Genomic DNA, 72,089 nt, shown 5'->3' on the forward strand with positions numbered 1-72,089 from the left:
TATGTATCCGATTATTCACCAATCGGTTCTTCATGATGTGAACCAAAGCGGCACGATCCGTCTCGATTGTGAATTTAGCTCCCAATAAGTAATATCTTAATTTGTTTACACAAAATAGTACACTGGCAAATTCCAAATCTGCCACACTATACTTTCTTTCGTGAGTTTTGGTTACCCGAGATATAAAACATGACTTCTTGGTCGTTTTGTATCTGTGACAAAACTCCTGCAAACTTTTGTATTGACGCATCAGTTCGGAGTGTAAATGGTAGATTATAATTGGGGTGGTATATTTTTGTTCCTTTTGCAAATTCTTGTTTTAATATTTGAAAAACCTTCTCCTGTTCTTCTTTCCAATTCCATTTTATCCCTTTCTTCAGCAATTTTATTAGAGGAATTTCCTTTTAGCTTAAATCGGGAATTAGTTTTTTAAAATAATTGATCGTGCCAAGAAAACCTCTCAATGTTTTCAAATTCGTTGGTCTTGGATATTCATCAATGAGCTTGACTCAGTCTTCGGCTAAACTTACTGTTGTAGTGTCCAATTGAAAACCTAGATAAATTACTTCCTTTTGGAAAAATTGACATTTTTCGATATTTAATTTTAATCCCGCTCTGTCCAATTCTTCCAGAATTATTTTTATATGTTTCATATGGCTCTGTATATCTCGTGAAAAAATCAACAAATCATCGATGTAATGGACTATGAAATCTTCGTATCGATTTAAAATAGAATGTAGAGCCCGTACCAATGCTGCACAAGCGCTTTGTAAACCAAAAGGCACTACCTTGAACCTGTATACAATACCATCAATTAAGAACGCGGTATAGTTTCTACATTTTTCAGCTAAAGGTATCAACCAAAAACTATGCTTTAAATCAATTTTAGAGAATATGTGTGATCATGTAATTCTTCCAAACATGGCCTCGATGTTTAGAGGTGATTCGTATTGTGATACCGTGTGCTGGTTGATATTTCTGGCATCTAAACATAGTGTCAATTCTCCACTGCTTTTCTTTACTATTACAATTGGATTAATATACGGTGAATCACATCGTTCAATTATTTGCTCTTCCAACATTTTATTAATTTCTTCTTTCACCTGTTGTCGATATTTATATGGGATCGGGTAAGTCTTCGATCGAAAATTTCCCAAGTTTTTTACCTCAAATGAATGTTCGTACTTTTTTGCCACTCTGTTTTCCTCATTTATTAAAGTTTCGTGTTCTTTTAACATCAGACGCACCTCATTTTCCTTTTCTTCTCCACATATCAATTTTCTTTCTTTTTCCTCAGATTCTTGACACATATTTATCGCACATTATTCCTCCTCTTTTTCATCATTCTCTTCCTTAAATACCACTATTTCAATCATATCCTTTGTTGACACTATTTCTTCTTCGGGGCTCATCTCTTCTTTTGAGGAAACCCCGGTATTGACTTCCTTTATCCTTTTCTTAAGTTTTCTTCCTTTTTAGTTTCATCGTATTATTTTTGAAATCTATGACTACATGTTTTTCTGCCAGTTCGTCCACTCCTACAATCATGTCATGCGACATGTTTGGCATTATTACACATTGTAATGCATACATTTTCTCATCCAATCGTACCCTCAGTCGTATTCCTTCATTTTTTATCGTTGCCAATGTCCGTTTATTTGCACCCACCAAATTTACCCTTGATATTTTGTAAATTAAATTTGTCAAACTCGCTTCTTCTATTAATTTTCTGTTTACCAATGTTATTTCTGAACCGGTGTCTATCAACATTTTGATTGGTCTATTTTTGATGAAACCATCTACAAATTTTAAATTAACTCCTCTTCTTTCCTCATTATTTCCTGCTAATTTAATAAATTCCTTTGGGTGACAAAAAATTCCTGCCTGGTTTTTTGGTTTTAGTGGGTGCTTTCGTGAAAAACCGACTGTTGTTCTTCCGTATTTCTTCTTTCATCGTTGTGTTTTTCATCCTCATTTTCCTCTATTTGTGTATGATTTACCTCTTTCTATTTTCTTTTGGTCTGTCATATCCGTTCCGGTTTCCACGATATTCCTGTTCATTTCGTCTATTATAATTTCTGTTTTCGGGATATGCGCGTGTGTTATTTCTGTTGTGATTTTCTCGATATCTGTCCTCACTCCATGGCCGATTTCTGAAATCATCATTTCCTCTTCTGTTTTCCCTATTTTCGTTTACTCTCCTGGGAATAAATTTTCGTCTAGTGTAATCCCTCCTAAAAGTTTGTCCTCTCTCTCTGTATTCCTGAGTTTCTCGGTGTCTGTAATTTTCTTGTGACCTTCTGGCTCTTCTTTCCTGCATCCGTGATGCCCTTATTTGTAGGAATTGGCATAAACTATCGATGTCTTTGTAGTTTTGTAGATTGATTTGATCTTCAATTGTATCATCAAGGTGTCTTGCAATCAACTCTACTAATTGCTCGGATGAATGATTGTATTGCAGATGTTTTGCGTTATTGTACATTTGCAATGCGTATGTTTTTTCTGATATACCCATCCTCTCATGGTATTTCCCATTTTGCAACTCCTTATTTATCTGTAATTGCTCTGTCTTTCCCCAGAAAAAACTGAGAAATTTATTTTCAAATTCTTGCCAATTTTCAAATTCCTCCACATTTCTGTCGAACCATAGACTCGCCTCATCTTTGAGATGATTTCTGATCATTTCCTTAGCTATCTCAAAGTTTCCCATGTATTGTATCTTCTTCTTTAGATTATTCATGAACGGTACGGGGTGCAGTTTTCTTACATCCCTGCCAAACTATAATTTCGCTTCGCTTGTTCCATGGATGATAACTTCTTTTCTCTCTACTCCTCTTAGTTCGATTTCTGCCATTTGTTTTTCATTTTGCTTTAATCTCCTTTCTACTTCTTTCCTGTCTTCTTGTAGCGCCATTTCAAATTTTTCTTCTAACTGTTCTAATTCCTTTTTCTGGACAGTCTTAATATCTTTCATTTTAGTTTCTATTTCTTCTCTCTGCATCTCTAGTTTCCTCTCTGTTTCTTCTCTGACTTTTTCTAAACAGACTTGTACATCATTTTCATATTTGTCCAAACGCTTTTCCATTTTCCTATCATTTTCTTCTAATTTTTGTTCACAGTTTTCCAAACGCTGCTTTATATTTCTGTTATTTCTATCCATTTTTTGGGATGTTTCTTTTTGGTTTTCTTCCATTCTTTGTGATTGTAATTGCAACATTTGTAGTAGCTGAGCTATTCCAGATTTTTCTGTTTCCATAGCTGTTGTTTCTAAATTCTCTTTACTTTTGCTTCTTGTGATCGACATTTTCGTTAGATTATTTATCCCCGCCAAATATGAAGCTTTAAAATTTGTGCAATAATATCCTCGCCAAATATGAAATTCGAGTAATGTTGCAAAGACGAAAACTTTTCCTCTTATCCCAAATGCAATAAATTCAAATAAATGCAATAAAATTTAATTGTCAGTTGTAAAAATCAATCAAATATCATAAAATATATCATGCAAAAATTTGTACCTAGAGAAATTTGAAATGTTATGTCATAAAAGCAAATATTATAAACTTTAACCATCGGCAAATAAATTTTCAATCAATCTGCTTTCTTTCTCTATCCTTTTAAATTTCAACTAGAAATACTTTCTACGCTTTACACGTTGGGGGCCATTTGTTATGATTGTTTATTTTGACTGTGATTTTAATTTATTGAGCCAATAAAAGAATTATTACTTAATTGTTATCAAATGTAAAATAAGACTCCTTATATTACCTGTGTTCGATGGATTCAAAGATTTTCTAGTTGTCCTTTACCGAGATAGAGAAGAAGGATAATAATAAAAGAAAATAGTATATTACCAAAATTTAAGCATTCTTTATTTTATATGAAAAAGAATAAAACAATTTTCAAATTCTGCCGTTATCTTATCAATCAGCATACAAGAAAATAAATGAAATTTTTATAATAATAAGATTTTAAATCTACATAAATTTATAATGAGTGAAAACCAATTTTACTTAAACTTTCCTTTACTTGAAACAAAAAACAACAAAACTGTAACTTTTGATTAGTCAAACAAAACTCAATTCTTTGAATTTGAATGATAATGACCATGATGTCAACACAGATCCTTCACAGATACCAATTTCAATTGTACAAAACACTTACAGCTTTTTTTTTCTTATTGAATTGTATGTTGGCACATACCCAGAAAAGTCCAGTCTCCTCAACGATGTGATCTCTCCTCTTTGGCACCTCGGCTCCTTCCTAACGTCTCTGCAAACCTCCTGCAGACTACACAAAAACACCTGATTCACTTCTCCAAAAACTCAGCTACTTATTTATGACACAAGGACCTCCTTTTGTCAAATTGATGCCGTAAAACTACTTTGACATATACTTCACAAAATGTCCACGGTAGATACAAGGACCTCTTTTAATCTACTTGTTATCTCCTTCTGCAAAACTATTCACTTCTTTTCACAAAGCCGGTATCCAAACTCACGAACCACACCCTATCTTCTAACAAACGACTGTTTCCTTCGATGGCCAAATTACAACTGCCTCTTCTCGTCTCCCCGAAAAATTGATTTTTGTATCCTCAGTCTGTTAATACACAATCTATACCTGTTTTCAAAGATTAGAATATGGTCATTTAATACACAAACAATGACAAGATTAACTTACAGGTCAAATGTCTTCTAATTCTACACAAAGGGGTTTTTTGATAATTTTGTTGGAAACGGAAAAGGCCAAACAAATTTCTATTCTTATCTACACTACATCTTTACTATACAATGATGAGTGCCTTAAGAACCGGCAAAATAACGCAAAAGATAGAAAACATAATACGTTGTGAAATAAAAAGAGATGAAAGTAGTAGAGGTGGGAAATTATCGACATAAACCCATAATTTACTTTACACTACATTAGATCTATCGAAAGTTTCCCGCCTTCAGACGTTAGCTTATGAGCTGGTTGACTTCAGTCATAGTACATATCACGTATACAATAATACGTATCACGTAATGTAAGTAAAAACAGTTTAAGTGTATTTTTTTATCCAAAATTAAAGTATTGATCAACATCAATTCGTCAACACAGAATTAATTATCAAATTACTACTAATTAAACTGTTTACTTACATTTGCTTTATTGCCTTCAATCAGTTTTTACTTTATGCGAAATTTAAAAAATGTTAATGTTCGACGTCATACTAGTAATATTATGACTGAAGTCAACTAGCTCATAAGCTAACGTCTAAAGGTGGGAAACTATCGATAGTCCTAATGTAATGTAATGTAAATTAGAGGTTTCTATCGATAATTTCCCACCTCTACTACTTTCATCTCTTTTTATTTCATAATGTATTATGTTTTCTATCTTTTGCGTTATTTTGCCGGTTCTTAAGGCACTCATCACTGTATACATTTAGTTTATAATGATATCTTAAAATTTTATTCCGACGGATCTTTTTATTTATTTTTTTCTTTGGTTGGGAAAGAAGAAGTATGACAATATATATATATATATATATATATATATATATATATATATATATATATATATATATATATATATATATTGTTATGATGTATTATTTGTGAATGATGAGCAATGAGTATTTTTAATAATTAGGGTTTTTATCGCGGTTCTCAAAGAATTAGTTTGTAAGTACTTTTTTAAATTATCTTTATTATAACTATTATGAAACACACATATATATCTAACCTAGCCAATGTAAATTTAAAATAAACTATCTTTAAATTGAAGTTCTTATGAAACTAATTAAATTCTATAGACAATGTAAATTTTAAACAAACTATCTTCAAAATTGAAATTGTTATGACACTAACTAAATTATATTAACAAAATTTTGTACCTTTCTTTCACTGAATGCCTAAATGAACTGTTTTCTACTGTATAGATTATAATCACCACTCAATGTCTTCTTCGCAGCTTCGGTTATCCTTGTTTTTGTGAAATTACTTTTTCCAATTATCAGCTTCCACCAATTTAAGATATTTTTCTTCACCAGCATTTATAAACCACCAAGCAAACCAGCAAACAGCATTTATATTTATTCTTCTTTCCAGTATATCAATATCCATTCACCAAATATATTATATAATTTTAATTTTCAATTAATACTTCTTGCATTATACAATCACCATTTATACATAATATAATTTGTAATCTTCAATAATATTTTCTTTATACTGCTTCTTAATCTTTATTTAACTCACTATATTGAACAATTGTAACTGATTGACTGACTCTAACTAACTTTCATACTAAAACTGGCCATATAGTAACTGTAACTCATAACTGATTGACTAACTGAATGGACTGGACATCTTGAATCCAAATCACCGGGTATTTATATCTTTTTTCATGTTCCAGAATCATCTAGCAAGAAATCATGTTCCATTTGTTCTATTAAATACATGTCTGAATTTTCTGGAACCAGTATATGTTCGATCCACAGACATAACCATTATTATTATTCGAGAATGTTCGACCGTAAACAAAGGTCAAATTCTGTAATCTGGAGAATTCTATAATTTTCTATTGATAATTTTGTTAACATTTAGGCTTTTCAGATCAGAATAAACACTTAAATCAGTCACTATATATAAATTAAACATTTTAAACTAACATTATTATTATAACCCCACTTTATATTCCTAATTATGAATTTCTATCTGTCACTTTAAAGAGTATGTATATCTGTCTGTCACTCAAATGTATAGTTGGTTGCCTAGTCACATGGCTCACTTAAATATATCTACCACATTATAATTACTAAAATACAACTTTTTACAATTATTATATGCTAATTTCTTAAAAATGCCCTCACATAAATAATTTTTATAAAATTCTCTAGTATATAATTTATAAATTATTTTCTATAAACACTAATCATATCAATATATATATATATATATATATATATATATATATATATATATATATATATATATCCTCTAAAATATATATATATATATATATATATATATATATATATATATATATATCCTCTAAAATATATGATTAGTGTTTATAGAAAATAATTTATAAATTATATACTAGAGAATTTTATAAAAATTATTTATGTGAGGGCATTTTTAAATTAACTTAATTAACTTATATTAAGAAATTTTGGTACCTTTCTGTCACTGAATGCCTAAATGAAACTGTTTTCCAAAATAAAGATTTTAATCACCATTCAATGTCTTCGTTGTCAACCTCGGTTATCCTTCCTTTTGTAAACTTGCCTTGCCAAATACACCACAATGTTTTAATTATCAGCTTCCACCATTTTAGAATATTTTTCTTTTTAATATTAATATTTATAAATCGGTAAAATATTGTCCTCTCTTCTTTTCTATTTATTCTTCTTTTTAATAATCTTTTTTTCTCTTCCAATCCCCAATTACCATATATATTATATAATTTGAGTTTTCAATTAATACTCTCTTCCATTCTCCAATCACTGTATATATAACATAATTTTTAATCTTTAATTAATACTCTCTTAATTCTGTTTATAATCTTCATCACTGATAACTAAGTATCTTGACTGAACTATATTCTGACTTACTGACTTCTATACTTAACTTACTGACCATCTGACTGACTATTGAATCCAAATCACATCATATTTATATCCTTTTTAATGTTCACGAATATTCTTGAAACAAAATTCTTTTTTTTTTCAACGCAATATTGTATTTTGTTTGGCTTAAATTTTATATTTAGTTGTCTAGCTCTATCTAACACCTTATTTAGTGTATTATTATGCTATTCTATTCTTTTCTTATAGTGCCGTTTCCCTACGGAGGTTGGCAATCATAATGGCTATTTTTATTTTTGAACTTGCTGCTCTAAAAAAATCAATCGTTCTGCATTGACCACAAATTAATAGATCATCGAAGTAGACTATACAACCTGGAATATCTGCAAAATTTTCAGAATTTAATTTCTGGAAGTATTTCTATGAAATATGAAGGTGCTACGAATTCTAATAATTAAATCAAGCTCTATGGTAGAACAAAAACCCAAGAAGGTATTGATCTTTCCTTTATAACAACAAAATCTAATAAATGATCAATATTTTTATATTTACAGACAAGTTTTATTATACTCAAAGGAATGATCTTAAAAGCAACATATGTCTCAAGTATGACCTTAGTTTCTTTTAATTCATTAATTTTGGAAGATTTTTCAACAAAAACCTTGGGTAAAATATTAACCTGTGCCCCTGTATTTATTTTAAAAGGCATATCAACGTTATTAATTTTTAAATTTTCCATCCAGTCTTTATTATTTTTATTCTTAATTTCATTAATAGTGATTTGTCACTTTTACTTTCTTCCACTTGTACCTCTCTTACTAACCTACCATGATGAACTTTATCAAAATGCCCATATTTACCACACTTTCTACACTTTTTTCCATATGCTGGACACCTCCTTGGTCCATGGACACTCCCTCAGTTTCTGCAGTTAAATTCACCTCTAGAAGAAATTGCACCCCTGCCTGTTTGGACTGAATTATGCCCCTGCTTGACTTTACTTCAAATTGATTCAATTTTCACCTTTTATAAGCTGTTCTGAACTTCTTTTATTTGAGCTTGGGATAGTTCATGCATTTTACATATTTCAATAGTTTTAGTCAGATCTAAATTAATTGTTTTTAACATGCTTTGTTGTGCATTCTACTATTGGTGCCTAAAACTATTCTATCTCTTACCATTGAAAATGCTTCAACTCCAAACTCACAATTTTTTACTTTATTTTTTAAATCTGTTAAAAAGTGGTCAAAAGGCTCTCCTGTTTCTTGAATGCGCTGATAAAACAAATATCTTTCATAAAACACGTTTTTTCTAGTGGTGACATAAGACTCAAATGCTTCAATACATCTGCTAGTTTTCCTTGTTGGACCTCTGTTAATTCCAAACTATTAACTGTTACATTAAGTAAAATTGCTCCCTTAACTTCATCACTTTTACCACTTTTTCCTGATGGCAACAGATATATTTTAGAGCTTTGCATAAATCGTATAAAATTTTCGGCCACATTCCCTTCAAATGATAATGGATTTGGTAACCTTACTTCCATGATTTTCGTTCAATTTACACTAGTCTGCGCCAAGTAATAATATTTCATTGTGTTCAATACATTTACTTAAACATACTTTTTTACTTTATTTTTTAAATCTGTTAAAAAGTGGTCAAAAGGCTCTCCTTCTTCTTGAATGCGCTTATAAAACAAATATCTTTCATAAACCACGTTTTTTCTAGGGGTGACATAAGACTCAAATGCTTCCAATACATCTGCTAGCTTTCCTTGTTGGACCTGTGTTAATTCCAAACCATTAACTATTAAATTGAGTAAAATTGCTCCCTTAACTTCATCACTTTTACCACGTTTCCTGATGCCAACAGATATATTTTAGAGCTTTGCACAAATCGTATAAAATTTTAGGCCACATTCCCTTCAAATGATAATGGATTTGGTAACCTTGCTTCCATGATTTTCGTTCAATTTACACTAGTCTGCGGCAAGTAATAATATTTCATTGTGTTCAATACATTTACTTAAACATACTTTTTTACTTTATTTTTTAAATCTGTTAAAAAGTGGTCAAAAGGCTCTCCTTCTTCTTGAATGCGCTTATAAAACAAATATCTTTCATAAACCACGTTTTTTCTAGGGGTGACATAAGACTCAAATGCTTCCAATACATCTGCTAGCTTTCCTTCTTGGACCTGTGTTAATTATAAACTATTAACTATTAAATTGACTAAAATTGCTCCCTTAACTTCATTACTTTTACCACTTTTTCCTGATGCCAACAGTATATTTTAAAGCTTTGCATAAATCGTATAAAATTTTCGGCCACATTCCCTTCAAATGATAATGGATTTGGTAACCTTGCTTCCATGATTTTCGTTCAATTTACACTTGTCTGCGCCAAGTAATAATATTTCATTGTGTTCAATACATTTATTTAAACATACTTTTTTACTTTATTTTTTAAATATGTTAAAAAGTGGTCAAAAGGCTCTCCTTCTTCTTGAATGCGCTTATAAAACAAATATCTTTCATAAACCACGTTTTGTCTAGGGGTGACATAAGACTCAAGTACTTCCAATACATCTGCTAGCTTTCCTTATTGGACCTGTGTTAATTCCAAACTATTAACTATTAAATTGACTAAAATTGCTCCCTTAACTTCATTACTTTTACCACTTTTTCCTGATGCCAACAGATATATTTTAAAGCTTTGCATAAATCGTATAAAATTTTCGACCACATTCCCTTCAAATGATAATGGATTTGGTAACCTTGCTTCCATGATTTTCGTTTAATTTACACTAGCCTGCGCCAAGTAATAATTCATTGTGTTCAATACATTTATTTAAACATACTTTTTAACAAATGTCTGCCAGAATCAGAGATATGTAAGAGAGCGGATATGACATACGGTGAAGTAGATGGGTTCACTTCCGCCATATTGGATAGTACTTTTTTCTGTCAAAGTGTTAATTTTAAATAGTGGTGAATGAAAAATTTCATGTTATAAATATTTTAAACTTTTTTGTGTGATTTTTTAAGTTCAAAGTGACTTTCATGGCTTAATATTATAATTATATAATTACAATATTATGGACCTGCCCGTCGCCATATTGGATAGTACATAGTGTCAAATTAAGTGGTCCCATTTAGTAAATACAGAACTATCGTTTGTGTCATATTCCCTCTCTTACATATCTCTGGCCAGAATCAACAATATCAAAAATCACAGGAGCGGCTAAAGACACAGTGGTGCTCTCTACTTTACGCATGAGTCAAAATATTTACAAAGTTGTCGTGTTATAACACATTGACACAGGACAAAAAACAATTATTTGTTCTGTGACATTGACTTCTCCAGGAAATTTAAAAGTCAGCTGTTTGATTCATACACATATGTATATCGCATATTCAGTATATTGATTACTTCCTTAATTTCAGAAACAAAAACACGTTTCTCAGTACGAAGTTTATAATTGAAGTAGAAATAATATTGCTGAGTTTAAATTTTTTTTTCCTTTTCGGGACTGTAATCCAATTAGATATTAATATGAAAGTTTACTAAATATTAGGAAGCCGGAAAGATTTATTTGGATAACTCATTGAAATTTTAAATTTCCCTTGAAAGGCAAACTTCACCTACCATGTGTACAAGTGGAAATTCGAATGAATAAATTAAAATCAATGTAAGGATAGACACAATAATATAAATAAATTTTTGAAAAAAAAAGTGTTTTTACAAAAAGTTTTATTAAAATATATCGCACGTTGAAAACAAAAGTGACACTATGCCAAATTTACAATTTTACAGCAGAACATTTTTTAATTTCGGGGATAAAATTAATACGATAATTTTATTTTTTTAACAATATATGGCAGTTTTTTTTCTAATATTAGTCTTGATTTGCAATGTATTTAATGGCTAAATACATCACCTAGTGTAATATTCTGACACAATATGTCACAAGCTAAGCTAAAACTGATTTTTTTTAGTGTCATTTTTGTTTTGCATGATTTGGAAAATATTTGCTAATTGTGACATTTTTTGCTTATTTATTTTGAGGAGTACACTGTGAAATAAAAGTTAAAGAAACGTTTTTTTTTATTTTTAATAGAACAAATTATAAACCAAACTACTAAATTGTGAACAGAAGTGGTTAACAAATACAAAATTAAAATTCTAAGAAATATTGTTTTCACAATAAGTTTAATTATCTTATTCTTTTAAAATGTGATTATAATAGGAATGATAAAATTGAGGAATGAGATTGGCGGTAATAAGGCTTTGGATATCATTTTTCTTGCGTTCTGATATTTCAATTTTAATAAAATATAGAAATAAAATATAAAATAATACGGACTTAATTTTTGCTGCTTTATAGTCGTCAAAATAGGATGTTTTGTAAAATATTTGGATATCATTATTATCATTTTTATCAATTTTTATAACTTTAATATCTGATAACTTTACTGCTTCTCCATTAACATTCTTCTTTATTGCTAAGCTTGCTAAATTTTTAATATGAATAAAATCTGCATAAGACATTTCATTAACTACGAAAGTATTGCCACGTTTCTTTGCATTTCTTTATAGCAGTTGTGCCGGGACGTAAATGAGACCAGACCGTAATGTCTTTTTAATCTCTTTCTTAATTATTGAATGTGCAGCATCCCCTTCATTTTGGGTATGCCCCTTAATTAAAAATTTGTGGGTAATTGATTTAAATTTTAGATTCTTAACTGCGTAAGTATACATTCCAATAATATACTGGTTTTTCTGCTGACCACAGCAATTATCAGAATAGAAAATTACATCCATATCTAAATCACTTCCTGCTGACTTTTTTTGAAGAAAACGTAAAACGCAGGTGCCAATCTCATTCGCTTCACGCTGACCGTCGGACTCATCTCAAAAATAATATTCTGTATGATCTACACCTAATTCGCATATCGTAAAGTTTAAACAGTTAATTTTCGATTTATAGTAGAATGTCGACGCTTCTCCATTAGGTATAATCATAACCGCCTGCAAATCATAGCAAGCTACAACAAACTCTTCAGAAATTAACTTTTTGTCTTTCAGCTTTTCTTCTATACTTTTGTCTTTTTCTTGTAAATGTCGCTTGTATTCCTCTTGTAGCTCCTGATCTGATCTTTTTTCGGCACAAAGAAACTGATATTAAAATTAGAATTAAAAACTTTTCGATAGGTATGTAACTTTACGAACTGTAAATTGTTTTCAATACAATGCTCTTGGTAATCGTTATACAAATCTATTAAATTCTTTTCACCATCAATATACTCTCTAGATGTTTGTTTTCTTAAAAAATGGCTCTCTATACGGGGAATTCTATTTATATGGTCTTTTACGCCGTCTGTCAGCTCGTCAGATATTTTTTTATGTTTTTTGTGCTTCCCTTTTTCTTCTCCTAACAAGATTCCCCTGTTGTCCATTTTACTAATCACTGTTCTTATAGGTCTATCACTTGGTATTTTTAAAAAATATCTTACAAACCTTAACTTTGGCACTATCCAACTCAAAAGTGAAGGAATGCTTGTACTTTCTGTTTGAATCGACTTTTTTATACTGGTATTTAGGAACTATTTCTGTCATACTTTGCGCAATAAACTCTCTTTGGCGTTCAAGCGATCCCATTCTCCAATACCCTTCAAATAATCGTTGACGAGCTTCTATATTTTTTCCCTGCATTTTAATCGGCAATGGTTTCCACAGGTTGATCCCATTTTGCGAGATTCAATAATAAAGTATTTGCAGATTTTTTTCGAGATCCAGGTATATGCTGAACTCCATTTGTAGAACTTGTTGATGAGCTTGAACTAGCTGATAATCTTCGACGCGCTTGTTTAGTAGGAGGTTGATATGTTCTGTCATAGTCGGAAACTGATGAAAACTCACTGTTACTTTCTTCATCTTCATCATTCTTGGTATCTGGAAATAATAAAATAAGGATAGATAGATTTTATTGAAAGTAGGTCCAGCTTGTTTAAAAAAAATGAATACGACTCTGGAAACAATTTTAAAAATTCACATCGGAGGTGTCGATTAAAATAATATTTTCTTACCATTTACTGGACATGCAGTCGATTCGCTAACCGGATATTGTAGATATTTTTCTAATGCAGGAGGCAACGGAGGCAAATACGACTCTGGAAACAATTTTAAAAATTCACATCGGAGGTGTCGATTAAAATAATAATTTCTTTCTATTTACTGGACATGCAGTCGACTCTCTAACCGGAGATTGTAGATTTGTTTCTAATGCAGGAGGCAAATAACTAGAACTTGAAGTCGATGAGCAGGAACTACACGACAAGGATGAACTAGACGATGAGGAGGAACTAGATGATGAGACTGGAAACAGTGTTCTACTCATGTTTGCTATTTTAGTCTCTTCTTCAGATTTGTTAACATTTTCTTTGTTTTCAATGTTTTGTGCCAACGCCAATATTTTTTGTCCCCTGTTCATATTGTAAACCTACAAAATTTATTAAGTAATATTCTCTCTGCGTTAAAATGTATCAATGAAAAAATTATTATGAAAATTCAATTCACTACTTTAAATATTACAAACGTTCTGATGACGTTGTTGGTTGTATCAATGTAAATCTACCCGTTCTACATCAATATCGTTCGATGGAATAAAAGTCCAAAATTATCAACAATAACTTCTATTCAAAAATTACAGGCAGTTTTAAAATGAAATAATTCTAAAGAATATATCGGTGGTAAGTTCACAAAGGTACTGATTTTACAATCTTTTAAATTAATATAAATATGCCACGGCTTCTCCGAAATAAAAATATAATCAAAGCGGGAAGTCGTTAAATTTAATTACACATTCTCGACGTGAGATATAAACATAAAAACCACGTCGCCCTAATATTTAGAATAAACATCTTTTGAGTGCGTCTTATGCTTAATAAGCAATAATACTCGACTTAAGCCATAAATAATAAAATAATCTACTGAGTGTCTCTGACATCCTCCCACCTGAGGCAAAGTTACAATAAGAAACGTGACTCACAAACAATCAGAGACAACAACATAAAAAATAAAAGAAAACCTACTACACAAGAAACAGAAACAATAACACACAAGAAAATTAAAACATTCTACAAACTAGTTCATAAAAAAGTCAGTATATCTAGCAGATGTCCGCGTAACGTAGCGCGTATCACTTTTGTGCGTTTCGGGTACTCTGCTTTTAGACACTCCCGTCTTCGCGTCATCACACTCGTTTGCACTTTCAACCGCGCGCACCTCAACTTCTTTCCACTGGGCTCGAGAAGAGATGCCTGGGTCGTTGTTTCCCTCAGAGTCCAAGTTGTTCGAATTGCCCTCTCTTCGGATAGAATTGACTGCATTCCAAAGGGTACAAGCGTTGCACAGGTCTCAGAAATTGTCCCCTTTCGGTATTAACTCTCACAAGTCGCACTTGCTTATCTTTTCAAGGAAGAAGTTCGACTACTCGACCAAGTGGCCAATTGATTCGCTTATCTTGATCATTGCCAACCAAGACCATGTCTCCCACTTTAACTTGTTGGCTACTTCTTCCTTTAAACCATAACTTTAACTGGCCTAAATACTCGTTGCGAAACCTTCGTCGAAGATCATCAACCAGTTTTTGTCTGTACACCACTTTCCTAGATAGAGCCTTTTGGTCAACAGCATCACAGTCTGGAACCCCACTCTCTGTCTGGTCTCTAAGAAACATCATGGGTGTTAAAGGTATCAAGTCGTTTGGGTCATTAGGAGAGGTAAGTGGCCTTGAATTGATGATGGCTTCGCAATCGCAAATTACCGTTATTAAACTTTCGTAGTCTAGCGAGGCCTATCCTAACACTTTGCGCAATAACTGCTTCAAAACCCCCACAAGTCTTTTCCAAAATCCTCCCCACCACGCGGCCGTAGGAGGGTTAAATCTCCATTGAATACGTTCGACACTACTGCTCTCGGCGATTTTCTCAAAGTCCACTCGAAGAAAGGCATTTTCAGTACCAACAAAATTGGTCCCATTATCACTATAAATAGTCTTTGGACGACCCCGTCGGGCAATAAAGCGTCGTAAAGCCTGCATAAAACTAACAACCGATAATGCAGTACAAAGTTCAAGGTGTACGGCACGATACACGGCACATGTGAAGAGGCACACCCACACCTTTTCCCCAGTCCTCAGATATAGAGGGCCTGCGAAATCAACCCCTGTTATTTCAAACGCGTTGGCATCTCGAACACGATCAACTGGTAATGGAGGTGCACTCACGATAAAAGGTTTGGCATTTTGTCTCTTGCACACGACACAATTGGAAATTGCAGATTTTATAGTCCGACGTCCTCCTAGAATCCAATAATTTTGACGTAATCTGCTCATAAGTCCCTGTGTCCCACTATGACATGATTTTAAGTGTTCTCTGAATATAAGCTGATTGACCAAAAAATGTTTGGCAGGCAAAACTATGGGAAATAGAAAGCTTTTACAGTCGCTTCTGTTACTGATCCGTGACTTTAGTCGAATTAAGTCATCATCATCTTTGTAAACGTCCATGCCACATAGTCGTCTATCGTTCTTATCGCAGAAGGACTCCTTTTGCACTATACGAAGAACAAAAATTTCGGCTCGGTCAATTTCCTCGGAGCATAAGTGACCTCTGAGTCGATCTTTATTTCTTGAGTTATGAAGAAATCGGAATATCCATGCACACATACGGAGAGTCTTCAGATATTGGGAAAAGTAACCAAAATGCCAATCATCTAATGGCATCTTCGAATGCTCATCATTAATTAATGTGGCAACCAATTTGACCTTCCTCTCTTGATTGATCTCATCTTCATTGTAATCCAGATCTACTTGAGGATCAATCGCCAGGTCCTGATAAAGCCATTGTGGCCCCTCCCACCATCTTGATTCGAGTAACTGCTTGGCTGAACAACCCCGCGATGGAAGGTCAGCAGGATTAAGTCTACCAGGAACGTGGTGCCAGTTTTCACCATGAGATAATTTCCGTATCTCTGACACACGATTCCGGACAAATGTGGACCATTCCTCGGGTCTCCTTATCCATGACAGTACGGTGGTCGAGTCACTCCAGAAAAAAGATTCCATTTCAATGTTGAGGCTTTCCTTGACATTAGTATATAGCCTTACACCAATCACCGCAGCCATTAACTTCAGACGAGGTATTGACAGCTTTTTTATTGGGGCTACCCTTGATTTAGCCGCTAAGAGATGTACGAATATACGCCCGTCCCTAATTCCTCTCAAAAATACCACAGCGGAAGAGGCTTCCTTGCTGGCATCGCAAAATGTATGAAACGTCCAGTGTTCTGCTTCCTCAGTACCAGCGTTTATCCACCTAGGTGTCTTTATTGCATTTAGATAAGAAAGCTGTTTTATCCAGCTACGGAAAAGAGTTTTCAGTTCCTCGTCAACCGGCGTGTCCCATCCCAGTTGCTTCTCCCATGTTTTTTTTAACCACAGCTTTGGTAGTAGGGTGACTGGGCAACTGTAACCTATGGGGTCAAATATTCGTTGTGCTTGGGATAGCATCAATCTTTTGGTTACCGATTTACTTAAAATCTGTTCGATATCTTCGTCGTCTTGGTTTATAGATAAAGTGTCATCCAGCTTCTTCCACTTAATTCCCAGAACCACCGTAAAAATGTTAAAGGAATCATTTTGAACTTGGTGAGTAAACTCCCACCCTCTTAAGTCGAATTTTCCTTTAGCCATTATCATATTTGCCTCTTTGATAAAGGTTTTCAATTCTATTTCACTAGCAACACTAGTAACACAGTTATCCACGTAAAAACTGTTTGACAGTTTCTTAACAGTGTCTGTAGTAAAAGAAGCTTTCGAGTCATACTCATCCACAAAGTTTGACAGATGATATTCTAATGAAGCTCCCAACAAGAACGGGCTACTGTTGATTCCAAACACTACCCGTCGATGACGAAACACTTTAAGGTTGTTCTCCTTATCATACCATAGAAATCGAAGGAAATGTCTGTCTTTCGGATGTATACTGATCTATAGAAAAGCTTTGCTAATGTCTGAAGTTACTCCAAATTTCTGCTGTCTGAACCTCAACAAAATAGCGGGAATTAGCTCAATTAAATTCACCTCCTTTTCTAGACACTGGTTCAAAGAAGGGCTATCCTTTTTTCTGGCTGATGCATCGAAAACTGGTCGTATTTTCGTAGTAATGCTACTTGGTTTAATCACTGGCCGGTGTGGTAGGTAATGGGCTTCCTGGTTCCTTTGCTCCTCCACTACCTCCTCAATAATATTGTCATTTAGCCACTCTTGAAATACTTGGTCATATGCCTCAAAATAACCATCCTTAGTAATCTTCTTCACCGTGTTATCTAATCTACTTTTTGCCAAGTGATAGTTACTAGACAGCGCTGGATGTCCCTCCAACCATGGGAGCCTAACTTCATATCGTCCATCGGTGTCAACAGAAATGGTTTCCAAAAAAAGTTTCTTTGCTGCTAATGCGGTTTCATCGCGAGTCTTCCTTTCCATTGGATCATTTATGCCTAGTACGTCGAGCTCCCAAAGATTCGTAATAGGGGCATTATTGACAAAAAGAGAGTGCGAGATCATAGATAAGTTACTATGCGTTTCAACTGGTATCTTTCCCATTAGAGTCCAGCCTAATAGGGTCTCTATCGCTACCAAGTTACAATTCAAAATATGTCTTCTTCCAGTGTAAAGTTTGCCCGCGATATCTGATCCTATCAAAAGTTCAATTGGAGTAGAATCATATGAGTCAGATATTTCAATATTTAATTTACGAAGCTCTTCCGTCCAGGGCCCATCGAATATGGAAGATACACTATTGCAAATAACAGCTTGATCCAGTGCTTCAAAGGTACAACTATAAGTATCGTGATTTAATTCCACGTCATAGCAATCATGATTTTGCATCAAATTACTTCCTCCGAATAACCCATGAACGAGACTAATTTTTCCTTTTGACTGATATCCCAAAAATTTAGCTGTCGCCTTCAAAATATATGATTTCTGCGATCCAGTATCAATCAATGCTCGCACATGTCTCGATTTACCTAAATGAGTCATTTTTACGCGCAGCGTCTGCAAAAAAACCTGTGTGTTCGTATTAGAACTATTCGCAAGTGCCTGATCGACTTTCGCTACCGTATCATCTTGTTGTTTTTGCTCCAAATTATTTGCCTTTGTTCTATTAAATGAAAGTGTCGGACACATTAGAGAAACATGTGATCTACTACAAACTAAGCAACTTAAATGACCTCGACATTTTCGAGCTTGATGGCCAATTTTTAAGCATCGAAAGCATGCACCCTTTTGTGCCAAAATATTTCTTTTTTGCTCGTAGGTCAACTTCTGAGTTTTAAAGCAGCCAGTACTGTCGTGCGAATTTTGGCAAAAAAGGCACTTCGTTGTCACTTCTGAATTTATTAGACCCATTGCCGTAGAAAAGTTTTCTTGTGGTATCCGCAATTTCTGACTAGGCCGTTTAACATCTCTATTTGCTGCACTAGGTAGATCAAAGCCTTCCACCGCTAAAGAAATGTGCTGTTCATTATCGACTTCCTTTTTCAAAAAGTGCATGAGATTGTTAAGTCGATTTTCTATAGTAGAAACGCCCACCGCATTTATAAAAGCTTGTGATCCAGCGACCTCGGGTCCCTCGGGAATACGTTGCCAAACTCTCAATAGTTCCGATGGTAAACACGATTCTACTAACGGAAACAGCATCGCCGCGTAATTATCTGATTTTATCCCAAGTGTCTCTAACGCCCGTAATTGAGTTTCGAGATTGTCGTACAACAAAGATAGATCCCTTTTATTGCCAGACGAGGTGTTATTAATTACTAATTTTAGCAACTCCCGCACGTATACCTCTATTTGCAAATCATCCCGCCCGAATCGCGAAAGAAGACAGTCTACCATTTTACCATAATTGTTCCCTGTGGCTGGAAAACTATCAACTAACTGTCTTGCCCGACTACCCATTAACGTACATTGGACCAGATATTCCACTTTATCATTTAAATCTATATCCGGATCATTATGTATCTTTTGAAACTGGGACCAGAAGGGCAACCAGTTTCTGATATTTCCATCAAATTTCTTAAGTTCTAGAGTAGGTAATTTAAATTTACGCCTACCTGATCTGCTGCCTACACTACTTTCCGAGGCCATGGAGTCTACCTCTTCATCTGGCTCGTCCGCGGCTTCTGTAGAAAATCCTCAGCCTGTGTGTTCAGGTCGGTAAATTTCCTTAGATAAACTTCGCTACCATCTATCTCTGCCAACAAGTCTGCTTCACTTTCATCACTTTCCAACAGACACTGGTATATATCGCTGTCAACTTTCCTTAGATCCTCATATTTTTGTTTCAAAATTTCTAAGGTCACCACGATTAAACGTACCTTTCCTTCCGGCGCCGACAACAGCTCTTCCAACTCTTTCGCCGATTTAGTAAAGGTGGTACGAAGTACTTTACGGTGCTTTTTGTTTTGATCCATGATTCACAATGCACACTTGAACAAACTACACACGTTTATCGGAACAACAACAAATTAAACGTGCGGTCAAGTGTGTCCGGTTAGATCACTACACTTTCGGCACACCCGGTATACTCAAAAACGATTATTCCCGTAAACTGCCCGTCCTGTCACGGTCGCCAAATGTTGGTTGTATCAATGTAAATCTACCCATTCTACATCAATATCGTTCGATGGAATAAAAGTCCAAAATTATCAACAATAACTTCTATTCAAAAATTACAGGCAGTTTTAAAATGAAATAATTCTAAAGAATATATCGGTGGTAAGTTCACAAAGGTACTGATTTTACAATCTTTTAAATTAATATAAACATGCCACCGCTTCTCCGAAATAAAAATATAATCAAAGCGGGAAGTCGTTAAATTTAATTACACATTCTCGACGTGAGATATAAACATAAAAACCACGTCGCCCTAATATTTAGAATAAACATCTTTTGAGTGCGTCTTATGCTTAATAAGCAATAATACTCGACTTAAGCCATAAATAATAAAATAATCTACTGAGTGTCTCTGACAGACGTGTTAAAATGTCTCAAAGGAAAATTTTGTTTGCTCATGTATTTCAATAAGGACACCAAACAAAACATGATATCTAATAATTATCATTTTTTAACTATATTAATTACAATTTATTTAAAAAACGACATTAAACTAAAAGCGTCACCGTTGATATAAAAAAAAATACATAAAAATAGGTATTTAACTTTATTTTAATAAAGTGACACTAAACAAATAGTGTCACCATTGTAATACTTAATAGAAATTTTGATATTCATTTGGGAAAAATGTCAATAAACAAAAACTGTCACTTTACATATTCTACTTACTTGAGATTCTAGAACTACTGGAAATAATACACTGGCATTAACCCCAAAATGACAATTTTTCACTAAGAGCGCCGTGCGTACTCGAAAACGTTTTGGTTACAACTGGTATAGTGTCATTATTTCAGTGACACAACAGCTGAAATTGTCGTTAGCCAAAAGTGACATTGGCGCCATCTAGTGAAAATTAGGGGGGACTACAGGCAAATAAAATAGTGCGTTTAGTGACGCTTTTGATGTAGAACTTGAATGTACAAAAAGGTGAAAAGTGAAAAATTTCGTAAAGTGTCACTTTTGTTTTCAACGTGCGATATACTTACACAGCTTAACTAAATTATATCATAGTTTTTACATAATTATATTCATCAGAAGGCTTTGTTAAAATGTATTTTTCGGATAATAAAACTGATTTCATTGAGGACAACTCACTGTTTCGTAGCATATTGGGTTTTTTTAGCATTATTTTTTTCTTAGTAGAATAAAAGCTTTGTTGTTTCCGTATTTTGTTATTTGCTGTGTAGATTACTTTTTAATAAATTTATCCTGTTCCTGTGATCTTTTAAAGCATGCCCTACTATACTGTCATCAACATGAGTTAGATCAAGTTCAGTAAGCTCTTGGCCATATTGTTTAAGTAAGCCCCGTTTATCTGGTCCTTTGTGAGCCCTACCAATACTGCTTGTACCTGGTTGTAATTCAGGTTCGATGATGGTACTGCTGCTGATACCCCTATAGTGAATTACATTTACTTTAGTATTATTTTCCCTTTTATTTTATGGTACAGCAATATAATGAATACGTTTGCACATGATTTCCTTTATAAAATAATCAACGCAAGTACATTGATATGTGTGAATATAACTATTGCATTTAACACACTTTAATTCACAATATGATAAAATGTGCGTTGGTTTTTTAGAAAAAAATATATTGCTGCCCATTATTTGCTACATGCCAAACATTTTCATAATTATTACTAACTTGGAAAGAACTTTTCAAAGCGATTTCATGCCTATTTTCAATATATTTCTTTAATGACTTCTGTCTTTCCCTTTTATTTGTTTGATCGTGCGATCAATAATTTTGTCTCTAATATAGATATTTACGGCATGAACTCTCTTATCCAGCCTTTTAACTACTTTCCCGTCTAGCTGAAAATATTTTATGCACTTATGCATAGACTCTAAATGCATGTTTGTGTTGACACCTGCTGTTTTACGATTTACATATGCCCACTGTTCACATCTATTTATATAATTATCGACAAAATATTTTCCAAACATAATTAAATCTGGATCGTTCTGTTGTAACATTTTTACAAAATTCTGTATTTCTTTAAAAAAATTAATTGCATTAAGTTCAATCTGAATAACTTTTAGAGCTACTGTACCTTCTGTCGTTTTTCTTTGTCAGAAATTTTATTTAAATTAGTTGGCCAGGCTCTTTCAACGTGTCACAAACAAAATATCTGATAAGTTACAGCACCCATACTTGCAGACCATGCATTATAAAAAACATTAGTTATATCCGCCATGAAAGTTCTGGCTGAGATAATTCCAACCTTTTCTTCCAAACAAAAAGACAGTATCTACAAGTTACTGCTCTTTTCCTTAACAATATAAAATTAACAAAAACAGTAACTACACGTTTTTTAACAAGATTTTATTAGTTAAGGTTAAAGGTATAAAAAAAAATAGAAAAATATAAAATAAAAAAATTGTCTGTAACATGTAGGTAGTCCCTCTCAGAACACTTTTCTATTTTCTGGAATAATATTTTGTAGCATATTTCTTTCTCTTGGGATTTTTTTAGGTGAGACTAGTTTGACTGGTTCTGGTATAATCCGTCTTCAAAATCCTGGGTTGCAAAAAATCAAGTTCATTGAAGTCTTCTGATTTGTCATATGTGCTTTTATACTGTAAGGTGAGTTTACCTCTTTCAAAATTCATGTGAACAATATCTTTGAGATAAGGTCTGTCTGGCTTGGCTTTCATTTTCGCTTCAGAATTCCAATTTTTTCACATAAAAAAGTTATCAACTCATTTTAAATACATTAACATGTCCTTTATTGGCAGCTCCTACAGCATCAACAAAATCATTGAAATCTGAAGTTTTTCAGAGTGATAGTTCCATCTGGTGATGAAAACTATCGGCACTCATAAAGATGTGCCCAGCTCGAAGTAGTAAACTTGACTGCAGTTGAGTTTACTATTTTAATAAACGTTAGTAAGCACCAATTTTTATGCTGTGCACTACAATTGTCTAACAACACAAACTTTTTAGTATAACGGTAATGGTTGTAAAATACATTGCATACATACATTGCATGCAATACAGTACTTGCAATATCTTCTTGATTTCTGCCAGATATAGCACAGTGCCACAGAACTGCTAGTGGTTTAAGCTTAGACTTTTTCCCCACAGGGGCAAATGTCTGGTTGTATGTTGTGAGGAGTGGTGCCATAGATTTTCCAAGTATTAAACAAATTATCCAAATTATGGTTGTGTTTTCACAAACTTCACACTCCTCATTGCCTAGTTTTGCAAATGAAATTCTCTGTTCTTTCAAGATACGTCTGTACAGTTCATATGAAACATCTGACTTAACTTGTGGGCGTACCTTTAATATTCAAATATCTACCTCTCTTGCTCTTTTTGGGTGTTATTGCATCCTTATCTATAGAAAATGTTGTGGCCAAAAATTTATCCTTTTTTTTTTAATAAAACCTAAAGTGGTTAAAAAATTGTTTCACATTGATTAAAAATACAACTCCTAATTTCTTCTAAATCTTCAATATTCCAAAAGGACTCATTGACAATCATTCGTCGTCCTTAATTAATTTTCGTTGTACACTTAAATTTACATTCAGTACAAGGGGGCTGAACGGTATGGTATTTTTCTATTTTTAACTTTTTGCGTTCAACAGCTGTAAATGCTCTCTTCTTCCTCTTACGCTGCACACCTTCAACAGCTGTAGTGATTTCTAATGGTTCAACATAATTGCTATTAGCGTCTTTTAGCAATAAAGATGACTACATGACTCAATACTTTGTGCCAGTCCTAACTGAAAAATACTTTTACTTCTTCACTATGATGGCAGTAACCTGAAAGAGATGGGAGCCAATTTGCAAGCAAATCGGCAATATCTACATCAAGCTAAGGATAAAAGCAGTAACTGCAAGCAGATACTGCTTTCTTGATTGGTGTTCTGTAGTTGCTGCTCTTTTGATTAGAAATAGGTAGTTTTACCTTATACTTACTGCTCATGATATATGCTGTATCTCCATAATCATTGCAGATACTGCTTTTCTACTTACTTCAATGGATTTAGCATAATTCAAAATATAGATCTGCATATATAACTCAAAAGTGATAACAGGGCAGTGCTGCCGTAAAAATATTTAGGAATGTACTAGTATTCATAAAATGTACTAGATTGTACCCAATGAATATATTAATAGGAAGAGTGGAAGAGGCTGGAAATTTGAAATAAAACAGATATATTATATCTTTTACAAAATTAGTTTTTAAAACTGACTTAACTTAACTTTAAAAAATTCTGCTACAAATTAAAATTCTTATTAAATTCTACGATACAAAAAAACAAGTATGTTTTAATGTAAAAGCAAACAAAAAAAATTAAAAATTTAAAGTTTAAAAACAATAGTTTGAATATAAAGTAAAAAATAAACCACGTCAACTGCTCGCAGAGTTCATTTCCGAACGGAAAGCGATTTTTTATTTGAGTTGACTATTCTATTTAAAACTGGAGGCATCGTAAACGAAAATCGTGCAAGTCTTAATCATTAATTTTCGCAACACTATTATCTATAATTTCTTGAACTCGAAATCCCAGATACATATTTTCAATAGACACAAAATGTCTTTGATCATTTGGATCAATAATACGTATGTTTGTACTGTTAACGTACGTAACAGTCATATAATTTTTTAATATTTGCTTATACAGTGCCGAAATTCTTGGTAAGATTTGATGTAACCGTGGTTTTTCTGACTGGAAGTCAACATTTGCTACATTTCACTATTTTTAAAACGTATGATAAAAACAAGTACATTTTATACATTTTATTTTTTAAGGCACTGAGAATTGCATTGTAAAATGCTTATTGAAAGAATCATTTTCTATATCTAGACCTTCAAGGTTTAATTCTCGTTCCTTAATTATAATCTCTCTTTCCTTTAACTGCAATTCTTTTGCTTTATTTTTCGCTTCTAGTAAGCGTATATTCAGTTCAAATTCTTTTAAATACAGCTGCTTCTCTCTAAACTGATTGTCACCCTCAGACTTAGCTGCTGTATCCAACAGTTTATTTAAAATTTCAGCAGTCTGCTTTTGACCTGTCATATAGTATTCCGCTGCCCTTTGTAAATTAGATGACTTATCTGAAAAGCAAAAAATATTTTGTAACAACTTTTCTACTTAAATTTTAAAAAACAGTTAACTCTAGAAGAATTAAACTGTATGGTTGTTGTGCAACTTACCTTTAATGGTCTTTTTTTGAACAGAAGTTTCCACATGTTGAGCCACATACTCCATTGGTTCTTGTTTTTGTGTTTGAATCACTCATGTTACTACAATGCTGGTATCATCTTTATGGTAGCTGGTACAGGTGTTTCCAAGATATCCTCTTCGGCATCTAACAATGATACGTCTATGTTTGTTGCTGGGCTAAGATTCTCTACTATTATATCCTCACTTAGGCCTAATTCAACTACATCTGTGCCCGTTACTGATATGTAAGAAATTGCTGCCATTAATTTTTCTTCGGCAGGTGTCAACTTTTTTGGCACTGCATCACCCCCACCTGTTTTGTTTTGGCATCGGATGGCATCCCGGGCCTTTTTTTTGTGTGGCTTATCCAGTCAATAAATGTCTAAAAACAAAAAAAATTAAAATATGGGATTTATAAAAACAGACCTAACTAATTACCTTTTTCCACTGCTGTTTATTTTTACTGGGACCACAACCCATACTATTTAAATTTAATGTGAGTTCGTCCCACAACTTCTCAACTATTTTGTTGGATGCCTCTGAGGGTTTTGTTTTCCCATGAACTAAAATTTTATTTTGGGTAACAAACTCCACTATGTGGTTTAATTGTTCCGGAGATGTCTTTTTTTTACTTGGAGTAGCCATTTCAATAGTACTCGACTGAAAAATCTACCGGTAAATAACTATGGGCACGTGCAAAACCACTAACAAATTGGTAAATATGAAATTAACCAAACCGAAAAAACGTAAACAAATATTTCAGGTTAGTTAGACCACGTTAGACTGTCAAATTGTCGCTCGTCACGAGCGAATTGCGAGGTTGCCATCGATACTAAACCGAGTGAGATCGGAATTGTTGTTTTCGATCTGTCTGTACTTCTATTTGATTTACAGAATACCGATTTAAGTAGCAGTAGATGTGGAACATTAAGATTTGCAAAGATTCCGATTCGACTAAGCCATTTCTATTCGATTTAGCGAAAGTTATAGAATAGCTCTGAATATTATCTGCTTTATTTGTTTGATTCTCAAACACCGCATTTGTAAATTATAACACGAGAGCATCATATTGTAATAATTCTATCCAATACCTGTTGTAATGATAGCCACCTGGTTTGTGATGATCTGAGGAGTCTATGTGGTTTAAGATCGCAAAATTCTTGGAATTCCTTAAGAATATTTAATCTTTTGGCACTCAAATTAAAATGTGAATATATGTCTCTTACAAAATCTTCTATAGATCGAGGAAGTTTTAAACATGCGTTAGAAGAATATAAATTTAACCAGTGTGACGTACAACCAACAACAACTAGATGCACTAAACGGTCCGTTGACAATTTTCGAACTCCATTTAGCTGACCGATCATGGTACTGCAGTTATCAGCAGAGAAACCCATCATATTCTCAATATTAATATTATTTGAATTAAAAAAAGTAGAATTGCATTAAATATATTTTCTGCTGTACTCCCATCATTTAATTCTAACAGCCCTAAAAAACTGTCTCGAACTTTTTTAAATTTCATTGAAAAATATCGTAAAAGTATGGCTAAACACTTATTTGTCAAAATGTTGTATTTATGTCATCGACTATTTGGTTTTTAACGTACGGTCCAATTGTGTTATTAATTATTTCTGCAGTTTTCGTACGACTGCATTTCATTTCTTTTGCGATTTTAGATTCTTTGCAAATATATTTGATTAAATTTGGTAAATGTTTTTGGAAAATGGTAAAAAAATGTTGGTGGAAAACATGTAGGAGAATACGGACTCGGTAAAAGAAATGAACGAGGTGACAGACTACTTCAATTCTGCCAGGAGAATAACATGATTGCATCTAATACATTCTTCAACTTACCAAAGAGAAGACTTTATACGTGGAAATCACCCCAGGACAATGGCGAAAGAATAATTCGAAACCAGATTGATTTTTTACTGATAAACGAACGATACAGAAACTCCTTAAAATCCGTTAAAGCTTACCCAGGCGCAGATGTCTTTTCAGACCATAACCCTCTAATAGCGCAAATGAGTATTAAACTAAAAAGATTGGAGCAGAAAAGAAGAGCAAATCAGATAGACGTCAGTCATTTATGTAACCTTGAGGTAAAGGAGAAACTGCAAAAATGTATTAATAATTTAAAAATACTTCATGAAAAAGAAACATCTCAGCCAACGAACAACATAGATAAAAAATGGCAAAACGTAAAAATGGCGATAACAGGTCCTATGAAGAAAATTCTGACTAAAGAAAAACCAAAAATAAAGCAAAGGTGGATGACTGATAAGATCCTTCTTCTCATGGACAATCGGAGAATAATGAAAGGAAAAAACGAACAAACGTACAAACAAATACAGAAAGAAATCAAAATAGAAATCAGAATAGCAAAAGAAGATTTTTATAAAAGAAAATGTGAAGAAATAGAACAATTGCAGGCAAAACATGATATTTTTAATGTACATAAAAAAGTGAAAGAACTTGCAGGTACACAAAAACGTAAGCAGCCAAATACCCTGTATAATGTCAACGGAAACATAATAACAGAACTAGAAGAACAGTTGAAGACATGGAAAAACTATATTGAAGAACTCTTTGCAGATGATAGACAACAATCTGAGCTAAGTAACATACAAGGAGACGAAGGTCCAGAAATAACGGAAGAAGAAGTAATGTACGCACTAAAAAGAATGAAAAATGGTAAAGCCCCAGGTCCAGATGAAATACCAACGGAAATCCTTAAACTAATAGAAAAAGACTCGATTCACATTTTAGTTAAACTTTTCAATAGCATTTATACATCAGGAAAAATACCACAAGAATGGCTTTTATCCACCTTTGTTACTATACCAAAAAAGATAAATGCCAAACAATGCAGTGATTACCGTACAATCAGTCTGATGAGCCATGTACTGAAAATATTTCTGAAAATTATACACTCTAGAGTACACAGAAAACTGGAAATGGACATCAATAATACCCAGTTTGGATTCCGAAATGGACTTGGAACAAGAGAGGCGTTGTTTGCACTGAACGTTATGTCTCAAAGATGTCTTGACATAAATCAAGATGTATTCATGTGTTTCATAGATTACAACAAGGCCTTTGATAAAGTGCGGCATGATCACCTAATCAGACTCCTGACAGAAAAGAATTTAGATAAACGAGACATCCGACTAATAGCAAATATGTACTACAATCAGAAAGAAGTAGTGAGAGTAGAGAATAATACCACTGAAGAAATCGAAATAAAGCGAGGTGTGAGACAAGGGTGTATACTGTCACCAACCCTGTTTAATCTCTATTCCGAAGACGTAATGAATAGAACACTCTCTGAGCAATCCGTAGGTATTAAAATAAATGGTGTTAGATTAAACAATCTGAGATTTGCCGACGACACCGTTCTGATCGCAGAAACACTTGAAGAGCTACAGACATTGGTGAATAAGATAGCAGACTGCAGCGAAGAATATGGACTATCTTTGAACATAAAGAAAACTAAATTTATGGTAATATCGAAATCAACACAAAATGTCCAAAATTTATATTTACACAATGAAATTATCGATCGAGTTAGCAAATACAAATATTTAGGCACTTTTATAAATGAAGACAACGATAGCTCAGCAGAAATCAAAATAAGAATAGAAAAAGCCAGATCCATATTCACTAAAATGAAGAGAGTGTTCTGCGGAAGAGATTTGAGCCTTGAAATGAAACTTCGCCTGATGAGATGTTACGTACTTTCTGTGCTGTTCTACGGAATGGAGTCATGGACGTTGAAAAAGATTGATACCAAAAAATTAGAGGCATTTGAACTGTGGATGTATCGCAGAATCCTGAGAATATCATGGACCGAGAGAGTCACAAATGTCGAGGTCTTGAGAAGAATGAATAAAGAAAAGGAAGTCATATTTACGATCAAAAAACGAAAACTGCAATATTTGGGACACATTACAAGAGGCGAAAGATATGAACTGCTTCGAATAATTATGCAAGGGAAAATAGCAGGAAAAAGGTCCATAGGAAGAAGACGAAACTCCTGGCTAAAGAATCTACGGGAATGGTATAGCTGTAGCAGCAACGAATTGTTTCGGTCAGCAGTTTCGAAAATACGTATAGCCCTGATGATCGCCAACCTTCGGAACGAAGATGGCACTTGAAGAAGAAGGTAAATGTTCCATCGTTTTAAAAGATACGTCATGCTCTTTATAGATAGCTACAGTGTTTTTCTTATGTGCCCCATTTTTCAGATGTATAGTATTCTGTTGGTTATGACTAAGATTGGCCCGATTACCTATAAATGACGTTTATCTTGATTGAAGTCCATGTTTTTTGCAATCTCTCAGTAGCTGTTCCCTTGATGGTAGTTGGTCGGGGGCATCATATGGGAAGTACGCTGATCCGAGAAGTATCTCCTTCATATTTCCTTCCTCTATTATCTTCATATTTACCGTCGTTAAATCTCTTAGAGGATAAAAATTCATCAATAGAGGAGTATACATGTAAAAACCAATAAATCCACTTTTTCCAATTTGGACATAAAAGCCAGTCCGTCAGATAGCCAAGCGGGCTGGGCGACCGGTTCTCACTCGCTTCACTGCGAGTGGTTCAGTGGTTCGATCCCCAGCTCGGTGTACAGAAAACAAAAAAAAGGCTAACGCAGCAGTTTAAAATTCTAAATGAATCTGCGGCTTAGACTAGAATATGCTGGTGTCTGATCGGCCTATGGTGGAGCAGTACGGCAAGAGATAAGGGCTTGCGGCTCAGTGATACTCCTCCATAGATCCCTACCGGAAGGGCGAGGCGCCTAAATACCGGTATATATATATATATATATACATAAAAGCCAAAAACAGCAAAATCCCATAACAATTTAAAGAAACATCATATTGGAAATAAATAGTAGTTATAAGTCATGTAATAACATTCTAGAATTTTAATATATTACCTTTTGTAGGCATAAAGATCTTAATGGGTGTGGTACAGATGCCTGTTTTTGAAGATTTTTTGAGTCTTGAAACTCGACATGAAACAATCGCTGAAGTAATGCCAGTAAAGAGATTCAAAAAGCTTTGACGACTCATTCACTTTCAAAATAACAACATGGATCCAAACGGCGACAGATTGTTCAAAATTCGGCCCATACTAGAAAAAGTACGTCAAAACTGTTTGTCTTTAAAACAAGAGATACTGCAACAAGAATCCGAATAACGACTAATATTTTTTTATCAACTTGACACAATCAATACAATACAAAACCTATAACCAAACAGAACAAATTATTGTTGATATTTAGGTATATATACGTACAAAATTAATGAACTGAGAAAAGTTTTAACAATCAGTACTGTAGACAATATATTAAGATTAAGTCTTTTCAAAAAAACGAAGTCAATAAACTAAAATCAATAACAGGAACGGTACAAAAAATAAACATAAATTATTAAATATTTAGTTCAGAGATTAAAATAATAATATCGCTTACCTTAAATGTGTTTACGTTTGAACATGAACACAAAACAATAGCTTTTATATATCACCCACACACACATCCGATAGCTTCCAATAATAAAATTAAACTGACTAATTCTATAGAATATAAAACGAGCTTTTTGAAACAGGACATGCCATTTTCATGAGATAATGTGACGTCATCAGAACAGATGGTTCCACGCATCGCCAATAAATTGAAATTACTTTATTGACTCTGCAACGATAAGCTGTATTAATTAACAAAGAGATGTTATTAATTCAACAAATATATTTACAAGTATTTCCGGTATGATATCATAGTTCTAGAGGGAAACGACAGTTTGTAAAAATAATTATAAATATCAAGTAAAAAGGAAAAGACAGTTAAGATTTTATTTCACGTATAGGGAGTTTGCGCATCCGTTTATACGTATTTCAGCCCAATTTAAATAGTTCAATATTTTCTGAACGTTCAGAGCGTTTGCGAAAGCCGTTCTCATGAGGCCTATTGGGCTGAAATACGTATAAACGGATGCGCAAGCTCCCTATATGTGAAATAAAATCTTAACTGTCTTTTCCTTTTTATTTCGATATACTCTGTACGAGTACTAGAAACCAATTCGCTAAGAATTTTGCTTAGTTGAGGAGATATGTTGTAGAATGCAATTTTTAGATTCCCCATGTCTCTCTTAACATCTTTATCAACGTCTGTTTTGCCTTGCAATTCTTAGAAGGCACATATTAAAGCGGAATTCTTGAATTTGGTTTCGAAAATAAATATCAAGTAATTTATTCAAAGATATCACGACATATTGCTAAAAAGCAAGAAAAAAGTATAATGTAATGAAAGTGTGACTTTTTCTCTAACGTTATTAACAAGATATTTGTTAAGTATATAAGTATTCTCAGTAATTTTGGTTTATTTCGGTAACTTTTGATGTAATAAAATATTCAGCATATGGGGGATATTTAAATAATATATATCTATCTGTATACATACCAATTTGCAGGTGACTAGAACAGAAAGCTACGGAATACAGGGCGATAACGCTAGCCCAATAATATGAGAAATGGAAACTTAGAATACTTGTTTGAAATAAGCTCATAAGGAAAAAGATGAAGTTTAATATATATGTTAATACCTATAAAAAAATGATCGTGTATAATTGGTGAAAAGTAGAGATTAACAGTGAGCAAATAAAAAAAGATTCAAAAAAACTAAGCAAATAATACAAATAGTAGACGATAGACAATAATAAAATATATACAAAATAAAAAACTAGCCATAAATGTCTCAAAGTTCATCATAAAGTCATAAATATCATAAATAACATAACCATCGTAAATATATCTAGGAAAATAAAGAAGATGAAATAAATTGTGTACAAAAATGTTACGAATTAAATAACAAAAACCCATAAAGACCACGAAGAAGCTTAAATTACAAACGGCATAATGACATATTTGAGTAGGGCAATTGGATATCGGTAGTTAATTGTGACAGACAGTCGATGGTTCCTTTATTTCTCCGAAAGCCTAACTGAGCTACCGAGAATATGCCTTGTTTGTCACACCACCATTCCAATCTAGTTTTAAGGATCTGTTCAAGTGTTTTTAATAGACATGACATCAGAGAAATGGGTCTTAAAGAAGTACGATCATTTATTTTAGGTATAGGAATGACCAGACATTGCTTAAGAGAATCACAATTATCTCCTTTTAGTAAAATGTTGTTAAATATCTTGCATAGATAATCTATAGCAATTTCGGGAAGATTTATTAACATGAGGTAGTTTATACTGTCCATAACTGGAGATGTATTTGTTGAAATTTTAATGTTTGCTGTAAGTTCCCTCGGAGTGATAGGAGTGAGTAAAAAGTGGGCATCGATATGGTCCTCTGGTATATTTATTGGATGATGAACAGAGTCGGGAGCAATTTTAGATAAAAGTTGTTTAACTGCTGATTCATCGTTAATGATAATTTTTTTCTGAGACTGAATTTTATTTACCCTTTTCCAAATGTCTGATGAAGGGGTTTGCCTATTAAGAGAAGAGCTATTTAGCTTTTAAGCGAAAAGTACGTTTACACATAGCCTCGTTTCTTTCATATTCATTAAAATTCAAAAGAGTTAGATTAGATTTAAACTTTTTAAAAGAATTTTTCCTTAAAATTGAAGCAGCTAGACACTCCTCATCTCACCACGGAGGAACTTTTACAGGTTTAGTTGAATGTTTAATTGGTGTGCAAGATTTGTTCACTGCATTTGTAATAGAATCTAATAAGAATAAAATCATCTCGTTAGTATTATTAATAACTGGCTTCAATGTGAGCTCTTCCTCTATGGTAAGCCTGAATTGCTCCCAGTTAGCATTAGCCATCGACTTAACTTTAGATATAAACCTCGTATTTTATATTTTAATATTATTTATAGACATTCGAATAGGAAAGTGATCGGATCCATATGTATCTTGTATAACAGTCCAGTCAAAAGTTGAGCATAAATTGGAAGATAAAATGGTGAGATCTACAACAGATTTGGCATGACCTGGAGGAGTAGCCCTAGTAGCCGATCCATCGTTTACGATAAATAAACTAGGAAAAGAATCCAAGGCTTCCACTAATATCGAGGGTTAACTTACGCAAACTCGTATCTAAAAGTAGCATGTTTTCAGAACACGATAAAAACGTTTTATTGCATATCAGGTTACATTGAGATTTATTGGACCGTTATACAATTGTAGAGGTTATTATATGTTGTAATTTAACAGTAGTATTTTTTTTGTGCTTACTTTGTTGTTTAAATACTGTGAATATTATGAGATGCGAGAAATGAACATTCATATTTTGTTACTGGATACTCAGATACGAGTATGTGCAACTTAAGTAAACTTTCAGAAATAATATGAAAAAACAAACCAACTATATTTATTAAATAAACTTTTACATATTATTGTAATATTACAAAAAAAATATTAACTCAATTTACATATTGTTGTCATTTTACAAAAAAAAACAGTTTTTAAAATATCTAATGACAGCCGAAAAATCTCTAATATCTGTGCAATATTAATTATCGTGCACTCAATTTTCACAAAAATACTGATAATCTCTTGGCATCAGAACTTAGAGCTTGTAAGTCGTTATATTTTCTCAACGGAATAGGCAAGCGACTCGCATATAATGGATTGATAGTATGTTGAACTGAACCTGGTTGTATTCTGCGAGGTAGGTGTTTCCAAGCATGATTAAAATCCGTTACAAACTGAATACCTGCTTTAGAATATTTAAGTCCTCTTAGATCCGTAACACAAAGATCCTCAGGTTTATTACCAGGACGAATGGAACTGATATAGTTCAGTGAAGAATAATTTTTGAAAAATGTATGATCAACATAACGAACTTTTTATGGTTTATGAAGCCTTGCTTCCTCGATTATGCGGACAAAATCTGCCGGTACATACAGTTCCCTATTTTTTTTTTCTTTTTTCAATGGTTGCGTGCACAGAATCGCACTCCATTTGAGTGTGCCCTTTAATCAAATACTTTTGGTAAATAGTTATGTTAAGTTTTAGTGCACAATTGTATAGAGCATTGGCTAATGTGGAGTTACGATTCTGTGTACAGCAGCCATCGCTATAGAAAATGAAAGGTTTTTCTAACAATTCTGAATCTACTTCATTTTCCAAAAAATCACATAAAAAAGATGAGAAAATATTTGCATGAAGCCCTCCTTGGGATTCATCCCATATATAACATATAACTTAAGACGTAGCAAGGTTATAAATTGCAAACTGGTGGCAGTTCAACTTTTGCTTGAAATATGTAACCAGCCTTAATGAATGGAAGAGTCTGTACGGCTTCGACATCAACAGTGTATGCATTAAGATTTCCCATATTGCCGACTGTTTGTCACGATTTTTTTCATCTCTGGCTCTATTTTTTTGGTAATGTGATCTTCATACTCTGTTTGTGGTAAATTGTTATTTTTATATGAAAAACATGTATCACATTGGTTTTTTCTAGAACTGTACAGACCAATATTCATTGCTTGCATAGTATTAAGAAAACATTTATATGTGACATGTTCTTTAGTGTCAACATGATTATCTGATAAATAAGTTTTGAATTGTCTGTAAACTTCAGAGTCAGAAGTGTAAATGATATCTAAATACAGTTTGTTCGTATCGGCCCTACAATAACGCGACGGCATTTTTGGCAAGTTTTCTAAAAAATATCTGACATGTTTTAGTTTGTTTTCATTTACTTTAGTTTTGTTATTAACTTTCTCAGTTTTATGCAAAAGTCCGGACGCATTACTTTGTTTTAACCACCCCAAGACTGTCCATTCACCAAGGCTGAGCGTAGATAGAAACATTTTCTTACATGCGGGGAACATTTGATTATGTATTTTTAGTGAATATTGAAAACTGCTGTTTCTTCTGCTGCACCCCGTCGTTGTTTTTTGTTTTGTATCTGCTACTGTAACTAATGCACACACATAACCTTTTCTCTGATGCCAAGACATATGAGACCAGAATGCTTTAAAAAAAGCGCTTCTGTCGTCTTCACTAATTTCACTACATTTTCTTTTCTTGCTCTTCATACATACAGTTGACTCACATGGTGATCCTAGTACTCTTGTTGGTCGCTTTTTGTTTTTTAACCCCTTGTTTTTTACTCGTTGTTTACTGAAATATGATGAACCTTTTTCTCTTGCCATCATAGCCTTGTTTCTAGTCCACTCTTTTTGATGACCTTGTTTTCTTCGTGAACGTCTAGTAGAAGATATGCCTGAAGTTTCATCTAGATGTTGAACTGGATTTCCAGGAGGATTATGAGCTTCTAAGTCACTATCATTTTGGGATATATCTGATTATGTAATACTTCTTGCTTCAGTGGAATCACGCTCTGGTTGTTCAATAAAAAAGCCTGATTTTACGTCAAGAATATAACTATCTGCATAACATATAACATCTACGTTGTCGGTAGAGTCGTTTTTATTTAAAAACTCTCCAGTCTGATCGTCTAAGTAATATAAATTTGCGGATTCTTTTACTATATGATTTGACAAAACTTTAATTTTTTTCGCTGATGGCGCACATTTCCAGTCTGTATTTTTTTCTTCTGCATCTTTAGCGTTGACCAGACTTGATATTGCTAAATTTACGAGTCTGTGACTACTCTTCATAACTCATCATTCAATCTTCACTTATCCACTACTGGACATAGATCTCCCTTATAATTTTCCATCTATTTCGATCTTGTGCCTCTTGCATCCAATTCCTATGACAATGTTTTAGATCGTCAGTCCAACGTGTTGGTGGACGACCTCTGCTTCGGTAGGTATCATCTCTTGGTCTCCATTCGAGTATCCGCTTTGTCTATCTATTATCTGTCATTCGAGCCACGTGACCTGTCCAGTTCCATTTCAGTGTTGCTACTCTCTCTACTGCATCAGCCACTCCTGTTCTTTGTCGTAGCTGGCGATTTGGGATCTTGTCTCGTAGTGAAACACCCAACATAGCACGCTCCATCGCCCTTTGACATACACGGATCTTTTGAACTGTTCTCCTTGTCATGGTCAACGTTTCCGCACCGTAAGTTAACACTGGCAAAACACACTGATTAAACGTTTTTCTTTTAAGGCATATTGGTATATCAGACGATTTGAAAATATGGTTCAGCTTGCCGAAGGCTGCCCAAGTCAGTCTTATACGACGGAGAAGCTCAACGGTATGTTTATCTTTTCCTATGCGGATCTCATGATCTAGGTATCTATGAGGATCTCATGACCATTACCTGGTCTATGGATCTTGTTCCTCTTCATAACTAAAACCAATAAATAAGCATTAACGTAAAATTACTTATAACCCATAAAATTTGTAATACTTTTAATTACTAATAAAATTGATTTTTTTCTATTCGGCAGGTACCCTCTAAAACCAAATAAATTGAACATTACAAATAATGAATTACAAATGATGAAGAGATTTACAACAAAACTAAAAGAAATATTGAGTTACGAGAAAGGAGATCCTATGCAGCGTTGCCATAAGATAAAGTTTTTGACCAAATCCGAAAATAGAAAATTTTGAGATACGAGTTTGCGTAAGTTATCCCTCGATATATTACTCTCTGATGAACATGCATTTGATCATATCAGAAATAATACAGTTAATTTGTGAAAAAAGGTTGACATAATCTTACACTGATACTTTTGCTTTTACTGGTCGGTATAAACTTAAAACCGTATAATTTTTCTTGTCAATACTAACATTTACACCACAAACTTCCAAGTTTTGGTGTAATATCCATGTCCAATATTGTTATTCTTATAAACTGTACCAGAATTGAACTGACGAGTAGAATCAAATTTTAGTGGGGGAAATTCCGTGACATGAGTTGATTAACGGTGCAAATCTATTCTTCTAAACTAAGCTGGAATAACCTGGATTATTAGATATTTTCTGAGCTTCCTTAAACGAAATGTTCAAGTTAGCCATAGTTTCTTTCGTTTTCCTCTACTTAAGATATTCAGGACATTCTCTGAAAATTGATTCATGACCACTATTTTGACAATGCACGCAAAAAGTATTACATTTTTCAGGACAATCTTTATTTTCTTCATTCCCATATTTTTTGCACCTTTTTTTATTTACATTGAGTAGCCGAATGACCATAACGCAAACACTGGTAAGATTGCATGACCAGACTGACAAATACCTCGACCGGGCATCTAACTTTATAATGTAGATAAATTGAGGAAATAATTTGCCCGCAAAAGTAACAATAATCATCTGTCTTGGGACTCTCTCTGATATACCTTTTTTTGTATTAATCTAGTCATTCTTTGGACTTTTTTAACCATTACATTCGATTTTATAATATTTAGGAGTTTATTTTCACTTATAGTAGTGTCAACAGCGCGATTTAAACCTCTTTTTTCTGTCAAATAATTAGGTATAATTAAATTATTTTTTTCATAAAAAGATTCTTCTACTAACCTATTTCCAACTAGTCCCGAATCTACTTCGATTTTAATTCGATTCCTGCCAACACTAACAATTTCAGTTGTATTTTTATCGTAATCCGCGGGAGAACTTAATTTTTTTCCTATTTTCATAGGATGAAGACGATCTAAATTTAAATCAGTATGTTGAACAAAAATAAAATACGGCCCCGTATCAGTATCGCTAAATCGATTTGAAGATTTAAAACCTGACTTGATTGTTTATATTGTTGAGTTGTAGACGGCAAGTTTTTATTGCCATCATTAACAATAGATTTAATGTTGGAATTATTAATAATAGAATCATCGGAATTCAAAACATTTGGAGTATTATTACAATTATTAACCTCAGAAAAAACAATATGTTCGACGTTAATATTACTTAACATGTCATTATCAACTTGGTCCTGTAGAGGTGGGTCTTTGCCACCTACACCATTTTTACCCTGGGACATCCCAGGGTTAAGTATCTATCAAAAAAATATAGGAAATATTTAATACTTACAGTACAAATGCTAAACTAATAACTTAAAATTAACGTAAACCTAATTAAAACCTAAAGAAATTCGATTGAATACGAGACACACTCACACACCGGTCCTCACTATACGAAGGTTCAAACGAAACTCGTATCAAGCAGTTAATCCAGCTCATTTTTTAGAGGGTAAAATTTGAGAGTCCTTCGATACGTTTGCCATTTTTTTGACAAAAACTTTTGATAGATTACAGATATATTTTATCTCCTTATATAGTGACCATATGTTTGTGATCAATGATCCCAGATATAAGGATGAGCTCACATCAGTCGTATGTGATGTACGTTATGTATGGATGATTGTTATGTAGTCAATTTATTATCATGATCTTTGTCTTGTTTAACATGTTTACAGACCAAATATTTGATGCTTACTTTCAAGTAAACTTATAAGATCAATTAATTAATTATATTGAACTATTCACAAGACTATGTGTTGTATACACAATGGTTATTGTTTATTTTTTAACCATTTATTCTCATAATGCTCTCCAAATATGTATTAAATAATTGTGGAGACAATATTGTCTGGAACCTTGATCTGGATAGGTAGTTTTGAATCACGTTGAATTAGGGTCAGAAAAAAACATTTGTTGCTGCAATCAATTCTTTTTTTATTATTTGTATCATGTAACAGAAGATTATTTGGACACTCCACACTTGATCTGGTTGTTCTAAATATCAAGCAGTTTTGTTTTTTGTTTATCAATAATTAATCTTTCATTGGAGAACCACCTTTAACATTTCTCTATAAATATCTTCTTCTTCTTCCTATGCCGTCCCCATTAACGGAGGTTGGCGACCACATTTTTAAAGGCTTCTCTATCTTTTGCAACGTGGAATAATTCGTCTACAGTCATGTTTGTCCAGTCTCGAATATTTCGCAGCCATGACTTCCTCTTTCTACCTATTCCCTTTTTGCCATCGACTCTACCCTGCATGATGACCTGCAGAAGACTATATTTATTATTTCTTAGTATGTGTCCAAGGTATGCAGTCTTGCGTACTTTTATCGTTCTCAACAATTTTTTGTCTCGACCCATTCTTCTCAGCACTTCCTCATTGGTGACCCTGGCAGTCCATGGGATTCTCAACATTCTCCGGTATATCCAAAGTTCAAAGGCTTCAATCTTTTTAACTATTTGCGCTTTTAGTGTCCATGTTTCTACCCCGTACAATAGTTGCGACCAGACGTAACATTCAACAAACCTCAGTCTCAGCGCAATATTCAGATTTTTGTCACAGAACAATTGTTTGAATTTTAAGAACGCTGCCCTTGCCATTTCTATTCGTACCCGGATCTCTTGGTCTGGATCTAATTCTGTGTTGATGTAAGCTCCCAGATATTTATATTTTGTCACTCTCTCTATTTGCTGTCCACCAAGAGTTAGTTGTTCATTATTTATTGGACTCCTTGATACTATCATAAATTTGGTCTTATCTGTGTTGATGTCAAGTCCCATTTGAATGCATTCACTATTTATTGCATCTAGTAAAGTTTGTAGATCTTCTATACTCTCAGCCATAATTACCGTGTCATCTGCAAATCTCATGGTGTTTATGATTTCTCCACCAATTCTTATTCCCTCTTTTCTTTCCCATAAGGCTTTTCTGAATATGACCTGTGAGTACACGTTGAAAAGCGTCGGAGACAAGACGCATCCTTGCCTAACCCCTCTCGCAATCGGTATATTATTTGTTTCTATATCGTTCACCTTTACTACTGCTTTCTGGTTCCAGTATATAGCCTTAATAAACTCAATGTCTTTTTTGTCTAAATTGATGTTTTTTAATTCATTTATTAACTTCATATGCTGCACTCGGTCAAAGGCCTTCCTAAAGTCTATGAAGCATACATATGCACTCTTGTTATATTCCCGACATTTCTGCAAGAGTACCGTCAACGCAAATAATGCCTCTCTTGTACCCATGCCTCCTCTGAAGCCAAACTGAGTTTCATCTATCTGCTCCTCACATTTCTTATAAATTCGGTTTTGAACAATTTTCAAGAGAATCTTTAAAGGGTGGCACATTAGGCTTATCAATCTATAGTCATTACATGATTTGGGATTGTTGTTTTTTGGTAGAGGTAAAAATATCGATTTAAGCCATTCTTCCGGGATGTTGCCCTCTACATATATGTGGTTGAGAATTCGGGTGAGTCTCTTTATATTACCGTCATCTAAGGCTTTTAACAGTTCAACTGGAATTTGATCAGGACCCGGTGCTTTTCCTTGTTTTGCATTCTGTAGGGCATTCTTTACTTCTGAGGGTAAAATTTGTAGGTATTGTTTTTCTTCACCTATATCTTGTTCATTTTCTCTCTCGTCATGGAAAAGATGGATTATATATTGTTCCCATACTTCCTTTATTTTGCTCTCTTCAGTAAGTATTTCTCCATTATTATCTCTTGTTATGAGTGTTCTTCTTTGTCTGGTGTTGCCTGTAAGTTCTATAGTTGCCTATAAATATCAACATATTCATTTAGTAGAATTTCCAATTGATTTGATGTTACCAAAACATGTCATTTTCCTGATAAGAATAATTTGAACCAATTATGAGCTACTCCATTTATACCATATATGGTTTACACGAATATTGTTTACACATTCCTATTTATTGCCTATTTCTGTAGTAATGCTTGTATTCTAATGTAATTGTGTTCCTTTACCTTTAAGATAATATATACATGTGAACTATTGTTAAATACTTTGTTGTTACAATTTCATTTACCTGTTATTCATACATTTTTCAAATACTTTCACAAAACTTGTACCTATCTAACTAATTAACTATATATGTATATGATGTATAGATTACTTTTTTAATTAAAATACACAAGTATATATAATTATCGAAATAAATATAAGTATATATTTTGGGTTATCAAGAATATATATATACATATATATATATATATATATATATATATATATATATATATATATATATATATATATATATATTCCATTCCATCCAATGGCGCTACAGCCCAAATCGGGCCTTGGCCTCCCTCAACAGGCTTCTCCAACCATCTCTATTTACCGCTGTTCTTTTCCATGAACGCGTTCCCAGGCAGTTCCTGGCATCCTCATCGACTTCATCTTCCCATCTCTTTTTAGGTCTTCCAACAGGTCTTATTGGACTCTTCCATATATATATATATATATATATATATATATATATATATATATATATATATATATATATATACATATATATACATATATATATATATAAATATGTCACAAGCACTTGAACTTCTCACAAAAAATATTTTATTTTCAAAATTAAGTTACAATTTACAGAGATATTTACTACAACTAAATAAGAACTAATAATAATAATCGTGGGCTTCTTCCTTCCTTCTTTATAACCTCTGATCTTCGGAATTTGCTGACTCTAGATAGTCCGGGAGCTTCTTTCACATTTCTCCTCCCTCCTTTGGTTCGGACTTCGTCCTCGAAGTCCTAGTAACTTCTGCAATTGATTCATTCAGAATTTAAATTTGGGCAAGATGGAGTTTCGTACCAAATAGAATTTGGGAAATTCTTTTTCGTTTTTTAATTAGAAATATTGCTAAAAATGCTAAAACAAATAAAAGTATAACAATTGAAGTTGTGCTCAGTCCCATTGAAAGTGGTGGTAAAACATCTATTGTTTCGAGGGTTTGAATTTGACCATGAGTATTTGGAATTTTAACTTCTCAATTTTGATCTGGTGATCCGGCAATAGTTTTATTGGAACTATTTTTTGTAGTGAAATATCTTCGGATGTTTTCTTGTTGAAGTAGATTCCTTCAATGACGATTGGTTCTTCCGTCGTTAGTAAACTGGTTGATTTTACTTCCGGTTGTTGAATAATTATTGTATGGATTATTCCCAGCAATATCACTTTGCTGGTTTCTTGGAAAAAGTTCTCTGTCACTATGGTCTTTGTGCAGTTATGGACATTTGGTATCGTACAATGGGATTGTACGTTTTTGGTACAAATGATGTGGTCACTTTCTCCAATGCAGCTTTCGAACCATTTGTTGTTGACATAATAGGGTGTAGGTGGTAAAATCATGATGTGATCTTTATTTGGGATCGGATAAATCTTAAAGGTGGTATAGGAAGTTTCGTGGAGAATAGGTATTTTAACTATTATGAGCATTGTATTGGCGGTTACACAGACTAACATTTTGGATGCTTCGATCAATTCATACGGATGTTCATCACTGACAAGAAGCGAATTTCTAGGATACAGTTTAAGAAGATTTTCTTTTAAATTGTCTAATTCTTTTAACGTGAATAATTCGATATTTGGAACATTTAATTGAGATAAAGTAATGGTTCTAATTAGTTTCATTAAAAATTCGTTAATATTTTGAATGTTTACTATTTCATTATGCAAAATTAAATAACTATTAAAATCTGCAGAAAACTTACTAACTGCAGCTACAAGAGCAGCATTATCTGTATTTATCTTTTCTAAAAGTTTATCGAATCTTGTATTAATTGATTGTCCATATGATATTTGATTGTTAAATTTTTTAATTATTTCATTTTGTTTATTTTCTATTGCAATAATATATGTTTTTAATAGATCAAGATCAGAGTCATCTGGGTTACCTGTTATATATTTGATGGCAGTTCCGAGAAAGTTAAAGAGTCCTCTTTTCTGTTTGCGAGTAATCTTATGCAAATTATCTTTTACTTGTTCGCGTATATGATTATATTGAGAATAAAGAAGTGAGAGAGGTGTTTTCGTAAAATGAGCTTGGAATTGGTTGATTGGGCTAGTTTCTATTATATTCGATAAATTGTCTAGGGAAATATGAAGGAAGTGTCTATGGTAATGGGAGATTTCTTTTGATTTTCCTATCTCCTCAGCATAGTAGCCATTATTCTGAATCTCCTGAATCCTGAGTTGACGGCCCAGGGCGAGGATTTTCCTGTGAACAAGTTTGAGCTTGAGTATTTTTGTCTGTACATTTTCTTGTTCTTTTAACAAACTTAAGATGTGTACTTGTTGGGTTTTGTTTGTATGTCTTACCTAAAATCTTTGTTTTTTCTTGTTTATCTGGATGTATTATAGAATAAGGTGCTTGTAGTTTTGGTTTATGTTTTTTTTTTGAATTATAAAAAGTTTTTGAGAGATCTATCTCGGGAATTTCTTCAGCGTTTTCGTTCTGTCTATCTAATATTTGCTGTCTGTTTTCTTTTTGTTTATTATATAAATATTCGATAAAAGGTTGTAATTCCTCCTTATGTCTTTGATTGTACGTTTCGTATATGGGAAGGTCAAAATCAAAATGGATTTCCTCGCCATAAGGTCCATATAGGATTGAAAATGGAGAGAAATTTGTAGAACTATGAATCGATTGATTATAGATAAGAATGGCATGTGTCAAAATGTCGTCTAATGAATCATTGGGATTTTGGGCACGTAAGGTCCTGAGTTTTTCGGTAAGTGTAGAATGGAATCGCTCTACAGGGGACTTTGAAGATGAGTTATTAACTGTTGTGAAATGAATTTCGATTTTGTGGAGTTTTAAAAATTCTTTTATGACCGCTGAGTTAAATTCTGTGCCACTATCACATACAACTTTCTTTGGATAGTTATGGTGCGTAAAGTAATGCCTAAGTTTATTCAGTATTGAAATGAATGTTTTATCGTTTAATTTATAACACTGTCCATATTTAGAAAATGAATCTATTATTGTTAAATATAATGTTTTGTTGCAATGAAAAATGTCAATGTGTAAGATGTCAAACGGTTTTTGCCCAAGTAATGGCTCTAATTGTGGAAGTTTGTACGGGTGCCTTTCATATTTGTTTTTTAAGCATATTTCACATTTATTTATAAAGTTCGAGATCGTGGTTTGCATAGAACTCCAATAGAAAGTTTGCTTTAGATGTTTATATGTTTCCACTACTCCATTATGATTTTCTCTGTGATATTTTTCTACACATTCAACTTGTCGTTCCTCTTCTTCAATATCTTTTAGCAATTTATTGCAAAATATTGTCTTTACTGTTGATTTTATTTTCTCTTTAAAATAATTGCAAATGAAGGGTCTAAATTCATGAGGTATTGCAATGGCAAATTTTTGATTCGGTCTTAGGATACTTTGAAATGCATCTGCTATTTCTGCTTGCCAGTTGTCGGTAAGCGTTACAGTGTATCGATGTTTATTAAAAATCTTTTTGTATTGTAACTCAAATTTAGCACATTTAGTTTGGAATATAATTTGATTTAACGATAGATTAATTGGCTCGGGTGATATTTCAATTCCTGTGATAGGGTGTTCGACAGCGGTGTGTTGTGTGTTGGTATTATTTTGCAAATTTTCAAATTCCTCGAGAAAATTTTCTGCGTCAAAAGCATCAATTGTATTAGAGCATTTATTTGAATTCTGCTGAGGGCATCGGCTACTTGGTTCTCTTTTCCTTTTTTATATCTAACTTCAAAGTTGTAATCCTCTAACTTAAGTCGCCAGCGAGTTAGTCGAGAAGTAGGGTCTTTAACTTTGTAGATCCAAACTAGAGGGTTGTGATCAGTTTCTACTATGAATTTCTGACTGTACAAGTACATACGAAAATGTTTACATGAGTCTAAGATTGCCAATAATTCTTTTTCTATTGTAGAATAATTTTGTTCGGCAGAATTTAGGGTCCTAGAATAAAAGGCAATGGGATGATTATTCTGAGATAGGACTGATCCTATCGCTATATTAGAAGCATCCGTAGTAAGTACGAAAGGTTTTTCGAAATCTGGGTATTGAAGAACAGGAGCATTAGTTAAGAGTTGTTTACATTTTTCGAAACACTCCAAATAATTTGGATTTTTAGGATCTATAACAGCACCTTTACGAGTGCATCTGGAAAATGGAGACATAATCTTCGCGAAATTTGGAATAAATCGCCTATAGAATCCGATTAATCCTAGAAAGGACTTTATTTCTTTGACAGTTTTTGGTAATGGGTATTTTTGAATGGCTTCAATTTTGCAGGGATTAGGTTTTATACCTTGAGTGGTTACTACATGTCCTAGGAAAGCCACTTCTTTCGTAAGGAACTCAGACTTATCTAATTGAACTTTTAAATTATGTTTTCTAAAGGTATCGAATATGGTAGTGATGTGAACGAGATGTTCGTGAAGAGATTTAGAAAAAATGATTACATCGTCCATATAGACGAATACAAATTTGTGAACGAAAGGACGGAGAATGTTGTCCATTAGTCTTTCAAAGGTTGCTGGGCTGTTCTTTAACTCAAACGGCATACGTAAAAATTTAAAATGAACATGTGGCACTGAAAATGCAGTTTTTTGGACAGAGTTAGGATGAATTTCAATTTGGTGATAGCCTTGAGCCAGGTCTAGTGTTGTAAAATATGTAGCCTTACCTAAATTATCTAAAATTTCCTCTATTTTTGGTAAAGGATATCTGTCATCTATAGCATTTTCGTTTAGCTTTCTATAATCAATAACCATTCTGAATTTTTTCTTGCCTGAAGCATCCGCTTTTTTGGTACAACCCACACTGGGGCCGAATAGGGAGAAATTGAGGGTCTAATAATTGTATCATCTAATAATTTTTGTACTTGTCGACTAATTTCTTCCTGCATCGCCTTAGGATGCCTATATCCCTTAACATAAATAGGATTTTCATCTTTTGTTTTAATTTCATGCTTCACTGCTGACGTGAAAGATAGATCTTTTTCTCATCGTAAAATACATCTCTGTATTTTCTGCAAAGGTTAAGTATTTTATTTTTTTCTTCATTATTTAAATGTTGTGTACGAATATTAGATTCTACAAAGTGCGTTGGTCCGGTTGTAATTTCATACTCATCAAGTTTTTGAACTTGAATAGGTTCTAAAAATTTTATCAAATAAGGGAGTGTCAGGTTAATAATGAAACCGTTTTTTGCTGTGTATATGGATTCCGGTAATGTAAAATTTTGTAAGTCTACACGGGGTACTAGAATTTCACCGTCTAGGACGTTGACTGGAATTTTATAATATAATGTCTCAAAATGAATGGTAATTCTGTAATTTGTTAAGGTCAATGTTTTAGTTTGATAATTTAGTATGGAGTTAAAACGTTCTAAATCATAATTTCCAAGTAGGATATCAAAATATTTGCTCCAATTTGCGATTCGGGCGTCAATGAGATCATTAATGCCATATTCAGATAATAAAGGGGTTTTAATATTTTGGAAAAATTTTGTTGTACGATTCATAGAGGTTAATGTGAAAGGTTTTTTGTATATGTGGGATTGATTAAAATATTTTACAGTTTTCGGAGAGATTACAGTATCTAATCCTCCAGAATCTATAAGAACTTTAAGACGAGTCATGGGCGTTACCAAATTAAGGTAGCCGGGGAGATTTTTGTAAATTAATCAGATTTATAGAGGAGGTGGTTGTTCTTCGGGAGATACTAGGGGAAAATCCTGATAGTTTTGGTCGAAATATTCTTCCGTGACTTGTTCGGAATCGAAATTTTCACTGTTAATTTCGGAATTATGAATTTGATTTGCAGCGATATTGAAATGATGGCCATTAGTTGTAACGGTCATGGGTTGGTGATTTCTTGTGGAGGATGTTAGAACGCCACTCATAGGAGAATGTGTGTTTTGTTGAGATTGTGGGTTCCTATATTTATTTATTCTATGTTGTACATTTTGTCGATAATTTGGGGATTGATTATTTCTAGATGAACTATTATTATACCATTGAGAAGCAAAATTAAAATTTGGCTGTGAAGTATTATTAAAATTTGTTTGATTATTCTGAAATGGTGGTCTGAAGTAATTTGACTGCATGGGCGAGAAGTTTGTGAGCCTGTTATTATTATGATTATTACGAGGAAACTGGTTTGGATTATGTGGCCTCTGTTTGAGCAAAGGTTTTCTAGTTTGTTGGCTTTTTAAAAAGTTCATTTATTGTTGTTGGTTTTTATGATTATCATAAGCAATGCACTTTTGAAGTGCTGCTTCAAGTGATTCTATTTCAAAATGCGACAAATATTCGCAGTACGGTTCATTTATACCCGAGCAAAAAGTTTTTAAGGCAATGTTCTTTAAATATGGCGTTTTAAAATTTACAGTAGCAGGATTATCATTTAAAGTAATATGTTGAAGCAGATCATTTAAATTGGTGGAAATCCTTTGATGATACTGATCATAGGATTCGTTATGTTTTTGAACTGTTGTCGATAACTGAGTTAGCAAAATGTCTTCTGACCTTCTATCTCCATATTTAGTTAGTAAAGCAGGACGAATATCTGTCCAGCTTAATTTATTAGAATAATTCAAAAAATTTCTCGGATCTCCTTTTATACGAGATACAATGTGAGTATTAAGAATATATAACTGAGGTTCTGTAAGTTCTTGGGTACCTAAGAATGTTAACAAGTTATCTACAGATTTGATAAACGTAGAAAGATCTTCTTTAGACGAAAATTCTGGTAATGTGGAACACAGACTAGCAATATTGCTATTAGTGACAGGCATTTTGGAAGTTTTCTTAGAAGATACGGACTTTTTATTACAAGAAATGGAATTTCATAGATTAGAAGTTGACGAGTTATTAATAATATTTAAATTCAAATTGTCAAATAATAAATTTAAATTTTCAATACTGTTTTGAGAAATATTGTTAAAAGTGCTCATAAAAATTAAGGAAAGAAAGGAAAAACTTACATAAGGATGATCACAGTTGATTTTCAATGCATAATTTCTTTCTTCTCCAAGGTTCGATCGGTCTCGTTAAACAAGTAAAGTTGACCAGGAAACTGATGTATGTTTCTGTACGATGCTGATCCTGTTCGCAGCGGCAAATATGTTACAAGCGCTTGAACTTCTGAAAAAAAATATTTTATTTTCAAAATTAAGTTACAATTTACAGAGATATTTACTACAACTAAATAAGAACTAATAATAATAATCGTGGGCTTCTTCCTTCCTTCTTTATAACCTCTGATCTTCAGAATTTGCTGACTCTAGATAGTACGGGAGCTTCTTTCACATTTCTATATATATATATATATATATATATATATATATATATATATATATATATATATATATATATATATATTCTATATTCTATCCATTGTCAGAAATAAGCCTCCCTTAGGTGTGTCCATTATTTCTATTTGTTGTTTTTTGCATCCATTCATGATCAGCCAATCGCTTGATGTCATCAGTCCATCTGGTTTGAGGTTTGCCTCTACTTCTCTTGTTTGCTCTTGGTAGCCATTCAAAAATTCGCTTCGTCCAATTGTTGTCTTCCATTTTCCTGTGTCCTGCACAGTTCCATTTTAACATGGCAATATTTTGAATTACTGTAACTTTTGTTCGTCTTCTTATTTCTTCATTGGCCTTGTGACGACGACTACCACTGAACTGTTCCGCGCTGCAATAAATAAAGTAAAGATAGCCGTGATGATCGCCAACATCCGGACCGGATAGGCACTTTAAGAAGAAGAAGGCCTTGTGATCGCTGAGCTTAATGTTGTGCATTCTCCGTTCCATAGCTCTCTATGTCACTTGGAGTTTGTGGACAATGTTGTTGTTGAAAGTCCATGTTTCATTTTACCTTTAAAGTATTTGGTAAGTTCGATTTAAATACTGTTTGTAATCTTCCGAATGCTGCTCATGCTAAGGAACACCTTCCATTTAAGCCAGCCTTTAGGTTAAGCTTTATTAATTCGATTTTTTGTGTATACATACAAGTATACATACAACTCAACCTTTTCTTAATTATTATTGTCCAGAGTTATATCCTCAATTATATCTAGAGATTCGTTTGTTGGATATTTAGTTTTTGCTAGATTTCTTTTGATTTTGTATTTAGGTCTGATAGCATTTCCTGTAATTCTTCTCATGAATTTTGCTATTAACGCAGCGTCATCAGCAAATCTCAGGTGATGAGGTTTTTTGCCGTCTATCGTCACTGCTTTATTTGCCCATTCTAATGTTCGGAACACATCTTCTAGAGAGCTAAAGTAAATAGCTTGGGTGAGATAGAATCTCCTTGTCTAACCCCTCTCTGTAGTTTTATCGTTTCTGATTTTACTTGCGATGTTGCATTGTTATATATATATATATATATATATATATATATATATATATATATACTTCATTATATACCAAATGCCTTCTCGTAATCTACCATAGCTTTATTTATTTATTAAATAGACGGGATCACCCCATTACAGCATTATAAAAACATTGTATTTTTTAAAATTTATCTTATTACTACACTCTAAAATATAATACATTAACCCGATATGTCCCAGAACTTTTTTTGTTAAATGTTGGGGTATAAATGTTTTCGTAATAAATAACAATGATTATGCTAATTAAACTCTGGAGGATATTTCTATGGAACTATTGGCCATCCTGTTTTCATTTGTTTATATAGTTCGATTTTCAACAAGTAGATGAAAAATCCATTGTTTGACTGTCGTAGTCAACTTTATTTGCGTTTGATGCTATTTTGGTTATCTATCTTGTGGATAACCATAGCGAAGCTTGCTAAAGCTATGTTGTTGGCCACCCGCCTTTGCTGAGCTGGAAGCATCCCTCTTTTCGCTCCCAAAAACTTCAGCACTGGTTTGTTCCACTTTTTTGGTTGGGCTAGTGCCATGTTTGTAGAAATCTGCCATTGTGTCGTTGTGCTTGAGAGCCAACGAACTGTACTTGGTGTCGATTCTTCAAGTCGAGCATCCAGTTTTAATTTTGAGTGTTATTATGTTAGTACCATAGACAGTTATGATGAATAGTTTTTGATTATGATTTTTGTATGTCCTTTTTTTGTTTTGTTTGATTCCCTGAAATCATGATGTATTGTTGCAATAGTTAGAAAATGCTACTGTTGTTCCAACCTGATTTTTGTTTGCCCACGAAAACTTTTCCTGTTTGTCCAGTTTTCGCTCTTACGTGGGGGTATTGTAGCATTTGTAAATTTATTGGAATTCCCTTGTATATGTGTTAAATTGAAATCCCCTTATGTATGCATTATAATAACGAAGAATTTTTTTAATGTTTCTTATTTCGTATCTTTCAATTTAAAACAATACAAACTTTCGTTCTTTTTACGTCGCCGCCGTCGATAATAAATCATTTTATTGTTCGTTTATGTCACAGGCGCAAATTCTTCGATATTTCTTTGTTCAAACCGCCCGATATTGCGTTTTCAAATTAAGAATTTACGTCTTAATTTCCGTTGTGTCTTGTTTATACCCAAAGTGTTTTGTTTATTCTAGCTTATGCGATCGATTTTTGGAGATAATTTCGTCACTCTCGCTGGAGCTTCGGTCAAGTCAAGAGTGATATGGTTTCCAGCGTTATGTCCAAATTCTCGTAGAATTTGAATTTGTAGTTTCCTGTTTTTGTCCCTTTTCAGGGAAATCTTCGTTTTACGTTATGTAAAACAATTTTTAGTAGCAGTTAATAATGTGTATGCCGTCTAATTTTACCTGTTCCTGATTTTTAAAAGGCAGAGTAATAAGTTTTGTGGCCAGTGCCGGCTTCGGCCTCAAATGGTCGATCAAATTCACAGTGTAAGATCCAGTCCCTTTTGTTCGTGTGTTCGTGTCCAGAGAGTCCAACTCCGATTTCTGGCCACAGGAATTTAAAGTGTAATTTTTGTGAAATCCAGGTAACTCTTATTTGTGTTTAAATGTTAAAGTAAAGACAGACTTTTTTTTAACAATAATTGCTTTCGTTAAAATTTAAAAATAGTAATATTTAAAGTAGTAAATTGTATGGTTTGTTTTTAGCTGTCATTGTATTTGTTCAGTTTTGTTTTAAATTTAATGTTAATTTATGACAGCCCGTTTTAGCATTTTTGATATTGATTTGTTTTGTTTTCATTAAAAGAAAGGTTAACTTACATGTAAATTTTGTAAGTTTTTATAGTATCTCCAACTCCTGGAATTTGTAAACAGATGACACATGTAAGTTTTTTTGTTGTATTTTTGTATTTTGCAGCTATTGTTATTATATTTTTGTATTGTCTTATTTTTGTAACTGTTTGTGGTGACACAAAAATAAATGTTAATTTTTGTTTCTTAACATTTGTTTATTTTTTTAACTAACCCTTTTTGAGTTCTATTTGAAAAAGATATATTTTGCATTTCTGATAATTATTTCCCTAGTTACAACTAGCTGTTGTAATAGTTATAATTAGGCACCTAGAAGTGGCACTCTTTATAAATTACTAGAGGTGTTTCCTGTTTCTTTTTATTTTGTCACAAGAGATTCATGACCGTTTGTTTCATATTTTTGTAGTTGCCCCAATCCAAACCCCTTGATATTTTTTACTTATCCACGACCCCAGTTCTCCTAACAAACCCTGAGTGCCATTCGCACAAGTAGCGTTTATTTTGCTTGCCTGATCTTCGCCCCCAGTAATTTCTATCCCCAATCTTCTATCCCTATTAGTAATACCCTATGGCAGGCAAAATATTTCATTACAAAGTCTTTGGCAGAGTATTTTTCATTATTTATGACTAAGTATTTGCCACGAATTTTAGCATAATTTTTTTTTCTCTTGCTAGTTGAAGATGTGTAGTGAGAAGATTTTGGTCTTGTCTATCCTCGTAGTATAGATCGTGATTTATATAAATATTGATATTACGCACTTTACTACAGTTTTTTAGTATTATATTTTTCTTAAGATAAGATAGAAATTCAACTTTAACTTCGTTTTTAGTTCCTATTTTTATTTGATAAATATTGTTTATTTCGCAAACTGACACTTCGACTTTAATCACCTCGTGGAACAAGTTAAGTACTTCTGCAATTATATCTCCGTTTTCAGGTTTTTCTATTCCATATATCAGTATATAATTTTTTCTCATTTGCCTGTCTAACTGTATACATCTTTTACGCACTGTATTAAGTTTTTCTTCAAGTTACTTTACTGTTTTATTTATTTTGTTGGCCAGTGTTCGTGTTTCATCTTTGATTTCTTGTAATATAGATTTTTTTAGGTCTGCAGATTGTTTACTGATTTCTACTAGGCGTTTATCTAATAAGACTGTGTTTGAGTAAAATAGTTTAAGAAATACAGTTACAAATACTAATATTTATTTGTGTTTTTTTAATTACTGTCAGTTTTTGTAACTTTAGTTTAATTTATTAGCAATATTCCCAAATAGAAGTGTTTATAATAAAAACCGACTTACATATTAGATTAATAATAGTTTCATTTGCTGCATCCTACATTCAGCATTCACAAAAACAATATTCACTAATTAGTTTTTAATGTTTTTATTCTCATTATAGAAATTGCTTAGCTACTCGGGGTTCACTAATGACAACCTAATAGTAGTATGGTAGCTAATCGATAATATTAAATAAATCTTATGGAAATGTTAATAGTAATCATTGTGCTGTAAGGTTTGAAGTAAATGAAACAGTAGCAAATAATGTTATAGTTGAGTGTCCAGCAGATATTGCTGAAGAACTAGGCATCATTACTGTTCCTTTCACGGTTGCAACTCCTTTAAGGGTAGAATGTGATAATGCACATGACATCATCTGGACCATCTGAAATAAGCAATGAAGGTTTGACAAATCACTATAGAAACCTTGATGACAGTGATCACAGCGACAAACCTGCAACGTCTAAAATATAAATGTCTAATACAACGTCTATAAATATATGTTAATGATGCGGCAAATAAACTGTACGAACTTACGACAAATAGCGATAGTTGTAGTTCCAATGAAGAATCTACGGATGAAATTACTACTGACTCCGAATGAACCTATAGGAAAACGCAAACGCGCATTAAAAGGCCAAGGCAATAAATCATTATGGCAAAAAATATCAATATTTATAAACGACAGGGAGGAGAGAAATATCAAGGTCGAAAAGTAAGCGAAGGAAAAATTGTTCCAGTCTTGAAAAAGAATCGGCAGATTGGTGCAATGTGCACTAGTAAGTCGTGCATTAAGGCAAAAAATAGGCACTGAAATAATTTTACTCAAGAACTTTGTTTAGAAATATTCAATCATTTTTGGCAAGATTTAGATTTGAGTCAAAGAAAAGTTTTTATTTCAGGACTAATAGATGTAGTTGTACCAAGTACTAAAAAGAATATAGACACTGTATCTTAAGAAAAGTCCTTTAGTTTAAAATATCGCTTAAAAACAAATAACACAAGATTATGTCTATGTAAACTTATGTTTCTACATAAGTTAGGAATTAGTGAGTGGACTGCGAGAGACTGGGCTCTAAAAAGTTTTATCAAAGAACTATTTAAGAGAACAACAAAAACAACACCACTAAAACCTGAACAAAATAAATATTTGGAGACATTCTTACAGCAGTTACCAAAGATGCTTTCACGTTATTGCAGATCGCAATCTAGTAAGATGTACTTGAAATCAATTTTTAAATCGAAGAAAGAGCTATATGATCTCTATGTAGAAAAATGTATAGTATCCAAGACCACTTCACTATCTATAAACCAGTTTAAAGACGTATTTGAACGAATGAATATTGGCTTGTTTCAACCCAAAACGGATCAGTGTGATCTCTGTTTTATGCACGATATCAGGAATCGAAATAAAGAAAAATGATTAGAACACCAAGAGAAGAAACACCAAGCAAGTAGTGAAATGCAGAGAGATACAGAGAGAGCAATATTAGACAGAAGTATACTGGTAGTCACGATGAACCTACAAGCTGTTCTTCTATGCCCTCTATTAAAAGCGTCGGCTATTTACTATAAGAAAAAATTAATTGTCCATAATTTTACTATCTTTAATAATGTTACTCATGAGGTGACATGCGACGTTTGGTATAAGGCTGAAGGAACGTTACATCAAGTGAATTCGTCACGTGTATTGTAGACTACATAAAAAAAAATTGCAAGGAGGAAACAAAGGAGATAGTTTTGTGGAGCGATGGCTGTCCATATCAAAACAGGAACTCTATTCTCGCAAACGCATTACTACAGTGTTCAGTCTTAAAAAATGTTAATAACATCTAAAATTATTCAAAAAACTTTTAGAAAAAGGTCATACACAAATGACTTGCGACTCAGTTCACAGTGTGATTGAGAGAAAAATTAGAAATAGAGTTATAAGTGTTCCAGCTGAATAAGTAAGTGTTATAGAAACCGCACGAAAAAACCCTATCTCTTATAATGTCATTTATGTAAACCATGAGTTATTGGTATTGTAACTCTAAGTTACAATATCGTAAAACAGAGTTACATTGCACCATAGTTTTTAGTTTCATTTTCTTATAGTGGATATAACGTTACTCGAAAAAAGATCTGAACTTTTTATTATAAATATCTATTCAACAGATCGTAATATAGCTCTTATTATAGCTGTTTTTTAGTTATATTGCATAATTAAGAGTGAATGAAAAGTTAAGTTCTATAAGAGAAGCACTCACTCATAATTGTTTTTATATAGGTGCTGGTTTAGTTTTAATATGAAAATAAGTTATAGGTAAATTTATCAATTAATATAAATACTATGTGTGTATGCAATCAAATTACGGTACCTGTGATGTTGATGGATACTTCTTCTTCTTCCTCAGTGCACTGGGCGATTCGGGAACAAAATCTTCTCACAATGTCACGTGGTCAGGGTACTATTTACACAAATACTGGAGTGTTTAGCGCGACGATTTATACAGGACTATCTCTAAACTAAGACTGAAATATATGCGTGTCGTCCCGTCGCTTGCTCCCTTAAGACTAGGAGGGGAACTGTACAGGTCCGTATTAATTTACGATGACAAGGCATACACACACGTTAAGTAAAGAATTAAAATATAAAAATAAAATAATAAAATTATTACTAAAAACTGAGAATATGTGGAGGGACGTAACATTCCCACCCACCAAAATGCATATTTGCATTTTTAGTCAATATAAGGCAAAGGGCATAGCTTAACCAAAGGTCGCCTAAGTTCACCTTTAACCTGTTCTATTTCCTTCTTCAAATATCTTTGTTGCACTAATCTAATTAGTTGATTAGTGGCGTTACTTTGTTCCTGAATAGAAAGCTTTCCAACTGTTCGTTGATTGACTGATTTTAGGTTACCAACAAATCTAAGAACATAGGAAAAGATACGTTTTAATTTTGAAAAGGAAGAAAATCGATTACAGAGATTATCGACAAATTCATCAGATGGAAAAGACAAAAGACAACTTTTCTGTTTCAATTCTAAGTCATGTTCAATAGAATCGGTCAAAGAGAATGACCAGTTATCTTCAGTAGTGCGAAGAAACTCCGGACGCACCCACCGAGCAGGAGTATTTAAGAAATCCTCAGGGAAAAGTCCTCGGGATCCGTGATCCGCACTATTTAATGAAGAAGGAATATATCGCCAGTGTTTTGAAGCTATCCTGTCTTGAATATAAGAAATTCTGTTACTGACGAAGGTTTTCCATTTATATGGCTGTGAATTAATCCAATGAAGAACAACAGTCGAATCTGACCATGCGTAAATTCTACTAAACTGTATAGTGAGAGTCTGCAGTATATAAGATAATAATTTACTAAGAATTACTGCTGCATTGAGCTCAAGACGAGGAATAGGTAGGAGATACCTTTGTTCGGGCTAAAAGAAAATAAGTTTTGATGACTCCTGTTGTATCATAACACACACGAAGGTATGTAACAGCAGAAGATCCACGTAAAGAAGCGTCGCAAAAGCCATGAAGCTCACAGGAAATAATTGCATTTAAAGAAATATGACGAGGTATAGTAAACTTAGACAGTATAGGCAGTTCAATTTTAAATTGTTCCCACCTTGAAGTAATTTCCAAAGGTGGAGTTGCATCCCAATCTAAATTAAGTAGCCAAAGACGTTGAATAATAGTCTTCACTATCAAAGTGACAGGATTAAGAATACCGTAAGGATCGAATATGCGAGCTATTTGGGATAAGAGATTTCGCTTTGTACAGGAAGCTTGAAGAGGTAAAATTTTGTAAAAGAAATCATCAGATGATGGATTCCATCCAAGTCCTAATACCTTTAACGAAGATTGATCTAAGTCAAATGAAAAAGACTGTTGCAGAATATGATCCAAAGGAAGATTAGCGAGAGAGAATAACTGAGGGGCATTACTTGCCCATTTTCGTAACTCAAATCCACCACGTTTCAATAAAGATATTAATTCTTTTATAGCAAGAACACTATTTTCTAAAGAATCCTTTCCTGTCACCACATCATCTACGTAAGTATCTTTTAGGAGTATAGATGAGGCCACAGATAAGTCCGGTTCGTCGAGCGCTAGCTGCTGTAGAGTACGAATTGCAAGATATGGTGAGCTAGACACACCGAAAGTAACCCGAGTAAGTTCGTATTCAGCAATAGATTCCTGTTCCGAAAAACGCCAAAGTATTCTTTGAAATCTTTGTTGCTCAGGAGCGATAAGAATCTGAGTAAACATGGATTTAATATCTGCAGTAAAGACATATTTATGAAACCTGAATTTAAGCAATAAATTTACAAGATCATTTTGTAATTTTGGACCTGAATATAACGTATCGTTTAAAGACGGAAAGTTAGGGGCGTGTGCGGAAGCATCAAACACAACGCGCAATGGAGTAGTACTGGACTCCTTGTAAATACAATGGTGTGGTAGATAATAAGTATTATTTATTGCCGTACTTGGCTGAATAGGATTTAAATAATGATTATCTATGAAACTTTTGATAAAGCTTGAATATTGAATCTTAAGTGATTCATTTTTGGCAAATCTGCGCTCTAAAGAACTAAATCTTTGTAAGGCTAAACGTTTGGTGTCGCCAAAAGAAGGTATTTCGTTTTTGAAAGGCAGCTTTACTACAAATCTGCCGTCGGAATTTCGACCAGTGGTTTGAGTATACAGCTTCTCACAGAATGAGTCTTCCGGAGAATAAGATTTAACTTCTGGTACTTCCTCAATGGCCCAGAATTGTTTTAATGTCGCATCTAATTGCTCAGAATCATTAGCAGAAAATGACGTGAAAAAGGAATGAATATTTGTTATATTTGTAGGTGGAATATTTCCCATCAAAACATAACCGAAACTTGTTTCAAGAGCTGAAAGCTGATCATTACGGGTTTTAATAATTCCTCCTGTTAAGATGTAAGGAAAGATATTTGCTCCTAATAGAACATCAACTTTACCTGGAATATTTGCCATTTTATCAGCCAACCTTAAATGTTGAAGATACGGCAAGTTGTCTAAAGAAATTGGAACAGTTGGCATATTTTGACAGATTTGAGGAAGAATTATTGCATCTATCTCGCAATGAAAGTTTATGTCATAAGACGAAGAAATATTCAATTTTACGCCTGATTTGGCTGGGGTGCACATTCTATCAAGACCTTGTATCGATAAAGCCGCATTGAATTTAGGGAGACTTAATTTGTCTGCACATTCTTTACTAATGAAGTTAGCTTGAGACGCACTGTCTAATAAGGCTCTAACTTCCAAGGCTTTACCAAAACGATCGAGAACGTAGATTGTAGCTGTAGCTAGCAAGACATTATTTGTCAAAGTATTTGATAAGGCGGAAACAGAAGGCATAGGATCGTTAGATGAACTAGCAACCTCGTTGTGAGAAGAAGAAGAAGAAGAATCATTCGCATTGAGATTATCAAAGTGAAGAGAAGTATGATGTTTTTTATTACAATGTGTACATCTTTTGGATGAAGGGCATTTGATCGTAACATGAGTTTTAGACAAGCAGTTTATACAACATTTATTCTGTTTAGCAAAGTCAAAACGTTTTTGAGGTGATTCAGCAAGAAATTGATTGCATTTAAATAAAGCATGATCCGAACCACAAAATAGACACTTATTTTTGACAGAACTGGTCAAAAATGTAGAAGTTTGACGAGATGAATACCTTACGTTATTAGAAGTATCGGAATTAATAGATTTAACATTTTTGCTGACTTGTCTTTTATATGACTCCAATGAAGTGCAACGCTGCAATGCGAACTTATAAACTTCCTCATAGGAAGGTACATTTTTTGAAGCAAAGTGTAATTCGAAAGCCCTAACTGTTTCTACATCCAATTTGTCCATCAGTAACTTCATTAGAATAAAGTCCCATTGAGCGGGAGAAAAAAGTAATTTTTCTAAGTTTTCATTGAAAATATCTAATAATTTTCTAAGTGAAACAGGATCATCAGTTTTAACCACACTGGCATTTTGAATATTTTTCCATAATACTCTAGATAAGTCTCGTTTACCTTCATAGCGATCAATTAAGGTGTTGTAAGCAATTATATAATTAGAATCTTGCAGCTTAATGCTTTTAATTAAATTGTAAGGTACTCCCTTAAGTGATTGCAGAAGATAACTAAACTTTTCTATATTAGAAAGATCAGAATTATTATGTACAAGAGCATTATATAAATCGATAAATGTGGGGAAATCTGTAATCTCGCCCGCAAATATACTTAAATTTAGTTTAGGAAGATTTACGTTACGTTTTGATTTGATTTGTGGATCAGCAGACACATTTTGAGTTCCACTAGTTGTATTATTTAATAAAGAATTATGTTTAAAATAAATAGAAGCTATTTTATTAATACTATTGGCAAATTCAAACCTAATTATTTCTTCCGTATCCAAATTTGCGTCTTCCTCGACAGCAATTAAATTAATTAATTCAGTATGCTGATTATTGAAGCTAGTATTGATAGCTTCATAATCTTTTGCAACAAAGAGAAACCCTGGAACTAATGAAGCATCAACCAACACTTCATCTGCGAGCTTTTCCATTTGTTTAATCTTACAAATGTCAACGTTTCTCAATGCACGCAAACGAACAATTCTATTTGAACTTCTAGAAGGCATTATTGTATAAAGAGAAATTTATGTAACACAAAGAACCTTTAAAGAATGATCTCAATAAATTCAATATGTACTCGTATATGTAATATATGTAATACTTTTAAAGTTATGAAACTCAATAAGTATCAGTAAGAATAAATATTTATTATATATGAGTATGTATAATCGAGCAAACAAAAAAAACAACACTCCAAGTATTATTTAAACAAAATCAATATATATTTATTTAATTGTAACTAGAAATATACGCCTAAAATATTTTTAAAACCAGTGTTCAATTAATATTGCGTTTTTTTTAATTTCCTAAGTTATATAAAATAAATATATAATCATATAAACCCCTTGTATTTAAAGAATTCTAAATTGTAGATTGTAACAGAAATTGAACGTGTTTTGGAAAGTTTCAACGGCTGTACTTCGATTTTAACAATGGGTCAGGTACAAACCCTGGTTGGGATTAACGGAGCTAAGATGCCAGATGTGTACGGCTGTGGAATTTTCAATGATTTTAAACGACCTTTGATAAGAAACTTTTGCCCAAATATTTAAAAATTTATATAATTTGATCACGTTTTTAATTGAATAAATTACTTCTAACTAATTTTAATCCGGCTCGAAGGACCAATGAATGAAAAGTTAAGTTCTATAAGAGAAGCACTCACTCATAATTGTTTTTATATAGGTGCTGGTTTAGTTTTAATATGAAAATAAGTTATAGGTAAATTTATCAATTAATATAAATACTATGTGTGTATGCAATCAAATTACGGTACCTGTGTTGTTGATGGATACTTCTTCTTCTTCCTCAGTGCACTGGGCGATTCGGGAACAAAATCTTCTCACAATGTCACGTGGTCAGGGTACTATTTACACAAATACTGGAGTGTTTAGCGCGACGATTTATACAGGACTATCTCTAAACTAAGACTGAAATATATGCGTGTCGTCCCGTCGCTTGCTCCCTTAAGACTAGGAGGGGAACTGTACAGGTCCGTATTAATTTACGATGACAAGGCATACACACACGTTAAGTAAATAATTAAAATATAAAAATAAAATAATAAAATTATTACTAAAAACTGAGAATATGTGGAGGGACGTAACAAAGAGATTATCTTAATTTTATTAGTGGTGCAAAGTATACCCTAGAAGAGTCATACTTTGCACCACTTGATATTTTAATAATATTTGGCTACGAAATGTTTGCTGGTGCATAGTAATCCTATCTAATTTTAAACTTTGCACCATTTAAATGAACAAACTTTATTATTTATATATTATTATTTATATTTAAGTACAATAGAGAAAATACAAAGTTTGAATCTAATCCCATCATAATTTGTCGTATTCTGGAACAATATAAAATCCTCGTCTGGAAATTTTCTTGGGAGGATTTATGGCGCCAATTACATTGTCCCACGAATAACATATTTCGTCGCGTATTTCTGGCCATTTCCAAAACTTTAACGATTTTGACATGGCGTTGATCATCGCTCCGTTATTTTCTATTGCTTTTATGACTCCAGGGTAAACATGATCTTCATAGACAGATAAAACGTACTCACTCGCTTTCTTGTTCCATCTCTTGCAGCTCATTTATTTCATCATCTGATGAATCCCTGCCTAGTGAAAAGTGGTCGTCCAAAGCAATATCGTTCTCTGAATCATCTACGACTTCTGGTTCAACAGCTCGATGAAGTGTGTAAGTAGATGCTTCAGTTAGATCTTCTAAACTAATTTGAGAATGGGCAATACTTTGTCCTACTGAACATTTTTTTTCCACGTGTCTTAAACTGGGTGGCTTCCTTTCTTTTATCTTCTAAAAATCGAATGAAAGTGTTTTCGATATCTGACGAACTTGATTTATTATTATTTGTTTTATGACTATCAGTTATCACACTAGATTGCTGAGTTGTTTTTAACCGCTCCAAGAGCGGTGTTATATCACAAGGAACGATACCACATTTCCTAAATCCCGACTTTAATATCTCATCGCTATTCTTTTGTATTTTTTCAATTAATGATCGTAGAAGCGTTGGAAAATGCTGTTTCTTAAGTACATTTGATCTACTCCCCACATGAGTTTCCTTATATTCAGATAAAATTTCCCTCCAGGCCTTTTTCATTGGGACAAATAATGCAACATCTAGTGGTTGTGTAACGTGGGTGCTATTCGGAGGCAAACATATAAAATGAATGTCGTGTTTTTGACACAAATCCAAGACTTCAACATTAATATGAGAAGACAAATTGTCTACTAAAACGACCTTCTTTCCCTGAATTTTTTTAAGCCTGGGTAATAGAATAGTGTTAAACCAATTTGCAAATGTCTGTGATTCGAACCAACCAGATGCAGTATTAGCATAACGCGTACCAGAGGGGCCATTTTCAGTCTAGGTGTCCCACAAATGCTTGGATTTGTACACCATATAAGAAGGTAGTAGCTCACCAGCTCTGCATTTCCACACATCATAATGGAAATGCTACTTTTTGAAGAGTTACAAATTCGTTCAGGATATTTAACCCCACGTTTAGTTAATACCTTTTTTTCTCCATGATCATCTGTTAAGTTCGTCTCGTCATAATTAAAAATAGCATGTGGCTCCACACCAGTTAACGTTTGTTTTAAATTTTGTATGTATTCAGCCATTTGGTCTGCATTGAGTGCTGCTCGACTTCTTTTTATGTTTGAGGTTAACCTTGCAGTAAGGTCCTTATGACGACTTGAAAATGATTTGACCCAATCCATACCAGGAGTATTATCCTTAAAGCGAGTTATTTTTTTTTCCTTGGCGATTTAAATGAGTCTTGATTATTTGTCGCAATTCCATTCCAGTAACAGGAAATCTAGCATCACTAAGGCTATGAATGCATTGTACGAAGCACCGTTCATTCATAGTACGATTCATAACAGAATATTGATGGGTATCCAGGTTTTCCAGTGTGTACTCCTTTTAATTTGTAAAAAATAGTTCCCCTTGGAATGTTAAAGGATTCAGCGGCAACTCTTGTACTCATGCCATCTTTTATTGCTGACAGACATGCTTTCAAATCTTCTTCTGAGTAGTTTCCTTATTTGCGAGATCCCAGTTTCCTTTTATACCGTCTGGGCATTTACTAAAAACCATTTTCCTATTAACATTTTACTCTTCGGGATACTTTACACCACTTTAAAATTGGCGGTGCAAAGTATACCCAATTTCACGTGTTAAGTGCACATTTAAACAATGGTTTTTTTTTGTTATTGATATCGTCGTTTAAAACCGTTATTTTAACTAAAAATCGCAATCGATTGTGGTATATGCCATTAGACGTGTACTTATCAATCTGTGTCCGCTGGGACTGTCTGCACAGTATGATTTTGCAAAGTTAGAAAAAGTTATTTTTGAGGTTAATATTCTAACCGTTGCTGATAGATAACGACCGCAGAGACAATCGCGCGCATCTTACTCACGTATTGCGATGTTGCCTATGTGCTCTAAAGGTAGTACAAATATATAAACAAAATTGAGCGTAGGTTTACAGAAAATATACTTTTACACGTTTGGTGCAAAGTTACCCTGCTCATTGCAAAGTAGCCCCGTTTTACGGTGCTTTAATTTCATTCGTCCAGGAAAAAAGTAGGTGATCCTGCTGTTAAAGGTCTGAGAGCCGTAAACTAAAATGAAACCGATATTCTCATTAAATACAAATTAAAAATGACTGATGATTGGAAACCACTCCCTCACAGAACTTCAAAATTTTCCACGGAAAAACCGGATCGTTTATACTCTACAGCTCCTGGTATCCCTTAAGACAAGTATGACCACCTGCAGGAACTGACCAAAGTCATAAAAGTCGATTATCATAATTTTTACATAAATTTAAAATATTATTAAGTATTTTATTTCTTGTTTAATGTATTTTTGTTCCAGTTTAAAAATAAAATGAAAAACTAATAATATTATTTGCTATAATCAGTGTTCCCTAACCTCGTATGGATAAGTAATTCGTAAAAACCAAACCTCATATATTAAACTTTTCTGTCTTATTCTGGCATGTGACCTTTAAAATAAACAATTTATACGCAGTAGTCGTTCTGCTGTATCTGTACTGACATCTGACAGGTATCTTAAAATAGGAGTGGTTTATGGTCGTATCTTAAATGTCTACCATAGTGCATTTAAAAAACAACTCAATTTATTAAAGTTATAACGATTATATTTTGCCTACCTAAGGGTAGGAACATATGGGTAAAAAATTGGGGACAGAAACTATGGGGGCGAATATAGGGCAAGCAAAACAATCGTTATATGTGCGAACCGCACTCAGGGGGTTGTTGGAGAGCTGGGGTCGTGGATAAGTGAACGACAAGGGTGTCAGATTGGGGTAGCTACCAAAAAATGAAACAAAGGGGTTACTTACGTAAATCTCCTGGACAGCTGGACAATTAAGACAACAAGAAAGGGCTTCTAGCTATTTTAAAGGAAAGGACGCCGCTTCGAAGAATCCTAAATTTGCTGGATTTAGGAAAAATATCCTAATATAAAAAATACATACAGGGTTAGGAGATTTTCTAAAATAAATAAAAAAAATGGACCAGAGAAACAAATCAAACGTTTATTTTGTCTCAAACAAACGGTTATCAAAAATACAAATGGCACAAAAATTATTAAAAGTTGCAAAATACAAAATTACAAAAAAAGCTTACATGTGTTGCCTGTTTACAAACTCCAGGGGTTGGAGATACTACAAAAAATTACAAATGTTACCGCACAGAGATTAACCTTTTTTTTTAAACAAACAAAACAAATAAATATCGAAAAAAATAAAGCTAGCTGTCATATGTTAACATTAAATTAAAAAAAAAACAATTAAAATGACAGCTAAGTTAAACCATAAAATTTACAATTTATTAATTATTACAAATCCTTATGAAAGCAATTATTACTTTTAGCAAAAATGTCTGTCTAATTTGGAAAAAATTAATATATTGAATGTTACCTTATTTTCACTTATTTCACTAAAAAAAGAAACTTGCTACATCTCTGGGATTGAAACTAACCGGACAAATTCTCCACACGAACAAAAGAAACCATTTCCATACTTCAGGAACGACGATCTAAGACGTAAATTGGGTTGGAACGAGCAGGCAAACAAAAAAGCTGGTGGGGACACCCTACATATTACTCTTTTATATATATATATATATATATATATATATATATATATATATATATAAAAGAGTAATATATTATATAAGTTATATATATATATATATATATATATATATATATATATATATATATATATATATATATATATAGTGTGGCGCACCGAAAACGAAACAGAGGCATTTACTGGCAGATGATTCCTTTTTTGAAAAAACGCTCGGACCCGTCGATTTTGTTTTCCAGGGGGACACAAAATTGGCATAAAATCACTTTAACATTTGCAGCCCCTTAAGCGGGGGTGGCATCATCTCTAAAATCTTAAATGAAAAGGGGGATCGAATGATCCATTATTTGAAAGGTCTTTCAACTCCCTTTATAATGATGTAAAATTCATGTAGTTTTGGAGATTTATTGATTTAAAGTTTAAAGTAGACTTTAATAGGTACATCAAATTAGTTTGTACTTCTTTCAGAAGAAATTTGAGTAAAAGCATTTTCTTGATAAGTAAATGCTTTTATTTACTACGCCCATGGTTTATTAATAATAAAAATAGCAATTGAAGTGTCCTTTGTGACAAAAAAAGTTGTTTCTTGAAGAAAGATAAGTAGAGAATGCCACGTACTTATTTTAAATAGGAAATAGTACATTAGTTTGCGATTGATTTGAACAATCTTTGTTGTTAAAATATCATTTATTGCTTTATACATAAATTAACCATGGTATATTCCACGGCAGAAAGGGTTGAAATTATTGAAATATTTTTCGGAAATAATCAGTGCGCTAATAGAACAGCACAAATTGTTAATGAGCGACATAAGAACAATAATGTATACCGAAAATATGTTCTAGAACTTGTAGCTAAATTTCTGGAAACTGGATCAGTCGCCAATAAAAAACGTAATATTGAAAATCCTATAAGGAACGAAGCAACAGAAGTGGGGGTTTTAGGGCAAGTTATTGTACACGGCTACATTAAGTACCCGCAAATTGCAAACTTCGTGTGGTGTTAGTCGACGTACTATCCAACGGATTCTAAAGGCCCATAATTTTCATCCGTATAAAATTCACCTTGTACAAGAACTTAATGAAGACGATTTTGATAAAGCGGTTAGAATTTTGTGAAGTTATGAGTGAACGAATTACAAACGATGAACAATTTTTATTTAACATTTGCTTTTCCGACGAATGTTCCTTTTTTTAAATGGCGAAGTAAATCGTCATAATTGTCGATATTGGTCGGACTCTAATCCCAGAATTTACCATGAGGTACACACACAGCAGCCACAAAAATTAAATGTTTGGGCTGGCATTTTTGGCGATCATTTGGTTGGTCCTTTTTTCTTACCTGGAAATTTGACTGGTGAAATGTATTTGGAATTACTGCAAAATGCCATAGATCCTGCGCTAACAGATATAATTGAAAATCAGAATGATGGTCGATACGTTGAGAATATGTTGATGTTCCAACAGGATGGTGCCCCACCACATTACGCATTAAGAGTTCGGCATTATTTAGATCAGACCTTTCCAGGTCAATGGATTGGTAGAAGAGGTGCCGTTGAATGGCCCCCAAGATCGCCAGATTTATCACCTTTGGATTTCTTTTTGTGGGGTTACTTAAAAAGCAAAATCTATGCTACTCAGCCAACATCCTTAGAAGATTTACGACAAAGAATTGTGAATGAGTGCCATCAAATTACTCCTCAAATATTGCAAAATGTCCGGCAACGTTTTCAGCAAAATCTTTATTATTGCATGGAAAGTAATGGTGGTCATTTTCAACATTTACTCGGCTGACAGGTCAGTTCATTCTTAATTTTTTAACAACTTTGCTGCTATGTATTGATCTCCTCTTACGATGATGTATTTAAACTTTAAATCAATAAATCTCCAAAACTACTGAATTGAAGTACATGAATTTTACATCATTGTAAAGGGAGTTGAAAGACCTTTTAAATGATGGATCACTCGACCCCCCTTTCCATTTAAGATTTTAGGGATGGTGCCACCCCCGCTTAGGGGGCTGCAAATGTTAATGTGATTTTATGCCAATTTTGTTTCCCCATCGATAACAAAATCGACTAGTCCAAGCGTTTTTTTTTAAAAGGAATCATCTGCCAGTAAATGCATCTGTTTCGTTTTCGGTGCGCCACCCTGTATATATATATATATATATATATACCTCAATATTCAAAGAGTATTATCACCTTAACCGGTCTTAAGACATCCACACCAAGAAAATTGAATCAACTTTTGATTCCTAATCACCCAAACATCTATCTAGTCTGAAATCTCTTGCTTTACTCCCCTTGCGTTAGATTTTACAAATTCAACCAAAATAAATTCCTCATCTTGACCTCATTCTTAGCAACGAACCGACAAAAAAACATTGAAATATTCGCAGCTTTATTACGTTTTAGAACAATTGAGTACCTGACTCGCAATATTTTTTCTAAGAATCTCTTTTCAACCGGAATATTTGGGGGGATAAACAAATCGTTGTTCAGCGACAAAAAATCTTGAAATATTATAGTTAGAAATAACATGTACGAAATGGGGAATTTTGAATATAAATAAAGAAAAAAACACTCCCAGTGCTAATACGTCTTTACTACGAGATAAACAACACGCCTTTTATTGATTATTTTAAACGTTGCAAACAGACAAACAGTGGCGTCTTTAGAAATTTTTAACATATAAATATTTCGTAGTTAAAAAAAAAATTAAAACGCTACAAAGTATAATACATATTGCAAAGATCTTTGATATCAGTCTTATTATTGGACGGTGTTATGCAATGGTACAGATAAAAATTTCAGTACTTTAGTAAAAGTATTTAAAAAAATTGGAAGTAAAAGTACTACATATATACCTATATTAAACTTAAATTATAGAGTTGTTACAAACATATAATGTAATATTATTGTTCTTCCACCTCAAAATCTAACTCGCCCGAGAACCCCTCAATATCATCTATAATGTCAGTACTTTTTAAACTTTTATAAAATGGTGGACAGTCTTTTGGAATCAAGTAAAACATTGACTTAAGGTCTTGCAATTTTTGTTTGCTGATGGGCTTTTCTTGAGGCCACAACATAGATAGTTTGTCAGAAAAGAACTTTTGGTTGGTACCGTTGTCTACTCTCATTGCTGGACCTTTAGATTTCCTTTCTTTCTTTTTAATATCAATTTCAACACATTCCTCTTGTTTAAGATCACTTTTGACAAATATTTTAAAAGGCTCTGATTTTTGTGCTTGAATAATTTTAAACTGCAACCAGTTTACTTGTTCACCTTTAGTGCTCTTTTTACGATTTATTACAGATTCCTCTAATTTTTTACTAGAAACAAAATCTTCCTTCATCATTCGTTCTACAATAAATTTATTTTTCTTACTGCAGCTTTTAATGACTTCAATATAATCATTAGGAACATACAGCCTTTGCTGTAGTTTAAGGCTTGATTCTACATCAGAAAAATCAGCATAATTTTTAAAAAAGCTGTGACCAGGAACTAAGAAATGTTGAGTAATATCTTCCAACGTTGGATGATCCTCTAAAATTGTCTTTAGTAGTAAAGCAATTTTTATATTCCTATTTTGTCCGCCACAGGAGTCGGAGACCACAGGTTGACATGTTTGGTTCCTTGTGGTACTCTTTCAAGGATGTGTTTCCTCAAACATGAACCTATTTCTTGGGCTCCTCGTCCAGCATCTCCTTCTACCCAAGTGTAACAATAACCTTTGTTCTTTGAATCATGAATTCCACAGTTATGGAATCATAACTGTCTTTTGTAGAAAACTATATTAGTTGGCACTCTGGATAGAGGCAGAGTTTTCTCCAAATCGAATGATATACACTCAGTGTTTTCATCATTTTTTGCCAACTCAAACTGCTTGTTCATTAGCTCTCTTGCATATGTTGCCATATCTAAATGATTATTATGTTTTTCTTCGGCCTGAATTTGTTGTTCATTCGAGGTAGAACTCTTTTCAATAATAAGACGGTCAAATACATTACATGTGTCTTTTTTTAACTGTTTTCTTTTTAAATTAAATTTATCGTAAAATATGTGTTTGTATAGCGCTATAGATACTGGCTTCTCGTGTTCTTCAGAGTATAATTTAAACATCAATGGGAGGGTGGTGTCGGGATTTAGATATTCCGCCGTTGTTGTAGACCTGCAGTAATGAGAAACATATCTAGGAAATTTAGAAATATGATTGACAATTTCTTCGATTTTAGCATCATTTAATTTGTTGTGACCTCCAGCATTTCCTCGGCCATCTATCACAGAACCTTGTTTTTTTTTGTTTAGTGCTACATTTATCGAGCAGCTGGATATCTGTAAAGTTTGCATGAATAGCTGTTTGCAAACTTTTTGGTTCATTAGGTATTATTCTCTAGCATTTGTTTTCTTGTCAGAGCCCTTGACTCGTTTTCTTTTAATTTGCACTTCTTTAATCATTGTTTGAAGTAAGAGGTACCTACCCTCGTATGAGCCAGCTTTATAAAAATTATTAAATAATATTTGCCTTTCTCCTGTAGACAGATTTTGGTTACATTTCAACCTGCAGGAGCAAATGTAGTCTCGAAACTATTTTGCATATTTAGTATTGCCTTTTGTAGTTATGTAATCTTGGTTTGTGTTTACCTTTTTTTTTTCTTTATAGATCCAGGTACTTCCTTTTTCTTCCTTTTTTGGGACGTGCTATTATATTATTTTCTAGTCTATCATGATCTTCCTCTTCCTGGGTTTGATTTATTGGTTCCACAAACTCTGAAAGGGAGTTTGTTTGAATTTCTTTGAGAGGTTTAACATTTTGTAGCGTTATTAGATTACACTCACTACTGACTGAATCATTAACATTGTCCTTAATAGGTAAATTATAATCACTTAAAACAAAATCGTCCGAATTTATTAACTGTCTCAATTCAAAGTCATCTACATCAATAATAGTTGAATCCTCAAAATGGTTATCAGCGTTGCTAGTACTCGGGGATTCTTGACCATTTACATTAATAATAAGTGATTCACTCACTTGAGTGTCTTTTTCATTATTAATATGCAGCTCCTAAAAAAATAGTGTCACGTTTTTCCGAATTATTTTAACTTAGCTATTATGTATAATAGTTTTAGATGTAAAAGCCATTATGAAAAATAAAAACCGCACATAATTACTTTTATAAAAACATAACCTACACATTTTTACAGAAATTAGTATGTATAAGGATTATATCAGTTACTCTACAGCATTTATTGACTGTTGTGCTAGAAGTAGCATCTTCTGTCCTCCTGATATATTATTCATTATAATAATTAAAAATAACCACAGATCTCTTTATAATAATAACCACAAAAACTTTACACAGAAGTTATTACATATGTCTCAGTATAAGTTTCCGTATTCTGTGGGTTGTTATTTTGCAATTAAAGACCAAGCGACCACTTTGGTCTACGAATGGCAAACGTTGTGGTTCTTAGTCTACGATTGCTTTATATAAAGTCGTTTGATCTACGATTGCAAAATTCAAAATGGTAGATAGGTCTATTGGCGCTTAGGTTTTTCAACGATAGAAGGAATCTCCTTAGCCGAATTGATGTGGAATTTTTTCTACACGAAGTTTTATCCTTTGACCACAAGAGGGCATCGATATCTCCATATATTAAATTGTGGCGCTTAGTCTACCATTGCATAACGCAATCCTATTAATAGTATTTAGATCTTTTTTTATGTGAATCATCTCCAATATGCATCTTTTGTTGTAATTTTGTTCTTTTTGTAAATGTAAATCTGTACATTTTCAAAATTAAAAAAATGGCTATTTTCTAGAGTATGTTTGGCTAAGGCTGTTCTGTTTAATGCAATGGTTTGTACACTATGTTTGTGTGCAACAATTCTTCTATGTAGGTATTGTGTGTTTGCCCAATATATATATATATATATATATATATATATATATATATATATATATATATATATATATATATATATATATATATATAGATCTAGCGGTTAATGGGGGCTCCGTACTAAAACGGTATTATACTAACTCCAGGCGAATATACATCGTGTATATTATTATCTGGGTAGCGCTTTATGTGGACTCCGACCAACACGTCGGATTAAGTGGACTCCGTAATAGGTTAAAACACTTTTGGGATCCGTATACATTTCTTTGCGTACACAACTAAACTCCTCCGATGTTGCCAATAATTTGATTAGTCGTAGATTTGTAAATTTTACAGCAGGTACGTAATTTAGTCATCGAGAAATTTCACAAATAGGTACTTGGTTAATGTAGTTAAATATTTTATGGTGGTTATTTATATTACTTGCTTTAATTATTTTCAAACTTAAAAAAGTATTTATTATAAACTTGGAAATGGCTAGTTTTCGTTTTATTATTATTTTTTGTTAAAATGTATATGCACTTAAACATTTAGTCTCTAAATGTACTAACATCGAGTATAGTAGTCGTGTAACAGTTTAAGAAAGCAGAAGCCCTTCGGTAGGATTATAATAAACTACATAAAATTAAAAGAAACTCTGTAAACAGGAGATCTTTGTAATTTTTCAATTCCTGCAATTTATGACGTGCAATATTTGTTTCATAAAGTAGTTAAATTTAAACTATAATAATTTATGGGAAGCGTTTAAAGAAGTAATCGCTAACCTTAATTAGAATACGGCACAATAAGAAGATGAAACTTACTGTATTTTTACTTATTATATTCACAAAAAGAATATCCAAAGTAAAATTTAACACGTTTTAATGGAGTTGTAGTGAAATTTGACTTCTTATTACGATACCGGATCCTGTAAAATTTTAAATACATTAAATCTCCCGTAAATTATTAAACTTATTCTTAGAATAAAATAACAAACTTCTTAGTAATTAGGTACAATATATCGTTCACAATTATGTGATAATGTGTAGGTGTCAAGATTGCACGGTCATGTGCCATAAGGTTTCATCTTTCATATAAACATCGATAGTTTTTAACTTTGGGTGTATTTGATTCCACCATGCTGTAACCGATCCAACTTGAAAAGTGTTATTTTACATAAAATTAGCACGTTGACCCTAATAATGACCTATAAATATACATTGTTAAAAATTGTATACATTTATCAATTTAATACGTTCTTTGTCGTCTTCTGATCTTCATCTCCATTCGTTCCTAATTAAGCACATGTTATCCACAGGATACCTCTCTCATTTTTAAATCATTACTCTTTTTGCCTTTTGCCATGGTTTTCTTTATTTTGTTTATTCATATCGTTTTTACTCATAACAAATATTGGGTAGATTATTGTATCATTAAACTTTCTCCTTATATGTCCGTATCATATAAGTTGTCTAGTTATTTTAGCGTATATAATGTCGTATGTTAATTCCATTTTGTTTAACAATAAAACAGCAAAACTTCTACAAAATTATTTCTATCTTATCACTACAGCTGTTTCGGAGAGTGCCTTTCTCAAGTCTCAAGTTTCTCGAATCCATCAATCATCCATTGTATTTCTTATACTTTCATTTAAATCCTCTCCAATCAAAGATTTTGAAGCAGCTTTGCTCCATAGTCC

General features: G+C 33.0%; 2 protein-coding genes across 2 annotated transcripts; both read right to left on the reverse strand.

Moving 5' to 3' along the window:
• Positions 1–15,427: 15,427 nt before the first annotated feature.
• Positions 15,428–17,326, reverse strand: LOC140450913 (uncharacterized). Its single transcript, XM_072544595.1, has one exon. It carries the CDS (start codon positions 17,324–17,326, stop codon positions 15,428–15,430), a length of 1,899 nt encoding a protein of 632 aa, XP_072400696.1.
• A 297-nt stretch (positions 17,327–17,623) lies between these two features.
• LOC140450914 (uncharacterized) lies at positions 17,624–19,786 on the reverse strand. Its single transcript, XM_072544596.1, has one exon. The coding sequence runs from the start codon at positions 19,784–19,786 to the stop codon at positions 17,624–17,626; it is 2,163 nt and encodes a 720-aa protein (XP_072400697.1).
• Positions 19,787–72,089: the final 52,303 nt, after the last annotated feature.

Source organism: Diabrotica undecimpunctata, chromosome 9 (assembly GCF_040954645.1).
Source record: "Diabrotica undecimpunctata isolate CICGRU chromosome 9, icDiaUnde3, whole genome shotgun sequence".
Taxonomy (NCBI): Eukaryota; Metazoa; Arthropoda; class Insecta; order Coleoptera; family Chrysomelidae; genus Diabrotica; species Diabrotica undecimpunctata.

What these genes read in the sequence shown, in the direction of transcription:
- LOC140450914 (XM_072544596.1), bottom strand. Translation starts at nt 19,786, where the DNA reads ATGGCCTCGGAAAGTAGTGTAGGCAGCAGATCAGGTAGGCGTAAATTT.
- LOC140450913 (XM_072544595.1), bottom strand. Translation starts at nt 17,326, where the DNA reads ATGGCTAAAGGAAAATTCGACTTAAGAGGGTGGGAGTTTACTCACCAA.